The sequence below is a fragment of the Halictus rubicundus genome, unplaced genomic scaffold (assembly GCF_050948215.1).
Source record: "Halictus rubicundus isolate RS-2024b unplaced genomic scaffold, iyHalRubi1_principal scaffold0052, whole genome shotgun sequence".
In the NCBI taxonomy this organism is placed as follows: Eukaryota; Metazoa; Arthropoda; class Insecta; order Hymenoptera; family Halictidae; genus Halictus; species Halictus rubicundus.
The window spans coordinates 708,668-780,756 of NW_027488593.1; the positions used below are offsets into that span (position 1 = coordinate 708,668).

General features: G+C 44.6%; 4 protein-coding genes across 4 annotated transcripts; 2 read left to right on the plus strand and 2 right to left on the minus strand.

Annotated features, from left to right (window-relative positions):
• Positions 1-5,747: 5,747 nt before the first annotated feature.
• Positions 5,748-6,995, plus strand: LOC143363508 (uncharacterized). Its single transcript, XM_076804080.1, has one exon. It carries the CDS (start codon positions 5,748-5,750, stop codon positions 6,993-6,995), a length of 1,248 nt encoding a protein of 415 aa, XP_076660195.1.
• Positions 6,996-9,042: 2,047 nt separating this feature from the next.
• Positions 9,043-9,825, minus strand: LOC143363509 (uncharacterized). Its single transcript, XM_076804081.1, has one exon. The coding sequence runs from the start codon at positions 9,823-9,825 to the stop codon at positions 9,043-9,045; it is 783 nt and encodes a 260-aa protein (XP_076660196.1).
• Positions 9,826-9,908: 83 nt separating this feature from the next.
• LOC143363510 (uncharacterized) lies at positions 9,909-12,256 on the minus strand. The gene is made up of 4 exons (XM_076804082.1): positions 11,709-12,256; positions 11,537-11,642; positions 10,051-11,466; positions 9,909-9,950 (listed from the first exon to the last, which is right to left on the minus strand). The coding sequence occupies exons 1-4, from the start codon at positions 12,254-12,256 to the stop codon at positions 9,909-9,911; spliced, it is 2,112 nt and encodes a 703-aa protein (XP_076660197.1).
• A 13,112-nt stretch (positions 12,257-25,368) lies between these two features.
• LOC143363511 (uncharacterized) lies at positions 25,369-27,087 on the plus strand. Its single transcript, XM_076804083.1, has one exon. The coding sequence runs from the start codon at positions 25,369-25,371 to the stop codon at positions 27,085-27,087; it is 1,719 nt and encodes a 572-aa protein (XP_076660198.1).
• Positions 27,088-72,089: the final 45,002 nt, after the last annotated feature.

Below are 72,089 nucleotides of genomic sequence, written 5' to 3' on the forward strand. Positions count from 1 at the left end.
ACCGCCGGTACGTGTTATCGCTTTCTTGTCGACGAGATCGTCCGCATAGCCCTTCGTCGCAGCATCGTTTCTCTTGGCAGGAGCTTTCAGATTTTCTATGGGTCGAGACTCGGCGTCGAAGTACGAGTCTTCTCTGTTCAGGATGCGTCGACTGAGCGAATTTATGATGTCCCCAAAGTTTCGGTCGAACTGAATGGCTTTACGCTCGCCGCCACCGCCACTGTTATCCTCGTGCGTCGGTGTCGCCGCGATAGGATCGTCTTTCTCGCGATCAAAAATTCGATCCGTTGTCCCCGCCGCTTTCGGATTCACCATGATGACTGTTACTGTTCGAACGATTGAGAGTAGCTCCTTTTCAAAGACCGTGAACGCGCACGCAATGACACGATTCTCGCGAAGCGGGATTTTTATATGCGGAAATCATAATTTTAAAAAGTTGTGGTGGGGAGAAGATGACATCATTTTTAAAAATAGATATATTTTCAAGGTTGGTACAGCGGTACCATTCCACCGTTTTTTAGAAACAGATTTTCAAGGTTGGTACGATTGATGTCATTTTAGCAACGAATGCTATCGTATCGATAATACGGATAGCACAGATACAGGTACAGGTACAGGTACAGGTACAGGTACAGGTACAGGTACGGTACTCTCTCAAAGCTGATCGGTGTGTTCGCGGATTAATTTTTTAATTCTCTCCTGTAAGCTTATTCCGAAATTTGTCAGTCGATCCTCGACCATGTCGTTCACCTCGTCTTTTATTTTCTGCTTCAAGGTTTCCCTCATTTGCGTTTGCAACGCATCCAAATTATCGATTTTCGCGTTGATCTCATCGATGCTGGAATCGTATAATCTCATATTCGAGTTAACATCGTGTCGAACGCCATGTATCTTAGTCTGTATTTCAGACTTTAACGTTTCTTCAGCGGTTTTCAGCTCTTCCGACAGTTTTTCGATATCGCGTTGAACGCTATCGTGTATCTCAGTCTGTATTTCAGACTTTGTTGTCTCTTCAACGGTTTTCAGCTCTTCCACCATTTTTCCAAGGATCTCGGACTTTAGGCTCGCGTTGAGCGTATCCACGTATACTTTGCTAGTCGCATCCTCATTGTTTAGGGGTTCACTCAAGTAGCATATGCGACAACGCTTGGCATCGAAGTAGTTATCATAATTCCCAATACGTTTGTTCCATCTTTTCACTATGTATATGGCGTCCTTCTGAACCGCCAGCATGGTTTTTAGGATGCGTGAGTTGACGTACGATTTGTTGGCGGCGTCGTTCAGATTTAGCGGCGGGCCAACGTTCTGAATGCTTTTCTTTTCAGCATTAAATGCTCCTGCATGTCCATTGTCATAGATCGTATGACTCATTACATATTTCTTAAGCGAGGACGCGATTTCTTCGTTGTCCCGTTTCGAAACGAGGTCGACGTACGATTTGGTAGTCGCGTGGTCGTTCGCACGGGGCTCCGCAACGCGTCCGATCCGCCCACCTTTCGCATCGTACGATTTAACGCCATCCCCGCCAACATCGTTGTTCAAACATATAGCGTTGTCGCGCACGAAACTTTTAAACGTCGGATAGAAAATCGAATGAACGTTCGTCGCGTCGCGTTTGTTCGCTTCGCGAAACGTCATGCCAAATTTGTCGATAGACATTTTTCCCGTACGAGCCGTAACCATGCAGCGGACATTTCACTCGCCACTGATTCGACGAGCGCGCCTACGCGTTAATTTATAATTATACCGGCTTCGCGAAGTTCTTCGATTATCGACATTACTTCGTTGTTGTGACCGGAATGGCCGGCACTCGTCGAAGACGTTAACAATTTCAGACGATCGACGAGCTCGTTCGGATCGTCCCAATGCACGTAATCGATCGGATTGTTGGTCACACGCATACGAGTTGGAACTTTCATTCCCCTTCCGCTTTGCGACCTCGAAAACATTGGTCCTATAATCTTTTTATACTTGTAGCCTTTGTTCCCCATTATCTGATTCCCCCGCCGGTGCGCATGCGTGATAATGAGAATTCTTTTGTAAGCTTTCTTATCGTCCTCGGTGTACAGCCTCTCGTCGGGTATTCTATTGAATATCAATTCGTAAAGACCGCGAGTTCCTCGATACTTTACCCCGTTAACGATGATATCGTCATTACTGTTCACATCGAACGTGCTATTTCCGAGCATCAGTTTGTCATCTCGGAGATACACTCCGTACACGCTGTCGGAATTTTTCGTCGGCCCGGTAAAAAATTTATGCAAGTATTCACGCGCCAAAGGTCCGAGATTCTCGGACAGATGTTCGCTTTCCTCCCGATGAGTTTCCGGATCCTCAAAAATATTACGCATCGACGATTCCAAAGATACCGCGCTCGTTGCGGGCGACTCGAAGATATGCTGCTGCTGCTGTACCATCGGTTCATCTTCATCTTCGTTAACATCTTCATCATCATCATCATCATCCTCCTCGAAAAAACTAATTTTTTTCTTCAGATGTCTCGGTGGTAGTGGCGTTAAATCAGCTTCGTCGCTCGTTCTCTTCTTCTTCGTCCCCTTCTTCCCCTTCTTCTTATTTAATTCAAGTCCTCGTTTTTTCGCGGTTGCAGGTGTTTCCATGATACTCGAGAGCGCATCATCGGTTGATTCTGTAGTAGTAGGAGCAGTATTTTGTATCAGCTGTTTCAACGGTTCAACGATTGGCCGTAAAGTCGTTTGCAAATTCGTCTCGGTGGCCATTTTTCCAAGTTTCAACGCGCGATACTTTTTACGTATAATATCACCGGTCTTTGCTATTTCTTTCGCGATCGAAGCTCGTTGCTTCTTGTTCGCACCGTCCTTCGAGGACATATCGTTCTCCAGAGAGAGATTTACAATCAGCACACACGATGCAACTTTCTCGACTCTTACCGAGCAACTGTGAGCGTTACAGTACGACAAACTCGTTAAATCCGCGTCTATAACGACCACCGTTCACAGGACTGTCTTTATCTATTACGAGAAATCCATACTTTTTTCGCCAGCAATTCGCGCACAACGCGCAGAACGTTTCGAACGACATATCGGTGTTTACGTGATCCCGATGAACGTGTTGCAGGTTCGTAACATCTTGTTTGAACAGAATCAACAAATTGGCGTTGTCGCGAATCAAATGTTTAGGTATTCTCGCGTACGGCTGACCCAGGTAGAAGCAATCGACGCGAGAATGTCTACCCATCGCGAAATACTCTCTCATTATATCCTGTTCGTCGCACGCCACGTCGTCGAAGATGAATATCGAATTGGGCAGCGCTTCCGCGGGAGGGATTACATCGGCGTTGTCGGCGAAAGCGAAGTAGCCGATGTCCTCCCCCATGGACGAGAACAGTTTGTCCAAGTATCGATACTTTGACTGATTCAACGATTTCGAGTACACGTAAACATTCGCGAATCGTAGTCCGTTCGCGCTCTCGAGCAGGCTGATCATAACGTTCGTTTTACCGCATCCCGATGGTCCGCTTATCACGCATCGTACGTCGCGAGGTAGCAACGAGCCATGTTTTCTCATCGTCTCGTCGTCGTCGTCGTCGTCGGCAAGCTCGCCGTGACACGTTGGAACAACACGAATATTTAAAGATTGTCTCACGAAACGCATACTCCGATCAATTTGATGGAGGGGAGGGGCGTGTAGTATTTATACCAGAGCACGAACGCCTTCGGTATCATTCGTTGTTCCCCTCCCTCCCTGCGAAAAAATCTATTTTTAAAGGTGGGACTGGAAAATAGTCTATGCGTGCGAAACGTCGTCCGTGTACTACTACTGCGGGCAAGGGACTCTTCAACAGAGCTGTAGACGCGTTGCCGATCGAATTGCACATCCCCGGTTATCAGTTCTGCGGTCCTGGTACGAAACTGCGTAAGCGATTAGCCCGCGGCGATAGGGGAGTCAATCCTTTGGATGCGGCCTGTCGCGAACACGACGTAGCGTATTCGCGGCGCAAAGATCTCGACGATCGTCACGCGGCAGATAACGTTTTAGCGGATCGAGCGCTCCAGCGTATAGCGACCAAAGACGCGAGGTTCGGAGAAAAAGTCGCCGCGGCCGCCGTGTTGACCGCCATGAAAGCTAAAACGAAATTAGGTATGGGTCTGAGGGGACAGCGGAGACGACGGCAGGAGAAGAAGCAGAAGCAGAAGAAGAAAATGCGAATTCTCCCGACCGCCAAACGCGGTGGTTTTCTACCGCTGCTGTTGCCCGCTTTGTCGGCTATAGGAGCATTAACAGGTGGCGCTGCGGGGGTAGTCAAAGCGATAAACGCCGCGAAAACCGCGAAGAAACAATTGGAGGAAGCCCGGCGACACAATCGCGCCATGGAGGGCCGCGGGGTGCGTCTCGCACCGTACAGGCATGGGAAAGGCTTGAGGAGAGCTAAGAAAAAAAAAAACTCTAAGAAAGACGACGCGACAACGACAGATATCGAATTAACCGCCATCTGTAAAGCATTGCCACATTTTCGTGGAGTTTTCATGCGCGACAATTTACCGACGCGACCTTGGATAAACGAGCGAGGTATCGTTAATCTTGACGATAGTCGCGGGCCGGGAACGCATTGGGTCGCGTACGTGAAACGCGGCTCGCGCGTCGACTATTTCGATAGTTTAGGCAATCTTCGTCCGCCGATCGAGTTGATTAGTTACTTCGGATCGAACGCGACGATCTCGTATAATCACGAACGTTTTCAGAACTACGACGAAAGCCGGTGTGGACAATTGTGCGTGAAATTTCTTCGAGAAACTTAAATTTCCTCGAACTCCTCTCCGCCGCCGCCGCCGCCACATCCGATGGATGGGAAAAAGTCGCTTACGTTCACGTTGTCGGGAAGAAGCAGCACATTGTCGTCCAAGTACTTTCCCCCCATAGATCTGAGCAACGGCGAGTACGAGCTGGGATTGCTCAACTTGCAAACTTATTACACGATACCGAACATCAGCGCCAACATCGGGAACAATCGATTCTACTTTGGCGAGAAGGACGAGGAGATCGTTATTCCGGACGGTTCGTACGAATTAGAGGCGATCAACAAGTACCTGAGACGCGAGATACGCGCGCGATATCCTCGTCCTCCCAAAAATGTCAGCGAATCGTCCCCCGATAACGAATATCCGCTGATACTACGGGCGAACAACAATACCATGAAAAGCGAAATCGTTAGTAGGTATCGGATAAATTTCGAGAAGCCTCGCAGCGTAGGATCCATCCTAGGATTTTCCACGAACCGCGTTCTATCGCCGAACGCGTGGCACACGTCGGACGCTCCCGTGAACATTGTCAACGTGAATATCATTCGAGTGGAATGCAACGTAACCACCGGATCGTACGACAATGGCAAACTCGTTCACACGATACACGAGTTCGCGCCTCAGGTACCGCCGGGGTATAAATTATCGGAAACGCCCGCGCGAGTCATTTACCTTCCGATCGTCGCGCGAGTAATCGACGATTTAACGATTCGTATAGTTGACCAATCCGGACGTTTGATTGATTTTCGAGGCGAAGAAATCACGGTGCGACTACACGTTCGACGAAGCAATGCTAATTCATAACAATACGGCATTTCACACGTTGAACGAGGACGAGAGCGCATCGATTCGTAGGAAACTAATCGTGAAGGAAAACGCGTCGATTCGCAAGAAATTAACCGCGGAGAACGCACGGTATCTACGATCTTTGGAATTCGTCGTTAAACAGTGAGTGAGGCAGAGAGAACCATGTTCGAGGACATTTTGGGCATCTCCAAAGCGCCGATCTTTGACAATCGTATAACGAAGATCGAGCTGCACACGTACAATCCCTATGCCAACACAACGTTCGGAAACAACGATGAGATAAGGATACCTATTCAACAGCAAGATCTGTACACGCTTCCCTGCAGAAGCTTCTTATACGTCGAGGGAAAACTTAGTTTACCAGGAAAACTCGAATTACCGACCGGAGAATCTCGCATCGACACGGCGAGTCTCGACAACAATGCCGTCCCGTTCATGTTCGAGGAAATACGCTACGAATTGAACGGAGTGGAAATCGATCGGTCCAGAAATCCTGGTACAACCACGACCCTGAAGAATTATGCGAGTCTGTCCAAGACGAGAAGCAACGCGTTGTCCAATGCAGGGTGGTTGTACGGCAACGACGATTCGAAGCCAACGGCCACGGCCACGGCGGCGATCAATTTCAATTTTTGCGTACCTATGAGCATGTTATTGGGCTTCTGCGAAGACTACAAACGCGTCGTAATAAATGCTCGACACGAGTTGATTCTGATACGCTCGCGTACCGACGCGAACGCGTTGCGCGGCTCTTCCGACAACGCGAAGCCCGTTCTAGATCTGTACAAAATTCAATGGCGAATGCCACACGTCACGCTGGACGAAATACATAAACTATCAATGTTACGTATCCTAGACAGTGACAGGTCGATCGGCATGAGCTTCCGATCGTGGGATCTGTACGAGTATCCTCTACTGCAAGCAACCACGAAGCATACATGGGCGATAAAAACAGCTCCGCAAATGGAAAAACCGCGATACGTGATATTCGCTTTGCAAACCGATCGACGGAACAGCTTAATGAAAACGGTTACGCGATTCGATCATTGTCAGTTAGCCAATATTCGACTTTACTTGAACTCGGAAACCTATCCGTACGATGATTTAAACATCGATTTCGAGAAAGGTAAATACGCGTTGCTCTACGATATGTATGCGAAATCCCAAGAATCGTACTATGGAAACGACGAAGCGCTACTCGACGTCGCGAATTTTCTAAAGTATGCCCCACTCGTCGTTCTCCATTGTTCCCGTCAAAACGAAGCGCTTAAAAACGCCACGATCGATGTACGAATCGAATTCGAATGTCGAGCCGATGTCCCTCCATCAACGACCGCCTACTGTTTGATAATACACGACTGCATCATGGAATACAACCCATTGACGAATATCGTTCGAAAAATTGTCTGAAACTGCTTGTATAAAAATTATCTTATCGAATAAAAATAATTATTGAGACATATGAAAAAGACAATAGTTTTATTTATGAGAAAAAACATCATCTCACACATACATTATTTAAATTTGAAGGAATACACGTTGCGCGCGAAATCATAGATGTTTTTCCACAACGGACGTTGAAAAGAGGTCATATTAAAAAGTGAGTTGGATCGGTTATGTTAAAACACAGATGGATGAAACTTTCGAGGATTGGATTAGATCGTTGAACGCTCCAAAGCCAACTTGTAAGAATTTACGAATGCCGGCAAATTCCTGCATCTAGAAGAGGAGTATGGACAATATAGGAGTATTCGTTAAAGAATATATTGACGTTACAGCCAATAGAAAGCTTGCATAAAGCCGTGAGTCGGATTGGCTACGCGAAATTACTGATGGGCCCCATTACTCATTTCGTATAACCAACCAGACTCATGGTTTTATATGCAAGCTTTCTATTGTTTCTAATATCAATATATTTTTTGACTGATACTTGCATATTGTTCATACCGTCTTCAAAATGTTGGAATTTACCGACATCCGCAATTTCTTTCAAGTCGAGATTTGGAGTGTTCAACGATTTAAATCAAATCCTCGAAAGTTTATCTGACTGTGATTTTTAACGTAGCCGATCCGACTCACTTTTAAACGTATAACCTCTTTTCAACGTCCGTTGCCGAAACGTTGCATGGAAAAACATCTCTCGCTTTTTCGAAATATGACAGGATGTTCGATTTTCTCAACACGACGCGTTGAATCTATTAACACAGAGGTTTACCCGTGTGTTCTGGAAGAAACTAGAATTGATTCTAGTTTATTCCAGAATACACGGGTAAACCGCTATGCGTTTATAGATTTCATCGCGTTATGCCAGAAAATCAAACATCCCACCATTTTTCGTCGTACCACGATGAAACGTTGCATGGAAAAAAACATCGCGCGCGCACACACACACACACAATATTTTCTAAAATTATTTAATTCCGCCTATGCGCTTCGATCGCGTCCACGCAAAAAGCCACCAGTTCGCACTCGATCAGCGAACTCCGATCGAAAGATAGGTTCCGGACGGGGACGGTTTGCGCCGCAACAGCAAAATTTACGAATTTTTCTATGACCATGGGAACTTGGTCTAATAACCGCGTATACATATTTTGCACGCAAAACTCCAGATTATACAAATTCTGCATGGTGTTCTCAGTCACGTACAATGCTACTGTTGGACTCGATAATTTTATGAGATACGTCCCGTCGAGGTCCCCTATACGTAATGATAAATTTTCGCCGATCTTTACATATTGTTCTCCTTGTTGTTGTTGTTGTTGCTGTGCCACGTTTTTCGCCGATGACAGCATGTTGTTCAAACACCCCTTTGTACGCATCAGCTCCATCCATGCGTTCTGAGGGATCACAATTTCGTTTCCTCGGTTATCTCCAATAACCAGTTCGGTAGCAATATCCACGTTGACGCACACGCCAATTTCCAGCCATTTAAAGTAATTTCCGGCAAGCGAATATCTTCGGGTGAGAATCCTCGTACCTGGTGAACTACTCGTCACCAACGAGGACTGTGATGATTGTGGTGGTGGTGGTGGTAGCAGTGTCCGCGACGATCGTGGAAAAATCCTGCAATCAATTTTATATTTTTAAAAAGTTGAACGTATTCACTTTTTTTCTGTTTTATCTTCACTATACTTACACTACGTTTCTTCGCCTTTTCGCCACTATGGCGGCTCTCGTCTCGTCCATGCTCGGTTGGTTGCGACGCATCGTGACTATGTACTGCTCCGCGGGTGTGATACTTTCTGAAGCGTAACGCTCGAAACACCTCGTTTTGTACAATACCTTAATCGCCTTATCACTTCCTTAACCGATAAAAATAATTGATATTTCTACAGTTGCAACGGTCTTTTCGCTAACGGCTTCACCGCTTCCTTTTTCAAAAGGAAGTTGTCCCCCTCCTCCAATCAGAACGCAGTTGCAACGACCTTCGTGCTAATAGTTTCACCACTTCCTATTTTCATAGGAAATCAACGTCATCGTTGATACTATAATGACCCCAAGGAAGAGTGTTGATCAAATTATTGCAAATGTATCGTTTATCGTCGTACGGACTCAGCGCCAATTTCATTTCGGATACCGAATACACCTGATGCTGTACGGACATTATACGATTATTGCTAACACTTTTCTCCGTATAATTATGAAGGCACTCGATATAGTCTTTGAAACTTATATCCCTAGCCGTGGCATTCGTTCTAATGCCTTTTATCTTTTTGGTTTCACAGCACGCGTCCTCGCTGTCGCGCACGCGAGTCGCGTACATTTTCGAGCGAAGTCCTACGAATTCCGTCATAATTTTGCCACCGTTCTCGTCCTTCATCAAACCCAGCATCTTTTTGTTCGCGATCGGGACGCCGTACACGTTGTTCTCAGCATAATTGCTCGTGTCGTATCGATTGATATCGCGTTTCAACAGCTCATACGCGTCGTCGCAAACGATCTCGTATATCAAGCTGTCCGTGTCCGTGTATAAAATCTTACAGTTTTCTTTTAAATTTGGATACATATAGCCATAATGAAAGTCGTACAAACAGCATTTAGATATATCCAATACGGACATGCCTATGTATACGGGTTTATAAAATTTAATATTCGTTTTTTTCAGTTGAATCGCAACGAAATCCTCCGAGAACACCGTGCAACTGTGAAAATTCGGTCTAGCTACCAATCTTTCGACACCGTGTCGACCGTCCCACCGAGAGAGTAATTTCACGCTCGCGTGATTCCGAACGTTCTCCATAGTCTTTCCGAACACCGCGTTATTCATTAGCTTGAACAAATTTTTTGAAAAATCGTTGTTCGCGTTGGTGCGTAATTTAGTGTTCAAATCGATGTAGCTGCACAGCCATCGAGACTGTCGAAACTCTAAAATTCGATAAATTTTCCCTAATTTCAAACCGCGTCGCAAACTTTGCTGCAGATATCGATAATGCAGAACGTATCGCTCCTTATCGCGAAGCGTTGCCAGCAACTTCCTTTGACTCGAGCCGGCCGTCGCCTTGTCGTGACTCGGGCAAAACGGAAGATCCGCGTGAGCGTCATGAATTTCGCGCGGATACTCTAAATCCACCTCCAAAATGTATCCTACGGGACTGTCGATTGGAATAGATTCAACGTTAAAATTATCTATATGCGCCCGTTCGTCCACCCAGCGAAAACCGCTGTGTGGCAGAGGTTGCGACATGGCCCAACCGTATAAATTATTAACGTCGAAATACATTAGATAGGTGGAAGGCTCGCTCGAATCGTACGTCGGTAAATACTTGTTATTGGCACGCGCATACCTGTGAGAACATTGACTCAGTCCACCGCGTATTCCACGCTCCACGAACAATAGCATGTCCACGTCGGTGAACAGATCCAGTTCGATCTTTGTCATTTTTAACATCACGTCCCACGCGAAACCGGGGAGCGTGTAATAATGCGCCGGATCGAGTTTATAGTTCTCGAGACAGTCTTCGCGGAAATTTTCAAAAACATCTGCCAGCAACAGTACGTCCAATTTTAAATACAAATCGCTGTACTGTCCCAACGTCTTTATAGCGAAACGAGACCAAACCGTATTCGCGTGAAGATAATCGGTGTCCGATATCTCGCTGGTACATAACCGATTGTAAAATGCTTCGCGCGGCGGCAATCGCTCCTCTTTTAGTTTATCGTACGACGTTAGATAGTCGTACGGAAAAACGCCTTTTCTCGTTAAAAGATTGAAATCGCTGTCGGAAAGATGTGCAAATTCGCCTCGTACGACGCGCAATTTACTCTTGTCCAAATACGAGGATAACTTGTCCAGACTAGAATTCAGGAATTTGAATGAATCGATGAATCGAAACTTTATCAACTTCCTGTAATCTCTTCCCATCCCCCCGTCGTTCTCAACGTGTTTCGTGAACGAGATGTACCGCTCTTTCGTCAGCGGTAACACGTCTATCTTCCCCTTGAACGCGTTTGCCAATTCCTTAATGATAAAATGCGCGTCGTAACCGGACAAATTGTGGAAAACCACTGGTATCACGTACGAAGATTGATAATTCAAATTACAAGCGTTATGCGCCGGACCGCGATATGCGCCCGTGATATGACAATGATCATGCACTTTTTCGTCGCAGTCGTTGAACGGTTTTTCACATACGTGGCAACACGTGGCTGTAAGAAAATCTAATTTTTCTGCTTCGGTCAATGTCCTCATCGACACGTTTTTATCAAGTATCTTCTGTAATTTACAACTTAACTCGCGCAACTTTGTCGCGAACCATGTCGAGCATCCCTCTTCTCTGGAACAAGCCCGATACTCGCACAGGGAAGCATTGTATCCACAATGCATGTAATAACCAATACTGAACGCGTGGTGATGTTGATACTGCGTGCGCGCCCCGCGGCTCTGTCCTTCATGTTTCTCCAGCAAACATTCCAAATCGGCGTAAATAACGAACGGCGCCCGTTCTTTGTACGCGTAGTTGGTCCGAGGTCGGAAGCGTCAGAGCGCATTCGTTCATTCGTTCGCAATCGACCGTATGAGCGTCTAATCTCTCTTGCGACGGGAAATATTGTAAGCATCTGAGAAGGAAAAAAATATACCATGGTCTTTAACTGGAAAAGGAAAAAAAAATGCTCTCAACTTACCGGTCGCAAATATACATGCGATGGCTATCCTTGCTAAGCTGCGACGAAACCAATCGCGACAAATTTCTTATGCACGTGTAATGATGGCGCGAATCATTCCTCCCCCGTAGAAGCAACAAATTGGCGTGCTTGCTCCGCTTCTTCTCAGTCAGATGAAGCGCCCCACACTTCTTGCGAACCCATTCGAACACGTTCACGGAAACGTCGTTTACCCGTTCAAATTTTCGAATATCCTTAAACGACATAGGCAGTTGAAATCCTTCGGTTCGAAGCACCGTGCGGTAATGTGGATAAGAAGAAAAACGCTCCGAGTTTTTCTCGACCGGATAGAGACCCGCCACGACTGCCCAAAAGAAACAGGCCTCGTCGTTACTCTTCACGTTGACGATCGCTCTCTTCAGTTGTATCTCTCGAGGTACAGAGACGTTGCAACCGGCTTGCAACGGCTGGTACTTGTTGCAATTCACTATTAGATGCAGTATCTTCGATAGCGCCCACCCGCTGTCGCGTTCTTGAAACTCCCCCATCGATGTCAGAATCGTTGGCATAACGTCTTTCAGATACCAGCAGCGTAAATCACTCGTTCGAAACAGAGGGAAATTTCGCGTACCGAAACTTTTCACTGAAACCGTATCGCGCAACACAAATTCCGCCTCCAACGTAATGTTCACTTTCAACGATGAATGTTTGTTCAGAGATTCCGTAACGCGTCTCGTAATCATCCGCTTCGCATGTTGCAAAAACTGACGAGGATCGATGTGCTCAACGTTGATAACGAGACCGGTCGATATGCGATCTCGAAACGCTGACTCGACTTCCTCCCAACGAAGAGACGTTGCGCTCCCGCCGACGCGACTCCTGTCGTATAAACCTCTTCCAACGCGTGAAAAACGGTGGCCCAACGATACGATCAAACTTTTCATACGACACATCACCGATGTTAAGCTAAATTTCACGCCCACCGACAGTTCGTCCTTCGCACATGACAAATATCTCGTACAGTATTGCAAACATTCCATATACGATCTGCTCCATTCGCGATACTCATCGATAGTTTTAATAATCATTGACATGTGTGTCAGGTACTTTAACGCATTTTTTAAAATCCGAATCATCTTGTTCCCCTCCATTTTCTTTTTTGTTCTTGTCAGAATATATGCATAAATACATGCTTCCACGTGCGATTGCGCGCGCCGAGTGCGATTGCGCGCGCAGAGTGAGTGAGAGAGAGAGAGAACTGAGTGAGAGAGTAATGTTCGAACGACAGTGTGAAAAGACAGAGAGTTGCGATGCCGATGGATGTGGTCTTTTTCATGTAACCAATTATGTGCGGTGCTGGTGTTTATGATATTATTAATAAATCTAACGTATATAAATCTAATATGGTAGCAGTCCGTGGTTTTCGAGTGAAAAGTGAAATAAATATAACTCGGATGTACGTGGATGAAAAAGAAGGGATCGAGCACGTGGCCGAAGAGGTTATGAGAGCACGTGTCGCGAGAGGTTAAGTGAACACGAGGCAAATGATTTATTCGAAGTGCACACGATACCAGAGATGATTTGATGGGAAATGAAATAAACAAATTGAAAACTGAAAAGGACGAGTCAAATATAGATCTAAATAGGGAGATCAGAAACCACTTGAGAAGACAATTCCTGAAAATACTTAAAGAAGTTTTGATCATCAAAAGCAAGGTTTACAAAATAAAAATCGAGATAAAATTAGAAGCTACCGATATGCCGAAAACCGAAGACATAGGAATTCCAGTATTTGATGGGAGAGATTACAATATTTGGAAGAAAAGGTTGCTACTGTTTTTAAAATGGAAGAAATGTGAAGCAGCAGCAACTAGAAAGAGACAGGACACAGAAAATCAAAATGATTGGGACGAGTTAAACTTAAAAGCGATGAATTACATATACGGCAACATAACCAATGATCAGCTGGAATTTGTGGGAGATGAAAATACAGCATTTGGCATCTTGAAGAAGTTCGATCAGCTTTACATAAGAGAATCAACAGCGCTGCAGATTTGTATAAGAAATAAATTAGAAAAAATAAAATTAAAGGATTTTGAAGATTCAAGCACATTTTTCACGGAGTTCGAAAAAACAATAAATGAGTTAAAAAGTGCTGGTGGAAAAGTGAATGAGAAAGAGAAATTAAATTATATGCTGAGAACATTACCGGACTCACTGAGTTATGTTGGTGATTTGATAGATGCCATGAAAGAGGAGGATAAAAATTGTGAATTTTTAAAAAATAAAATTAAAATGTGGGACGAGCAAATTAAAAGTGACTCGAATAAAAAGAAAGCTAGCGTATTTAAAGCTGAAAACAAACTGGATGTGACGTGCTATGGCTGTGGAAAATCAGGCCATAAAATCAAAAGTTGTAGAAATCCATGGCGCAGAGGAGCTGGAAGGAGCGGACCAAGCGGAACCAGGGTCTACAAGAGAGGAGGTGCTCGTGATCAGCTGACGCCATCGCCGCAGCAACAATACCAACAACAGCAGTCAGCACGAGGCAACTTCAGAGGCAGAGGCTATCCCCGACGGAATTTCAACAACAGGGGCAGAGGCTGGCATCAGCGCAGCGATGACAACGTATATGAAGAGTATGATGCGAGATATAGTTACCGCGAAAACTTTAGTGATACAGGCTCATTTTTGACACAGATTATGCATAATAATTACAAGAAGAAAAGTATTAAAATTTATAATTGTAATTTCAAAAGAATAGATTGGATCTTAGATAGTGGTTGTACAGACCATATTATTAACGATGATACTTATTATAGTGAATTTGTAATTTTGAAAATTCCAATTAATGTTAGAGTAGGAGATGGTAGAATACTAAAAGGCACTAAAGTTGGTAAGGTGAGAACATATTTCATGATGAATGAAAGAGAAATAGAAATAACGATACATGATGTATTCTATGTGAAGAATATGGATAAGAATTTGATAAGTTTTGCGAAAGTAACTGATAAAAATAGGGTAATCTGCATTGGTCAAACTGCAGAAATTTATAATGAGAGGGACAAGTTGATAGGAATAGCTCAAAAGGAAAATGGTTTGTATAAAATGAGTAGCTTTATTGAAGAAAAAGTAAACTACAATTCTGAGGTTAACAAAATGACTCAGAAAGAAAAATTACACAGAATGTTAGGGCATATTAATTTTAATTATTTGGATCATATGTGTAAGAATAGATTAGTCGACGGTTTACCTAGAGAATTAGAATCGGTTGATCTCAAATGTGGTACATGCTTGCAAAATAAAATGCACAATTTACCATTTAAAAATAATAGAACGAGAGCAAAAGAAATATTAGAATTAGTTCATTCTGATTTAAACGGGCCACATAAAAATATAGGTTATGATGGTTCAAAATACTTTTTTAGTTTGGTTGACGATTATAGTAAACTGGCAGTAGTTTATACAATCAAGTCGAAAAACGAAGTTTACGATTGTTTTGAGAATTATATAAATAAAGTTGAGAACCTAACCGGAAAAAGAATAAAAAAATTAAGGTGTGATAATGGAAAAGAATATATGAATAAGTATATTTATGAAATAGCTAACAAGAGAGGAATCATAATTGAACCTTGTCCACCTTATGTTCACGAGTTAAATGGTGTGGCAGAAAAACTAAACAGAACAATTATGAATTCTGCGAGATGCTTAATGTCTGAAGCTAATGTTAATATCAGATATTGGCCGGAAGTTGTCAGAACTGCGACTTATTTGAGAAATAGAACTTTTACCAAAAGTACAATTGAGAACAAGACACCGTTTGAAATATTTTTCAGTAAAAAACCCGATGTAAGCAATCTAAAATTATTAGGCAGTAAAGTTTTCGTTAGAGTACCAGAAGAAAAGAGACATTCCAAATGGGATAGAAAAGCAGATGTAGGGATTCTATTAGGGTACGAAAATGTTGGTTATAGAGTGTTAATTAATGGAAAAATCATTATAGCTCGACATGTTGATGTCGTAGAAGATAGTGGAAATTTAGTTGGATTCAGAGGAGATGACGACGAAAGTTGTAATGATGATAAAGAATGCAGTGTGATAGATGAGAGTGAAAATTCTGACTCTGACGTATCTGTAGAAAATACCAAGAATAAGGATCTTGAAAAGAGTCAGGAAAAGGGCCAAAGCAAATTAAGCGAAGAAATAAATGAAAATAAAGTTGGTTTAAGAAGATCAGAAAGAGAAAAGAGAAAGCCGGAATTTTATAGTGCTGGTTTAGTGAACACAAGATGCATTTATGTAAATGTAGTCAATGCAGAAATTCCGTCAAACTATAATGAGGTATTACAAAGTGATGAGTATGATTTATGGAAGGAAGCTATGGATAGAGAGATAAATTGTTTAAATAAGAATAAAACTTGGAAGCTAGTTGAGAGAAAAGAAAATATTAAAGTATTAGATTTTAAGTGGGTGTTCACAAACAAAGCAGAAAATAGAAAGAAAGCGAGACTTGTTGTACGCGGATTCCAACAATCAGAAATTTTAGAAGACTTGTATTCACCAGTAGCTAGGGTACAAACCCTAAAATTATTACTTTCATTTTGCTGTCAAAATAATTTGAAAATATTACAATTAGACGTGGAAACAGCATTCCTTAATGGCTTAGTAAAATCGGAAGTATATGTAAAACAACCCGTAGGATACGACGATAATACTGGAAGAGTTTGTAGATTGAATAAGGCCCTGTATGGTTTAAGAGAGAGCCCAAGAGCATGGTGTGAGTGCTTTGACAACTATATAAAAGAACTAGGATTTGTGAGAAGTGAAAATGATTACTGTTCGTATGTGAAGTATGAAAAAAATGAAGAAATTTATTTAATATTGTTTGTAGATGATTTACTGATTTGCGGGAAAAATAGCGAAGGATTACAAGAGATAAAAACTAAGCTGTCAAAGAGATTTTGTATGAGCGACGTGGGTGAAGTTAAGAAGTACCTAGGAATTAATATTAATTATGATTGCACGAAAGGTGAAATGACATTAAACCAAAAGGAGTATATAGAATCAATAGCTAGGAAGTATGGCGTGGTAGAATCTAAGCTATATTGTACTCCTATGGAGCAAAATTTAAGTTTACAACCCGCAAAGTCAGAAACAACAAACTTGAATTATAGAAATTTGATTGGAGCATTACTGTATGTAAGCACGAGTACAAGAATAGATGTAAGTTACAGTGTGAACTATCTTAGTAGGTTCCAAAACTGTTATGAGGAATCACATTATAAATACGCGTTAAGAATATTAAAATATTTGTACCTGACGAGAGACTTACAATTAACGTATCGAAGAAATGTAAATGCGGATATTCTAGACTGCTTTGTGGATGCCGACTGGGCAGGAGATAAGTCAGATAGGAAATCTACAACAGGATATGTCATAAGAATTTTTGGAAACGTAATATACTGGAAATCGAGGAAGCAGGGTAGTGTTACAAAATCATCGACGGCAGCAGAATACGTAGCATTATCTGACTCGGTCAGTGAAATTAGAGTAATTTTAAATTTATTAAAAGACTTTAAAGTAGAAGTACGAAAACTAGTTAAAGTGTATGAAGATAATGCTGGAGCCATTGCAATCGCTAAATTTGGTAACTTAACAAAGAACTCAAAGTACATTGAAGTCCACTATCATTTTGTAAACGAGTGTTGTGAAAAAGGTATCATAGAGATTATTAAGGTAAATTCAGACAATAACATTGCAGATATTTTAACTAAAGCACTTGGAAGAAGTAAGTTCGAAACATTTAGAAATGCACTAAATATTGTTTAGTGAAGGAAAAAAGTACGATAATTGTTTGAAATCAATAGATATTACTAGAGTTATGAAGCATGATTTAAGGAGGTGTGTTAGAATATATGCATAAATACATGCTTCCACGTGCGATTGCGCGCGCCGAGTGCGATTGCGCGCGCAGAGTGAGTGAGAGAGAGAGAACTGAGTGAGAGAGTAATGTTCGAACGACAGTGTGAAAAGACAGAGAGTTGCGATGCCGATGGATGTGGTCTTTTTCATGTAACCAATTATGTGCGGTGCTGGTGTTTATGATATTATTAATAAATCTAACGTATATAAATCTAATAGTTCTAACGAAACAATTTTTCAAGCTTTAATTTCACCTCATCCGTTAAATTTCCAGTTCTCAGAAATACGATTATACTTCGTATCCAACCGGCACCACGATGCGTCGTTCGCCCGTTTCGAGGATATTCAATATCTTTGACGGTGAATCGATCGCGGGCCATGGTGCCACGACTTGGCTAAATCTTTTCGTGTAGAAAAAACATATGCGACTCGTCGCGTCGATTCGCATTAACCGTTCTATCAACGTTTTCCGAGGCTCCTCGTCGGAGAAACTACCGTTCAAATACAAATTTAAAACGTGAACCCAAGCCAAGTTTTTCAATGATAAAACTGCCATTTTTACTCGTCGTTGTTGTTGTTGTTGTTGTTGTTATCATAGTGGTAGTAGTCGATGTCCTCGTCCTCGTCATCCGTTAAAAATAATTTACGTTTTCTGATCGGTAAGAAAGGAGGAGTTAAGATGATAAGAGGCATGGAACGTTCATTCAATGATAGCGTTCCCTCGTAAACGTAATCGGTTCTACGATATCGACGCACTGCCTTGTCCAAGTATGCCCTCAATCTCCATTTAGGTTTTAAGAAAACAAACACTTGTAAAAGATCTATATACTCGTTTCTCACTTCATGCAACAAATCCAACGGTTTATACGCGAAAGCTGTTACGTATGGAACACCGGTGAATGGAAATTTTACGCGAAAAACACAATAAATATTGCACGATAGAAGGCGAAAATATCGATCGAAAATCCGTTGATACACCTTGGAGTAATTTCGAATATCGCGCTCGAATAACTTTGTCACGGCTAAAGCTTGTAAGGAGGGCACCTCTGCAAACTTCATGGTGAATCGCCCGAGACAATTCCAATTTCGCGTCTACGTCTCGTATTCATTGCCACTTACACATACGTAATATTATGAAAAAATACATTCACACACATACACACATACAAAACATAAATAGCGTAAGGAAGTGGTCTAAAAACATTGTGATAATGAAAAAACCGTTGACACGTGATAATGAAAAACCGTTGACGCGATTGCAAAAGGATGTGGTTCTACGAGAGACGTCATCTCGCGAAAATTAGTAAGAAGATGCAAGAGCGAGAGAGAAACAGTCTCTCTATCTCCCGCCAAATATAATAAAAATGACCGGTCAAATATAATAAAAATGACCGGTCAAATATAATAAAAATGGTCGCTGGCATAATAAAAATGGTCGACCAAATATAATAAAAGTGGCCGGCGGCCAGAGCGAATAAATGGCTGTGCGGTAAGAAGACGTAAGAGCGAGAGAAACAGTCTCTCTATCTCCCGTCCAAATACTATAATAAAAATGGCGGTCGAGAAAAATGGCCGTCCGCAAGAGCTAAACAATCTCCCGCCAAATATAATAAAAATGGCCGACGGCATAATGGCCGCCGGCGGAAATGATAAGGCAGCGATAACGCCAAATATAATAAAAATGGCCGACGGCAAGAGCTAAACAATCTCCCGCCAAATATAATAAAAATGGCCGACGGCAAGAGTTAAACAATCTCCCGCCAAATATAATAAAAATGGCCGACGGCATAATGGTCGCCGGCGGAAATGATAAGGCAGCGATAACGCCAAATATAATAAAAATGGCCGACGGCATAATGGTCGCCGGCGGAAATGATAAGGCAGCGATAACGTCACGCCCCGCCCGATAAGGCAGCGATGACGCCACGCCCCGCGCGATTACCCCCCCCCCCCCCACCCCGCTAGAAAATGACCACTCTCGCTTATTGAGTTAGAACCGGCATAGACTACCTACTCGCGCGGATACTTCGGCACCACTCGCGGTTATAATTCCGCGGACAGAATATACGCTAGCGGCTCGGGTTAACGTTCGGCTTCTCGGCGTCGCGGAGAACGGCGCCTGGCGCGGCCAGGTCTGTTACAAAGTTTTAGAAATACCGGTTTTCTAAAAATTCAGTAGTTAGATATTATTTTCAAAATGACGAAACTGTTGGGAGTCATGTTGATATATTGAAACATAGGGCAAATAAAATATTTTATATTGCATTTTTAAGTTTGTGCATTATTTTTCCGAATATAAAAACGTTTATTATCTCATAATACGCTTGTAAACAGGAAAGAAGGCAACGAAAAAATTCATTTTCATGCAATTTACAAAAATTCTGAAAAGAATTAAAAACAACTGTTTCAATAATATCCAACTACTGAATTTTTATAAAACCGGTATCTCTGAAACTTATAAGGGGGTCAACCGAGGAGTTTGATATAAAATCGGGCATTTTATGCTTTCGGATTTGTGTAAAAATCGATTTTTCCACCTAAAATTCGGAAAAAAATCTCACTCATGTATGCTAGTAAGTAGAATATCCATGAATTTTATCGTAATTTTTTGTTCGGCACGGTGTGACTACAAATCAATTTGATTCGGGGGTTACTTTTGAACATCGTAGGTGGCTATACCGAAAAAATTAAAAAAATTGTTTAAAAAATACAACACATATTTCAGTATACACAGATAAACAAATCAACAGCGAAAGACCAACGGAACGTTGGTGCACCAACGGAATCAATGGGGTAGGTTCAAGCGTCGCCAAGTCACATTTGATGGTAGCGGGGGGGGGGATGACGCAACTGGCAACAGCTAATTGAGGCGTTGTTTGTTTCGTTCAGTTTACTGATGGACAGGAACGCATTCGTATCGCGTGCGAATCACTCCTGTTTCATTTGTTAAACAATTTATACACAGCGCGGAAAGATAAGTGTACGGACTTGTGGTGACGCGAGTGTGTGTAGTTTTTTTTTTTATTTATTACGCTTTATGCCAGAACTGGCCTGTCAGCGGGAGTGTGTATAGTTTGGAGTTTTTGTGAAAAAGTGTGAAAACTGTGGAAAAATGGAGTCTGGTATTTCGTCTTCTGCTAAGCACGCGGGAAAAACGGCGGCCAAGCGAGCATTCAAGGCGACTGCATCGTCCAAAAAGCTTCGCATCTCAACGAAAAGATACAACAGAAGAAGATTACAGCTGAATAGGTAAGTGACAAACAATCCATATACCGTGTGAACTTTTCAAATAAATAAGAAACCAAACAATCATCATTTAGCGACAAACTATTTTCGAAGTCGTGTTCTGTTCTAATTTACATTTAAATGAATTATTTACTATAAACACATTATAATAAATTATAAGACTACAACTAACAAACTGATGAAAATGAGAGAAATTTGAAAAAATAAGGATATAGCTCCAAATATCCCTTTTATGGACCAGTTGTCGAAAAAGCACTTTAACACTTTAACATTGACAAAATTAAAATTATTTGAAGTAAATGCTGCACCGCGATATATGTACAGCCTCGGACGGCCGGCGTGCGTTACCAGCAGCGACCGGATGGCTAACATAGTCACCTTTCTATTTATTTTTTAAATACATAAGTGATGATGAAGGTTTGGTTTCTTAATTATCAGCTGAATTTTACTTTACTAAAAATTATAGACTTTTATATACAGTCAGTGTTACGAACTCTTCGGATCTTTCACGGTGTTGAAAGATTACCGTCAGTTCGCAGAAACAGAGTGTCAGGAAAAAGTCCGACGAAACGAGGATCGCAAGGAATACAGAGATAAACACGCTTGAGACCTGTCGATTGTCGATAATACAGAAAGACTGCGTTGATCGGCCGTTAGATCGATCGCTCCTGACGCCCGTCCCCCGCGCGGCCCGCGAGGGCCACCGAGCTGCTCGATCCACCCGGGACTCGCGGGGCGCGGGAGGGGACGCAGGAACGACGTCGCGCACGCGCCGTTGATCCAGTCCTCTGAGTCGTGTATTTACAGTTTTGTACAGTGTTGTTCGTTACCGAACATGGTTAAAAATACAGAGATATATATAAAAAGGTTAGATTTGAGTTCGGAGTTTGCGAACCCCGTCCGCCTCCTCTCGATTCCTCGATAAATCTCTAACAGTCAGTCAAAAAAGTCTCCGTACACCGTACAAGAATTTATTTAAAGTTGCATAATTTTAAAGGAAATGGTAATAAATAAATAATTCTTGCGTTATTATGTTCACAAACATAACATTTATTAACAGTGCAAAAAAAGCTATATTACATTTATTTGTTAACAAATAAACAAAGGCAAAAGTAAAACTCAACGAAAACGAGGTCAAAAAAGTCTCCGTACATGTAACACTATTATTCATAATTTGTTAATTAGTGATCAGTTGGAAGATAAACGACTCTTCAAGATGTAATTTTCTGGCATTGGTTTTTAAATTTTCTTTCAAAATGTTCAAATATTTATGCTGATCCATTATACCCTCAATAAAGACTAAATTTCCCACTCCTGCTGCACTCATACACCCCCACACCATTACGCTGCCGCCTCCGTGTTTAAACGATGGGAATAAATTTTTGAGTTTCATCTGTTCATTTGGTTTTCTCCACACTTTAACATTTCCATCCGAAGTAAAAATAGTAAATTTACATTCATCACTAAATATAACATTATTCCAAAAGCTTTGATCCTTATTAACGTGTGCCTTTGCAAATCCAAACGTTTTCTTTTATTACCTTTGCAACGAGACGTATTCGGAGTCTCGTTGCGACTCCGCAGTTACGGACCAGGCGCCAATCAGCGTCGGGAACCCGCCGCACGCCAATTCGCGAATTCGGCCCGAGCTCGGACCAAACGGCGAATGCCGACGATTCGCGAACGAGCACACGAGGTCCGCGATCGGGCTATAAAGATCGCGACGAAATCCACCGAGAGCGGAGTTGGCCTGGAGCAGCTCTCGGGGTAACACCCCAGGCCAGGACTTCTCGCAGCCGCGTGGATACGTGCGAGCCACGGTTTACGACCGAGCAAACACGAGGAAGCGCCGGGATCGGCCGTAAGCGTAAGCGGGTCTACGTCCCGTACGAAGAAAGCCGAAACCGCGAGCAAGCCCTGGGAGGCGGTCGCGGAGGCGGCAGTACTTTTCAGTGCACCGTCGTTGCGACACTCTGCCCCGTTCTCCCCACTCCTCGTGACCCGCTCCCGAATCCAGTATTCCTGTCTTCCGATCCGCGATCGTGCCTCGCGCCCCGCGAGTTTAGTCTTCGACCCGCCGCAGCAGCGTGCGGAGCTCGTCCCGCGGTGTACTACCGAGGACGAGTAACCACGCTGGCATCGAGCGGTACGTATTGGGTCTACGTCCGTACGTACGAATTCGTGCCGCGGTGGATCGGGGACGACAAACGGGGCGTCCCGCCGATCCGTAGACGAAATTCTCTGCGCCCCGCGAGCTCAGCCGACGAAGGAACACGACACAATTCACGAACACCTGCTGAGCCGCGGAGGTTCCCGAACACCATCGCCGAGAATTCGGCGCTCCGCGTGCCGTAGCCACGAGGCATTTCGGAGCCACGTTGCTCGCGACCGAACCGCACACCGTTCATTTACTCCGTCGTCCACCGGTGGGCGACGCTCCGTCGGGATTCCGTCCCCGTTACGAGAACCTGTCTCGCTCCGCCGATTCGGAGCTCCGTTGCTCCTCGCGTATAGGTTAAGTTTCCGTAATTATTAAGGTAAATCGCTTAGGTTAATTATTCTATTGTATCACTCTTTGGGGTTATTCTGTCGGGTTATTGATCGGGTATCCACCCTCATTTGTTACTATAGACCAGCCGAGAGGCGGACCGACAGCCGCCCTACGGGAAATCCCGAGCAACCTTAGAATAAAATAAACTCTTTTCATTTTTACTAAGAGCACGCGTACTTTATTAACCACCTTATCCCCTCCCCAAAGAACCCTGGCCGCCGAGCCAATCCGGGGAGGGCTCGCACGCCTCCGAACGCCTACGAACGGTTTTGTCCTGGTTGTACACGACCGTTGTTGTATCCAGCCTTTCTTATAACATTTCGAATAGTTTCGGGCACTACTTTTATATTATAATCATTTTCTATCATACTGGCCAATTTTGGTGCACTCGTTTGTGGATCACAACGAATTGTTCGTAGGATTGCACGTTTATGATTAGTTTCTAATTTTTGTGGTCGACCTGTACGTTGTAAACTTTTAATAGATTTAGTTTTTGCGTATTTCTCAAGAATATATTGTACTGAAGAATTTGTCCTTTTTACTATTTGACCCATTTTTCTAATAGATAATCCATCTTCTCTTAATTTTATAGTTAAATCTCTGGTCGCAAGTGGTACTTCCATTTCGGAGAAATTATTTCGCGAAAACGTCTTTTATTCTTGCTAACAGCCAAGCAACTAAATTGTACTTAACCATAGAGTGTTTCCTTGAGAGTTATTTGTAAACATTCAGCTGAACCGTTAACAAAGGAAATAAATTTACACGCTCACAGTCTCTGTACGGAGACTTTTTTGACTGACTGTATTTTGTGGTAGTTGTTGACCAGATCCGAATAACGATGTTATAAAAATCAGATTGGGTTAGGTTTGGATTGCATTTAGATTAATTTTTGAGTTAGGTTTGGGTTGGGTTTTGAGTTTGGTTTAGATTTCGGTTAATAAATAATGGTTTTTGTTTTGTTTTTTAATAACACATAATGACGTCAAAAAGTACTCAAAACCTAACCCAATAATAGTTGTCTACTTCAAACACAGACGAACACTAGTATTCTGCTAACTTTGCACGAGAGGCCTTCAGTTGCGCACAATACGATTGCGCACGTACACATTGCGCACATATCTTTTGGACACAGTATGATTGGACACAAGAAGAATTGGTCACGTTTCAATTGCGCACACGAAGAATCGGACACATCTCAATTGCGCATAAATAGAATTGGAAACATATTTATTGCGCACAGATAAAACTGGACACAAGCGAATTGCGAACAAATAACCCTAACAACTAACCTTAACCCTAACCCTAACATTTACTACAGACTCTAAAAATCATTCATTTTAACACTTCAAATATTAATTAGTTTCGGTTAATTTTACAGATTCATCACAGGAAATCCTAAACATGGATTTGATACTTAACATCAAGCGCACATAATCCGAAATTAATCACGACTTGGCCGCATTTCCATCACTGTCTAAAATTAGTGTGCGCATTTCTATTTGTTCGCGATTCGCTTGTGTCCAGTTTTATGTGTGCGCAATAAATATGTTTCCAATTCTATTTGTGCGCAATTGAGATGTGTCCGATTTTTCGTGTGCGCAATTGAAACGTTTCCGATTCTTCTTGTGTCCAATCATACTGTGTCCAAAAGATATGTGCGCAATGTGTACGTGCGCAATCGTATTGTGCGCAACTGAGCGCCTCCCACTCAGAGCGATAACTATTTTAACCCTTTTAGTGCCAGAGCCGATATATCGACCCGCACCTTGTAGCTCTTTACTATTCGAATTGCGAGAGAACTCTATCTCAAAATAAATTTATAATACGTTATAAATGGTGTAATTTCATTACGAGAGAATTAAAATAAATAGTTTTTCGGTTTAACTTTCCCTTATATTTTATATGTTATATGACCTATAACAATTACTTTTTTCGGATGAGATAATCCGTCCGGATCCTACCATGTACCTTGGAGTTATTCTTTATGTTTGTATCCATCGGAGCTTCCAAGCTTCGATCTGTGGTGGCGAGGACCCGAATAGCTCACCCGGCCACCCTCTTGCCTCAGCGGACCAGGAGGCTAGCGACGAAGGAACTGAGCTCGCAGTGCACCACGTGGTTCGCAGGTTAGAGAGCCCTTCCGGTTCCTTGATCGAGCGGTTCTCTAACCTGTCTCGCCTGCTCCGAGTTCTGGCCTGGTGTCGTCGTTGGATTCCTGGGAGAAAAAACGGAGAGTCAACCCTCACAGCCTCGGAAGTACGCGCGTGCCAACTCACCCTCTTGCGGCTGAAGCAGGCTTCACACTTCGAGGAGGATATTCGGGCGCTCCGGAAGAGCCAACCAGTCCCAGCCAAGAGCCGGTTGGCCAGACTCAGCCCGTTCCTGGATGCAGACGGAGTGCTGCGCGTTGGGGGCCGCCTTCAGGTTTCCAACCTTGCCTATGACAGGAAGCATCCCGCCATCCTACCCGATGACTCACCCTTGGCCAGGTTGTGGGTCGACGCTGCGCACAAGCGATGTCTCCATGGGGGGAATCATCTGACGCTCGCCACTCTGCGTCAGGAGTGCTGGATACTAAAGGGTCGTCCAATGGTCAAGTCCTGTATCAGACGATGCACCACCTGCAGACGCTGGAGAGGGCAAACCGCCCTACCCAAAATGGGAAATCTTCCGGTAAATCGAGTGACTCCATGTCGTCCCTTTTTCAGGTCTGGGATTGACTACGCGGGACCAATCCAGCTCCGAGCCGGTCGTGGACGTGGTCAGCGTACCTCGAAGGGGTACATCGCTGTCTTTATCTGCCTCTCCACGAAGGCTGTGCATCTGGAGGCTGCGTCCGACGGGTCCAACGACGCATTCCTGGGCGCTCTACGGCGATTCACGGCACGGCGAGGTCGTTGCGCCGAGTTGTACAGCGACTGCGGGCGGAACTTCGTCGGCGCCAATCACGAACTTCGGGCACTTCTTCGAGAATCAGAGAACCGGGGGGGAGGCCCATTTGTCGCAGCCTCTCGTGAGGGCATCATCTGGAGATTTAATCCCCCATCGGCTCCACACTTCGGCGGAATCTGGGAGGCTGCCGTAGAATCCGTGAAGCATCACCTCCGCAGGATCATCGGCGAGCAGCGACTGACCTTCGAGAAGCTGACCACGCTCCTGACCGGTATCGAGGCTTGCCTCAATTCCCAACCCTTAATGCCTTTGTCCGACGACCCCGATGGCCCAGTGGCTCTAACACCTGGTCACTTCTTGATCGGGGAACCGCTCACGGCGATTCCGAATCCCAGCCTCGCGGACCTTCCCGCATCTCGCTTATCCCGGTGGCAACTAGTCCAGCAGATGCAGCGACACTTCTGGAAGCGCTGGTCTCGGGAATACTTAAACTTGCTGCAACCTCGAGTCAAATGGCTCAAGTATAAGGCTTGGATCAAGGCCGGAGCCCTTTGCCTAATCAAAAGCGAAATCCTTCCGCCTACGCAATGGCCACTTGCTCGCGTCGTAAACGTGCACCCGGGATCAGACGCTTCCGTTCGAGTCGCGACAGTTCGCACTGCCACGTCGCAATTTCGCCGGCCGGTGCACAAACTAATTCCTCTGCTGCCACCGGACGATGGGGAAAAGGATGCTGGTGAGGCCTCCAAGACTGATCAGATGAGCGGTTCTCCCGATCCGCGCCTATAAAATTAATACTTTTCAAATTGCGTTCAAATTGTAGGTTAAGTACACAATAGGTTTAATGGTTCACCTCATACACTCATTTGTAATTAGACTTCACCTCATTAAGGCACTTCATCCTCATTGTATCTTCACCCCATCGTCATTTGGTTCACTGTACATTTCCATTTATTCACTCACGACACATAGTTCACTTTACTACGCCACACGTTGCCGATCCATTCATTCTGTCTCAATTTCGTCAATGAATGACGAGGCGGGTGGAATGTTTGGGATTGGCTGCGCGTGGCATCAGATCTCGAACGCGAGATCCACCGCGCCGCCGTACTATTGGCGGGTGCTCGGGTCGCCGCGAGATCGACGGTCGATCGACGGCGAGTCGTGCCATAGGTTGTCACCGCCGGATCGATGAACGACGCCGCTAATAGAATTTCTATTGGCCCAGGATTCAAATTCGGCAAGTCATCGTTCCGGCGGTGATAGAAAACCGCTCGCGACTCGCCTACGATCAGATCGTCAGTTCATCTACACGTTAACAGTTCTAAATCGTTTTCTCTGCAATCGTTCATAAGTAGCTAAGACGTCGCGCGTCGTGGGACCGGTCTTGTACTACGGCGATTCAGTTATCTGGATTCCCAGCAACTCCGCTGAGAATAATTGCACAGTCCTTTCGGGTTAATACATTTATTGACAACTAAAGCTAACCTACCAGTTGGCTTCACCTTGTATATAAATTTTGTAAAGTTCGTCAGTGACGATCCGTTAGACGGGAATAAAGTGCTCGTTCCGTACCGAAAAGTTTATTTTGTAACATTTTCCGCAAATCCGTAATTTCATGATTAATTTATGTCGTCGGCAAGGCAAGTAATAATGTAAAGATAATACTTGATGAAGTGGAGAATTATGTACGATGATATATTGAACTAAATTATTTGTCATGCCTTATTAAATTTTCTTTTTATCATTGATGTCCTATTGAATTGCGTTGAATGATATTGAAATGAAATTGACAATATGATATTGAAACGTACCATGTATTTAATATGTTATATGTAATTTATGTGTGTAATTTACGGTGATGGAAGGGACGTTCTAAAGAATGCCTCGTAGAATTTGGGTCGTCGGGAACCACGTGCCGTCTTTGTAATCGTTAAACGTACGAAAGTAATATTCGCGAACGCGAAACGACAAATTGGCGCAATTATGACGCGAGAGAAAAAAAAAAGCGAGAACGATTAGCGAGACAACTCGGACTTAGCGACAAATTATAATTAACGTTGTAAAAATTGCTGGGAAAAGCCGCGCGTAGCGGAGGTGTCACGGCCCGATAAGGCCAAGACAACAGCCCTCTCAACACGTCACCAGGCCCAAGTCCACAACCGATTCAGCACCCAACACTTTGAACCATGAAACAGTCCCAAACCTTTGTACCCCAAACAAGATTACCCATTAATATATAAGACCCCAAACTCGTGTACCCGACAGTCGACGATCACCTCTGCTACGGCACGTCTCGCCGATCCAACTTTCAAAATAAAAAGCAACTTCAAATTCCCGAAATCTTCAAGTATTCAATCGCGAAAGTGAAATACGGCGTTCTTTCGCGAAAACCAGCCATTTCACCGTAACAGAGGATAAATTCGTGCTGCCGGGATACAATTTCGAAACACGCGAACACACCCGATACATTAGCGAGGAATTTAGAGATAGTGTTTCTGTTGCCGATTGGGGACAAGGCATCTATTGTTCGTACGCGTACCGCGGCAAGGCCATCAGCCGGGGTCGCCTCGCCCGAGCGAGGTAACCAAAACACAAACAGACCGGGAATTTATGGCCTTGCCTGCAAAACCAAACGAAGCGATAGTAAGCGACTCGGGAAATACGAAACAGATGAGCGAGATGCTCAAACCGGAACGTGACGAGGGGGACGAGGGGGAAACAAAGTCGGTCTACGGGGAAGCGTCGGATGAATGGCCTTTGTCCGACGTAGAACCCAATATTGAAAATAATGCTTGGACGGAAAGATCACCGCCGAAAAACATTATTTTACCGGTGCCGGATTTTCGCGCGGAAGAGCCGATGCCGGAATATCGTGGAAATGAACCGATGCAATACCCCTCACACCTCGTATCCGGAATAAATCCGAGTCATTCTAGACCGATGCTGGCGAACGTATCACGTGAATTATTTTACCGGAGGACGCCAACCGCAGAAATAATGCGTAAATGGCGAAAAAAATGTTCCGGGGCACCAGGAGAGGATTCGGAATCCTTCCTGGATTGCCTAATGAAACAACGGAAATATTGCAATATCGTGGATAAAAATTTATTACGTTGCCTACCGGTATGTTTAGACGGAATCGCGGCCCATTGGTAAGAGACGCGGGAAAATAAATGGGATAAATTTGTGGCCGAATATAGGAAATTTTTCGGGGATCCCAAGTATCGCGAAACGTTAGAGAGAAATATTAAAGATCGGCATCAGGGAGAAAACGAACCGTTGCGCGATTACATTGTCATAATGCGGGCAATGTTTAATAAATTGAACCCGTCGTGGCCGGAAGACAAAAAGATTAGGAAAGTATACTGGGGCACGAAACCAATTATTAGGTAGGCAATAGCACTAACGACAATAATGACACTAGAACAATTAGAAGACGAACTGTTAGAAGCAGAACGACAGACGGACATGACCCATAAGACATAACCCAAGAGCGTCCGAAATGGCCCATCCAAGTTTCGCGTACGACCCTTATCGGTACCCCCGCCAAAAACAACAGGACAAGGGGAAACTAAATAATTATAAATGCGCGTATGCAATGGCTGCCGTAACGAGCGTGGATAGCGAGGGTTCGAGCGAAAAATCCTCTAGCCCCACTCGCGAAAATCAGAATTTTAAATCAGAAAGGAAAGCGATACGGCCACGAGATACCGCGACGCACCGAAGGAAATCGCCCGAAAATGACAACAATCGACAAATACCACCGCGCGATAAACAACGCGCGAGCGGAAGAATGTCACTAATGTGTTGGAATTTCCGTAAGACCGGGCACATGGCGCGAGATTGTCGCGAAGAGCCGCGGCTACATTGTTACCGGTGCGGAGCAGAGGGAATCATGATAAACAGATGCCGTAAATGCAATAAAGGCACGGGAAACGAGGAGAGAAGTCGCTCGAAAGGTCCGAAGACACTTCACCCGAATTAACCACTTCGTTCTCATGGACGTGTTATCACGCGACGTCGATACCGTTCGTATAAGGTCACACACGTGTTATGACGCGCCGCCGATACTGTTCGTACAGATCACAGACGCGTTATCACGCGACGCAATTTCGCTTCCGCGGTACCACGGACGTGTAAACACGTGGGCTTGTCTTTGTTCCGTCTGAGGACACCGCTTATTTCTATGTCGTTTCAATTAGTTCTCGTTTAAGTGTGCGTTGTGTATGGTGCAAAATAAAATGTATCCGCAAAGAAACAAGATACTATTGTGAAAATTGTGATGTTGCGTTATGTGTAGTTCCATGTTTCGAATTATATCACACACAGAAACAATAAATGTAAAATATCCTGAAATCAATATTTTTATTTAACTATACCGTTCCCAGAATTAATAATTTTTCGAATTAAAGCACTTAATCTAATAAAGAAAAACGCGAGATATGTCGTGTGTAGCATCGTACGAACGGCATTGCGTCGCGTGATAACGCGTCTGTGATCTGTACGAACAGTATCGGCGGCGCGTCATAACACGTCTGTGACCTTATACGAACGGTATCGACATCGCGTGATAACACGTCCGTGAGAACGAAGTGGTTAATATCGGCCCGCGTCGCAATAAAAGAAACACCAGAAACACCGCCGTTACTAACAGTAAAAGCATTCATCGGAAAGATGCCGGTTCGCGCATTAGTAGGCTCGGAGTCCACGGTAACATTTATAAGCCATGCAGTAGTCACTTAGATAGATGCCGGAGAAATAAAATTAAAAAGGACAGAGCGTCCATGCTATTTCCTTTTAACGACAGCTGCCGTAGATCGTGCAACAGAAGAAGCACAATTCAAATTACGTATCGGGAACAAAGTATGCCAAATATTAGCGCGCGTGTTAGATAACCTTGTAACTCCGGTATTATTAGGGATAGATGCAATAGCATCATTCGGAATTGTCGCGGAATACCACCGAGCCATTTGGTACTTTGCAGAACAGCCGGAGGAAACGTTTCGGTTCAACGATACCCCCCACGCGACAGTGTGCTGCGGGTTACAAAAATTATCCGATGTAGAGAAGGTTAAATTAGAGAAATTTCTAGAGACTTCGCTGCCGGAATTCGAGAAAATGACCGGATTGACCGACTTGATTAGCCGCAAAATTGACATCGGCGACCATCCGCCTATAAAACAGAGATATTATGCCGTCTCTCCTAAAGTACAGGAGGCGATATATAAGGAAGTAGATACCTTATTAGCGGACGGCATAATCGAACCGTCACAAAGCGGCTGGTCAAGTCCGATACTCATGGTCAAGAAAGCAAATGGCAAATACAGATTTTGTCTCGATTTCAGAAATGTAAACGAAGTCTCTAGGAAAGACGCGTACCCCTTACCACTCATGACGCAGATACTGGACAAACTGCGCGCCACGAAATACATCTCGACTCTTGACCTCAGTCAGGCGTACTTCCAAATCCCGTTAGAACCCAGAAGTCGCGAAATCACGGCGTTCACGGTACCGGGAAAAGGATTGTTTCATTTCCGTCGCATGCCGTATGGGCTCACGGGAGCACCGGCCACCTTCCAACGCTTGCTAGATCGTTTAATAGGGCCAGAAATGGAACCACACGCGTTCGCATATCTAGACGATATAATTATCGTGACGAAAACATTCGACGAACAACTCGAATGGCTAGATCGCATACTAAAACGAATAAAAGATGCCGGATTATTAATCAACCCCGAAAAATGCGAATTTTGCTGACAGCAAGTCCGTTACCTTGGATTCGTGGTCAGTCACGAGGGGTTAAAAATCGATGTCGATAAGATAAGACCAATCTTAACATATCCTCCCCCGAAAAACGTGAAACAGGTGCGGCGATTCCTAGGAATGGCATCCTGGTATAGGAGGTTCATTCCGGGATTCGCAACACTTGCAGAACCGCTGAACAACTTATTGCGGAAAAATCGGGAATGGGAATGGAAGGACGGACAACAAACTGCCTTCGAAACCCTTAGGGATGCGATCGCGACTGCACCGACTCTTTCGTTTCCTGATTTCGAAATCCCGTTCACCTTGCAGACGGATGCGAGCACGGTAGGATTAGGCGCCGTTTTAACACAAGAGGTCGAGGGAATAGAAAAAGTAATCGCGTTCGCAAGCAGATCTCTCACGATGCCGGAGAGGAAATATTCCGCGATGGAACTAGAATGTCTAGAGGTAGGGGATAGGGTTTTAAAACAGCAACGCGTTTTATCGTCGGCGGCGCAGCATGTTGCGGCGAAATTAGTTCCGAAGTACGTAGGGCCCGTAATCGTAACGAAGAAGATCTCGCCGGTAGTATATCGCGTAGCCACGGAAGCCGGCAAGGATTTGGGCAAAGTCCACGTGAGCGATCTGAAAGCGTTCCTTCCATCACGGAATGCAACACCTAGGCCTAAATTGAGAGGTTTTATTTCAGTACCGTTGTGGACTCACGTTAAAATGGATGCCGAGAGCGGAAGAGTCGAGCCCCGCAGCCCCCTCGACAACCTGATCGAGGCCTTAAGGGCCGTAGATTCCCCGGAATATCGGCTCCCCGTGGGACAGATCCTCCGTGTATATTTAACCAAGGGAGGCCATCTAAAACAACGGACAATGACGACGCAGACGTGGCAACAAATTATCACGGTACCCCGCAGGATGCCGACTTGCCCACCGGAAGCGGAGGCCATCGTCATTGCTCCCATGAGCGACTCGGACGCCGACTGTTCCTACGAGTCCGCGGACGACGGGAATAACTCTACACCGCTGCCGGACCGTCCCCCCCCCCCCCCAGGGGTTGGATGACACCCTGGACGAGAACCTCGAAGAGTTGCAACTCGACGAGGAATCCGACCCGGCCGGGTTGAGTGTCCCTTCAGAGGAGGAAACATCCACCGAGCTGCCGGCGGACGATGGGTCCGGACACCCCGCGATGGACGAGCCGCTAGAGGAGGAGACGCAACACCCCTCCCCCGAATTGCTGCCGGATGAGGGGCTCGGAGTCCCCACAAGAGACGGGTCGCCAAGTCACATTTGATGGTAGCGGGGGGGGGGGGGGATGACGCAACTGGCAACAGCTAATTGAGGCGTTGTTTGTTTCGTTCAGTTTACTGATGGACAGGAACGCATTCGTATCGCGTGCGAATCACTCCTGTTTCATTTGTTAAACAATTTATACACAGCGCGGAAAGATAAGTGTACGGACTTGTGGTGACGCGAGTGTGTGTAGTTTTTTTTTTTATTTATTACGCTTTATGCCAGAACTGGCCTGTCAGCGGGAGTGTGTATAGTTTGGAGTTTTTGTGAAAAAGTGTGAAAACTGTGGAAAAATGGAGTCTGGTATTTCGTCTTCTGCTAAGCACGCGGGAAAAACGGCGGCCAAGCGAGCATTCAAGGCGACTGCATCGTCCAAAAAGCTTCGCATCTCAACGAAAAGATACAACAGAAGAAGATTACAGCTGAATAGGTAAGTGACAAACAATCCATATACCGTGTGAACTTTTCAAATAAATAAGAAACCAAACAATCATCATTTAGCGACAAACTATTTTCGAAGTCGTGTTCTGTTCTAATTTACATTTAAATGAATTATTTACTATAAACACATTATAATAAATTATAAGACTACAACTAACAAACTGATGAAAATGAGAGAAATTTGAAAAAATAAGGATATAGCTCCAAATATCCCTTTTATGGACCAGTTGTCGAAAAAGCACTTTAACACTTTAACATTGACAAAATTAAAATTATTTGAAGTAAATGCTGCACCGCGATATATGTACAGCCTCGGACGGCCGGCGTGCGTTACCAGCAGCGACCGGATGGCTAACATAGTCACCTTTCTATTTATTTTTTAAATACATAAGTGATGATGAAGGTTTGGTTTCTTAATTATCAGCTGAATTTTACTTTACTAAAAATTATAGACTTTTATATACAGTCAGTGTTACGAACTCTTCGGATCTTTCACGGTGTTGAAAGATTACCGTCAGTTCGCAGAAACAGAGTGTCAGGAAAAAGTCCGACGAAACGAGGATCGCAAGGAATACAGAGATAAACACGCTTGAGACCTGTCGATTGTCGATAATACAGAAAGACTGCGTTGATCGGCCGTTAGATCGATCGCTCCTGACGCCCGTCCCCCGCGCGGCCCGCGAGGGCCACCGAGCTGCTCGATCCACCCGGGACTCGCGGGGCGCGGGAGGGGACGCAGGAACGACGTCGCGCACGCGCCGTTGATCCAGTCCTCTGAGTCGTGTATTTACAGTTTTGTACAGTGTTGTTCGTTACCGAACATGGTTAAAAATACAGAGATATATATAAAAAGGTTAGATTTGAGTTCGGAGTTTGCGAACCCCGTCCGCCTCCTCTCGATTCCTCGATAAATCTCTAACAGTCAGTCAAAAAAGTCTCCGTACACCGTACAAGAATTTATTTAAAGTTGCATAATTTTAAAGGAAATGGTAATAAATAAATAATTCTTGCGTTATTATGTTCACAAACATAACATTTATTAACAGTGCAAAAAAAGCTATATTACATTTATTTGTTAACAAATAAACAAAGGCAAAAGTAAAACTCAACGAAAACGAGGTCAAAAAAGTCTCCGTACATGTAACACTATTATTCATAATTTGTTAATTAGTGATCAGTTGGAAGATAAACGACTCTTCAAGATGTAATTTTCTGGCATTGGTTTTTAAATTTTCTTTCAAAATGTTCAAATATTTATGCTGATCCATTATACCCTCAATAAAGACTAAATTTCCCACTCCTGCTGCACTCATACACCCCCACACCATTACGCTGCCGCCTCCGTGTTTAAACGATGGGAATAAATTTTTGAGTTTCATCTGTTCATTTGGTTTTCTCCACACTTTAACATTTCCATCCGAAGTAAAAATAGTAAATTTACATTCATCACTAAATATAACATTATTCCAAAAGCTTTGATCCTTATTAACGTGTGCCTTTGCAAATCCAAACGTTTTCTTTTATTACCTTTGCAACGAGACGTATTCGGAGTCTCGTTGCGACTCCGCAGTTACGGACCAGGCGCCAATCAGCGTCGGGAACCCGCCGCACGCCAATTCGCGAATTCGGCCCGAGCTCGGACCAAACGGCGAATGCCGACGATTCGCGAACGAGCACACGAGGTCCGCGATCGGGCTATAAAGATCGCGACGAAATCCACCGAGAGCGGAGTTGGCCTGGAGCAGCTCTCGGGGTAACACCCCAGGCCAGGACTTCTCGCAGCCGCGTGGATACGTGCGAGCCACGGTTTACGACCGAGCAAACACGAGGAAGCGCCGGGATCGGCCGTAAGCGTAAGCGGGTCTACGTCCCGTACGAAGAAAGCCGAAACCGCGAGCAAGCCCTGGGAGGCGGTCGCGGAGGCGGCAGTACTTTTCAGTGCACCGTCGTTGCGACACTCTGCCCCGTTCTCCCCACTCCTCGTGACCCGCTCCCGAATCCAGTATTCCTGTCTTCCGATCCGCGATCGTGCCTCGCGCCCCGCGAGTTTAGTCTTCGACCCGCCGCAGCAGCGTGCGGAGCTCGTCCCGCGGTGTACTACCGAGGACGAGTAACCACGCTGGCATCGAGCGGTACGTATTGGGTCTACGTCCGTACGTACGAATTCGTGCCGCGGTGGATCGGGGACGACAAACGGGGCGTCCCGCCGATCCGTAGACGAAATTCTCTGCGCCCCGCGAGCTCAGCCGACGAAGGAACACGACACAATTCACGAACACCTGCTGAGCCGCGGAGGTTCCCGAACACCATCGCCGAGAATTCGGCGCTCCGCGTGCCGTAGCCACGAGGCATTTCGGAGCCACGTTGCTCGCGACCGAACCGCACACCGTTCATTTACTCCGTCGTCCACCGGTGGGCGACGCTCCGTCGGGATTCCGTCCCCGTTACGAGAACCTGTCTCGCTCCGCCGATTCGGAGCTCCGTTGCTCCTCGCGTATAGGTTAAGTTTCCGTAATTATTAAGGTAAATCGCTTAGGTTAATTATTCTATTGTATCACTCTTTGGGGTTATTCTGTCGGGTTATTGATCGGGTATCCACCCTCATTTGTTACTATAGACCAGCCGAGAGGCGGACCGACAGCCGCCCTACGGGAAATCCCGAGCAACCTTAGAATAAAATAAACTCTTTTCATTTTTACTAAGAGCACGCGTACTTTATTAACCACCTTATCCCCTCCCCAAAGAACCCTGGCCGCCGAGCCAATCCGGGGAGGGCTCGCACGCCTCCGAACGCCTACGAACGGTTTTGTCCTGGTTGTACACGACCGTTGTTGTATCCAGCCTTTCTTATAACATTTCGAATAGTTTCGGGCACTACTTTTATATTATAATCATTTTCTATCATACTGGCCAATTTTGGTGCACTCGTTTGTGGATCACAACGAATTGTTCGTAGGATTGCACGTTTATGATTAGTTTCTAATTTTTGTGGTCGACCTGTACGTTGTAAACTTTTAATAGATTTAGTTTTTGCGTATTTCTCAAGAATATATTGTACTGAAGAATTTGTCCTTTTTACTATTTGACCCATTTTTCTAATAGATAATCCATCTTCTCTTAATTTTATAGTTAAATCTCTGGTCGCAAGTGGTACTTCCATTTCGGAGAAATTATTTCGCGAAAACGTCTTTTATTCTTGCTAACAGCCAAGCAACTAAATTGTACTTAACCATAGAGTGTTTCCTTGAGAGTTATTTGTAAACATTCAGCTGAACCGTTAACAAAGGAAATAAATTTACACGCTCACAGTCTCTGTACGGAGACTTTTTTGACTGACTGTATTTTGTGGTAGTTGTTGACCAGATCCGAATAACGATGTTATAAAAATCAGATTGGGTTAGGTTTGGATTGCATTTAGATTAATTTTTGAGTTAGGTTTGGGTTGGGTTTTGAGTTTGGTTTAGATTTCGGTTAATAAATAATGGTTTTTGTTTTGTTTTTTAATAACACATAATGACGTCAAAAAGTACTCAAAACCTAACCCAATAATAGTTGTCTACTTCAAACACAGACGAACACTAGTATTCTGCTAACTTTGCACGAGAGGCCTTCAGTTGCGCACAATACGATTGCGCACGTACACATTGCGCACATATCTTTTGGACACAGTATGATTGGACACAAGAAGAATTGGTCACGTTTCAATTGCGCACACGAAGAATCGGACACATCTCAATTGCGCATAAATAGAATTGGAAACATATTTATTGCGCACAGATAAAACTGGACACAAGCGAATTGCGAACAAATAACCCTAACAACTAACCTTAACCCTAACCCTAACATTTACTACAGACTCTAAAAATCATTCATTTTAACACTTCAAATATTAATTAGTTTCGGTTAATTTTACAGATTCATCACAGGAAATCCTAAACATGGATTTGATACTTAACATCAAGCGCACATAATCCGAAATTAATCACGACTTGGCCGCATTTCCATCACTGTCTAAAATTAGTGTGCGCATTTCTATTTGTTCGCGATTCGCTTGTGTCCAGTTTTATGTGTGCGCAATAAATATGTTTCCAATTCTATTTGTGCGCAATTGAGATGTGTCCGATTTTTCGTGTGCGCAATTGAAACGTTTCCGATTCTTCTTGTGTCCAATCATACTGTGTCCAAAAGATATGTGCGCAATGTGTACGTGCGCAATCGTATTGTGCGCAACTGAGCGCCTCCCACTCAGAGCGATAACTATTTTAACCCTTTTAGTGCCAGAGCCGATATATCGACCCGCACCTTGTAGCTCTTTACTATTCGAATTGCGAGAGAACTCTATCTCAAAATAAATTTATAATACGTTATAAATGGTGTAATTTCATTACGAGAGAATTAAAATAAATAGTTTTTCGGTTTAACTTTCCCTTATATTTTATATGTTATATGACCTATAACAATTACTTTTTTCGGATGAGATAATCCGTCCGGATCCTACCATGTACCTTGGAGTTATTCTTTATGTTTGTATCCATCGGAGCTTCCAAGCTTCGATCTGTGGTGGCGAGGACCCGAATAGCTCACCCGGCCACCCTCTTGCCTCAGCGGACCAGGAGGCTAGCGACGAAGGAACTGAGCTCGCAGTGCACCACGTGGTTCGCAGGTTAGAGAGCCCTTCCGGTTCCTTGATCGAGCGGTTCTCTAACCTGTCTCGCCTGCTCCGAGTTCTGGCCTGGTGTCGTCGTTGGATTCCTGGGAGAAAAAACGGAGAGTCAACCCTCACAGCCTCGGAAGTACGCGCGTGCCAACTCACCCTCTTGCGGCTGAAGCAGGCTTCACACTTCGAGGAGGATATTCGGGCGCTCCGGAAGAGCCAACCAGTCCCAGCCAAGAGCCGGTTGGCCAGACTCAGCCCGTTCCTGGATGCAGACGGAGTGCTGCGCGTTGGGGGCCGCCTTCAGGTTTCCAACCTTGCCTATGACAGGAAGCATCCCGCCATCCTACCCGATGACTCACCCTTGGCCAGGTTGTGGGTCGACGCTGCGCACAAGCGATGTCTCCATGGGGGGAATCATCTGACGCTCGCCACTCTGCGTCAGGAGTGCTGGATACTAAAGGGTCGTCCAATGGTCAAGTCCTGTATCAGACGATGCACCACCTGCAGACGCTGGAGAGGGCAAACCGCCCTACCCAAAATGGGAAATCTTCCGGTAAATCGAGTGACTCCATGTCGTCCCTTTTTCAGGTCTGGGATTGACTACGCGGGACCAATCCAGCTCCGAGCCGGTCGTGGACGTGGTCAGCGTACCTCGAAGGGGTACATCGCTGTCTTTATCTGCCTCTCCACGAAGGCTGTGCATCTGGAGGCTGCGTCCGACGGGTCCAACGACGCATTCCTGGGCGCTCTACGGCGATTCACGGCACGGCGAGGTCGTTGCGCCGAGTTGTACAGCGACTGCGGGCGGAACTTCGTCGGCGCCAATCACGAACTTCGGGCACTTCTTCGAGAATCAGAGAACCGGGGGGGAGGCCCATTTGTCGCAGCCTCTCGTGAGGGCATCATCTGGAGATTTAATCCCCCATCGGCTCCACACTTCGGCGGAATCTGGGAGGCTGCCGTAGAATCCGTGAAGCATCACCTCCGCAGGATCATCGGCGAGCAGCGACTGACCTTCGAGAAGCTGACCACGCTCCTGACCGGTATCGAGGCTTGCCTCAATTCCCAACCCTTAATGCCTTTGTCCGACGACCCCGATGGCCCAGTGGCTCTAACACCTGGTCACTTCTTGATCGGGGAACCGCTCACGGCGATTCCGAATCCCAGCCTCGCGGACCTTCCCGCATCTCGCTTATCCCGGTGGCAACTAGTCCAGCAGATGCAGCGACACTTCTGGAAGCGCTGGTCTCGGGAATACTTAAACTTGCTGCAACCTCGAGTCAAATGGCTCAAGTATAAGGCTTGGATCAAGGCCGGAGCCCTTTGCCTAATCAAAAGCGAAATCCTTCCGCCTACGCAATGGCCACTTGCTCGCGTCGTAAACGTGCACCCGGGATCAGACGCTTCCGTTCGAGTCGCGACAGTTCGCACTGCCACGTCGCAATTTCGCCGGCCGGTGCACAAACTAATTCCTCTGCTGCCACCGGACGATGGGGAAAAGGATGCTGGTGAGGCCTCCAAGACTGATCAGATGAGCGGTTCTCCCGATCCGCGCCTATAAAATTAATACTTTTCAAATTGCGTTCAAATTGTAGGTTAAGTACACAATAGGTTTAATGGTTCACCTCATACACTCATTTGTAATTAGACTTCACCTCATTAAGGCACTTCATCCTCATTGTATCTTCACCCCATCGTCATTTGGTTCACTGTACATTTCCATTTATTCACTCACGACACATAGTTCACTTTACTACGCCACACGTTGCCGATCCATTCATTCTGTCTCAATTTCGTCAATGAATGACGAGGCGGGTGGAATGTTTGGGATTGGCTGCGCGTGGCATCAGATCTCGAACGCGAGATCCACCGCGCCGCCGTACTATTGGCGGGTGCTCGGGTCGCCGCGAGATCGACGGTCGATCGACGGCGAGTCGTGCCATAGGTTGTCACCGCCGGATCGATGAACGACGCCGCTAATAGAATTTCTATTGGCCCAGGATTCAAATTCGGCAAGTCATCGTTCCGGCGGTGATAGAAAACCGCTCGCGACTCGCCTACGATCAGATCGTCAGTTCATCTACACGTTAACAGTTCTAAATCGTTTTCTCTGCAATCGTTCATAAGTAGCTAAGACGTCGCGCGTCGTGGGACCGGTCTTGTACTACGGCGATTCAGTTATCTGGATTCCCAGCAACTCCGCTGAGAATAATTGCACAGTCCTTTCGGGTTAATACATTTATTGACAACTAAAGCTAACCTACCAGTTGGCTTCACCTTGTATATAAATTTTGTAAAGTTCGTCAGTGACGATCCGTTAGACGGGAATAAAGTGCTCGTTCCGTACCGAAAAGTTTATTTTGTAACATTTTCCGCAAATCCGTAATTTCATGATTAATTTATGTCGTCGGCAAGGCAAGTAATAATGTAAAGATAATACTTGATGAAGTGGAGAATTATGTACGATGATATATTGAACTAAATTATTTGTCATGCCTTATTAAATTTTCTTTTTATCATTGATGTCCTATTGAATTGCGTTGAATGATATTGAAATGAAATTGACAATATGATATTGAAACGTACCATGTATTTAATATGTTATATGTAATTTATGTGTGTAATTTACGGTGATGGAAGGGACGTTCTAAAGAATGCCTCGTAGAATTTGGGTCGTCGGGAACCACGTGCCGTCTTTGTAATCGTTAAACGTACGAAAGTAATATTCGCGAACGCGAAACGACAAATTGGCGCAATTATGACGCGAGAGAAAAAAAAAAGCGAGAACGATTAGCGAGACAACTCGGACTTAGCGACAAATTATAATTAACGTTGTAAAAATTGCTGGGAAAAGCCGCGCGTAGCGGAGGTGTCACGGCCCGATAAGGCCAAGACAACAGCCCTCTCAACACGTCACCAGGCCCAAGTCCACAACCGATTCAGCACCCAACACTTTGAACCATGAAACAGTCCCAAACCTTTGTACCCCAAACAAGATTACCCATTAATATATAAGACCCCAAACTCGTGTACCCGACAGTCGACGATCACCTCTGCTACGGCACGTCTCGCCGATCCAACTTTCAAAATAAAAAGCAACTTCAAATTCCCGAAATCTTCAAGTATTCAATCGCGAAAGTGAAATACGGCGTTCTTTCGCGAAAACCAGCCATTTCACCGTAACAGAGGATAAATTCGTGCTGCCGGGATACAATTTCGAAACACGCGAACACACCCGATACATTAGCGAGGAATTTAGAGATAGTGTTTCTGTTGCCGATTGGGGACAAGGCATCTATTGTTCGTACGCGTACCGCGGCAAGGCCATCAGCCGGGGTCGCCTCGCCCGAGCGAGGTAACCAAAACACAAACAGACCGGGAATTTATGGCCTTGCCTGCAAAACCAAACGAAGCGATAGTAAGCGACTCGGGAAATACGAAACAGATGAGCGAGATGCTCAAACCGGAACGTGACGAGGGGGACGAGGGGGAAACAAAGTCGGTCTACGGGGAAGCGTCGGATGAATGGCCTTTGTCCGACGTAGAACCCAATATTGAAAATAATGCTTGGACGGAAAGATCACCGCCGAAAAACATTATTTTACCGGTGCCGGATTTTCGCGCGGAAGAGCCGATGCCGGAATATCGTGGAAATGAACCGATGCAATACCCCTCACACCTCGTATCCGGAATAAATCCGAGTCATTCTAGACCGATGCTGGCGAACGTATCACGTGAATTATTTTACCGGAGGACGCCAACCGCAGAAATAATGCGTAAATGGCGAAAAAAATGTTCCGGGGCACCAGGAGAGGATTCGGAATCCTTCCTGGATTGCCTAATGAAACAACGGAAATATTGCAATATCGTGGATAAAAATTTATTACGTTGCCTACCGGTATGTTTAGACGGAATCGCGGCCCATTGGTAAGAGACGCGGGAAAATAAATGGGATAAATTTGTGGCCGAATATAGGAAATTTTTCGGGGATCCCAAGTATCGCGAAACGTTAGAGAGAAATATTAAAGATCGGCATCAGGGAGAAAACGAACCGTTGCGCGATTACATTGTCATAATGCGGGCAATGTTTAATAAATTGAACCCGTCGTGGCCGGAAGACAAAAAGATTAGGAAAGTATACTGGGGCACGAAACCAATTATTAGGTAGGCAATAGCACTAACGACAATAATGACACTAGAACAATTAGAAGACGAACTGTTAGAAGCAGAACGACAGACGGACATGACCCATAAGACATAACCCAAGAGCGTCCGAAATGGCCCATCCAAGTTTCGCGTACGACCCTTATCGGTACCCCCGCCAAAAACAACAGGACAAGGGGAAACTAAATAATTATAAATGCGCGTATGCAATGGCTGCCGTAACGAGCGTGGATAGCGAGGGTTCGAGCGAAAAATCCTCTAGCCCCACTCGCGAAAATCAGAATTTTAAATCAGAAAGGAAAGCGATACGGCCACGAGATACCGCGACGCACCGAAGGAAATCGCCCGAAAATGACAACAATCGACAAATACCACCGCGCGATAAACAACGCGCGAGCGGAAGAATGTCACTAATGTGTTGGAATTTCCGTAAGACCGGGCACATGGCGCGAGATTGTCGCGAAGAGCCGCGGCTACATTGTTACCGGTGCGGAGCAGAGGGAATCATGATAAACAGATGCCGTAAATGCAATAAAGGCACGGGAAACGAGGAGAGAAGTCGCTCGAAAGGTCCGAAGACACTTCACCCGAATTAACCACTTCGTTCTCATGGACGTGTTATCACGCGACGTCGATACCGTTCGTATAAGGTCACACACGTGTTATGACGCGCCGCCGATACTGTTCGTACAGATCACAGACGCGTTATCACGCGACGCAATTTCGCTTCCGCGGTACCACGGACGTGTAAACACGTGGGCTTGTCTTTGTTCCGTCTGAGGACACCGCTTATTTCTATGTCGTTTCAATTAGTTCTCGTTTAAGTGTGCGTTGTGTATGGTGCAAAATAAAATGTATCCGCAAAGAAACAAGATACTATTGTGAAAATTGTGATGTTGCGTTATGTGTAGTTCCATGTTTCGAATTATATCACACACAGAAACAATAAATGTAAAATATCCTGAAATCAATATTTTTATTTAACTATACCGTTCCCAGAATTAATAATTTTTCGAATTAAAGCACTTAATCTAATAAAGAAAAACGCGAGATATGTCGTGTGTAGCATCGTACGAACGGCATTGCGTCGCGTGATAACGCGTCTGTGATCTGTACGAACAGTATCGGCGGCGCGTCATAACACGTCTGTGACCTTATACGAACGGTATCGACATCGCGTGATAACACGTCCGTGAGAACGAAGTGGTTAATATCGGCCCGCGTCGCAATAAAAGAAACACCAGAAACACCGCCGTTACTAACAGTAAAAGCATTCATCGGAAAGATGCCGGTTCGCGCATTAGTAGGCTCGGAGTCCACGGTAACATTTATAAGCCATGCAGTAGTCACTTAGATAGATGCCGGAGAAATAAAATTAAAAAGGACAGAGCGTCCATGCTATTTCCTTTTAACGACAGCTGCCGTAGATCGTGCAACAGAAGAAGCACAATTCAAATTACGTATCGGGAACAAAGTATGCCAAATATTAGCGCGCGTGTTAGATAACCTTGTAACTCCGGTATTATTAGGGATAGATGCAATAGCATCATTCGGAATTGTCGCGGAATACCACCGAGCCATTTGGTACTTTGCAGAACAGCCGGAGGAAACGTTTCGGTTCAACGATACCCCCCACGCGACAGTGTGCTGCGGGTTACAAAAATTATCCGATGTAGAGAAGGTTAAATTAGAGAAATTTCTAGAGACTTCGCTGCCGGAATTCGAGAAAATGACCGGATTGACCGACTTGATTAGCCGCAAAATTGACATCGGCGACCATCCGCCTATAAAACAGAGATATTATGCCGTCTCTCCTAAAGTACAGGAGGCGATATATAAGGAAGTAGATACCTTATTAGCGGACGGCATAATCGAACCGTCACAAAGCGGCTGGTCAAGTCCGATACTCATGGTCAAGAAAGCAAATGGCAAATACAGATTTTGTCTCGATTTCAGAAATGTAAACGAAGTCTCTAGGAAAGACGCGTACCCCTTACCACTCATGACGCAGATACTGGACAAACTGCGCGCCACGAAATACATCTCGACTCTTGACCTCAGTCAGGCGTACTTCCAAATCCCGTTAGAACCCAGAAGTCGCGAAATCACGGCGTTCACGGTACCGGGAAAAGGATTGTTTCATTTCCGTCGCATGCCGTATGGGCTCACGGGAGCACCGGCCACCTTCCAACGCTTGCTAGATCGTTTAATAGGGCCAGAAATGGAACCACACGCGTTCGCATATCTAGACGATATAATTATCGTGACGAAAACATTCGACGAACAACTCGAATGGCTAGATCGCATACTAAAACGAATAAAAGATGCCGGATTATTAATCAACCCCGAAAAATGCGAATTTTGCTGACAGCAAGTCCGTTACCTTGGATTCGTGGTCAGTCACGAGGGGTTAAAAATCGATGTCGATAAGATAAGACCAATCTTAACATATCCTCCCCCGAAAAACGTGAAACAGGTGCGGCGATTCCTAGGAATGGCATCCTGGTATAGGAGGTTCATTCCGGGATTCGCAACACTTGCAGAACCGCTGAACAACTTATTGCGGAAAAATCGGGAATGGGAATGGAAGGACGGACAACAAACTGCCTTCGAAACCCTTAGGGATGCGATCGCGACTGCACCGACTCTTTCGTTTCCTGATTTCGAAATCCCGTTCACCTTGCAGACGGATGCGAGCACGGTAGGATTAGGCGCCGTTTTAACACAAGAGGTCGAGGGAATAGAAAAAGTAATCGCGTTCGCAAGCAGATCTCTCACGATGCCGGAGAGGAAATATTCCGCGATGGAACTAGAATGTCTAGAGGTAGGGGATAGGGTTTTAAAACAGCAACGCGTTTTATCGTCGGCGGCGCAGCATGTTGCGGCGAAATTAGTTCCGAAGTACGTAGGGCCCGTAATCGTAACGAAGAAGATCTCGCCGGTAGTATATCGCGTAGCCACGGAAGCCGGCAAGGATTTGGGCAAAGTCCACGTGAGCGATCTGAAAGCGTTCCTTCCATCACGGAATGCAACACCTAGGCCTAAATTGAGAGGTTTTATTTCAGTACCGTTGTGGACTCACGTTAAAATGGATGCCGAGAGCGGAAGAGTCGAGCCCCGCAGCCCCCTCGACAACCTGATCGAGGCCTTAAGGGCCGTAGATTCCCCGGAATATCGGCTCCCCGTGGGACAGATCCTCCGTGTATATTTAACCAAGGGAGGCCATCTAAAACAACGGACAATGACGACGCAGACGTGGCAACAAATTATCACGGTACCCCGCAGGATGCCGACTTGCCCACCGGAAGCGGAGGCCATCGTCATTGCTCCCATGAGCGACTCGGACGCCGACTGTTCCTACGAGTCCGCGGACGACGGGAATAACTCTACACCGCTGCCGGACCGTCCCCCCCCCCCAGGGGTTGGATGACACCCTGGACGAGAACCTCGAAGAGTTGCAACTCGACGAGGAATCCGACCCGGCCGGGTTGAGTGTCCCTTCAGAGGAGGAAACATCCACCGAGCTGCCGGCGGACGATGGGTCCGGACACCCCGCGATGGACGAGCCGCTAGAGGAGGAGACGCAACACCCCTCCCCCGAATTGCTGCCGGATGAGGGGCTCGGAGTCCCCACAAGAGACGGGTCGTCAGATGAGGAGACGATGCGACCCTTCCCCGACTTGCCGAAGGGTGAGGAGTGCGGGACCCGTTCTCCGACCGACCCATTGGAACGGGAAACCCTACCGTCCGCGTCCGAGCTGCCGGAACGAGAGGCGTCATCGGCACCGAGGAAGGACACGGAGGCCTCAGTCGCAACCCTCTTGGTGCACACCATGACGGGTGCTCCAAGGACCCACCCGGCCGTGACCAAGACCTATTTGGAGGAGACAGCTGCCGAATCCTCTACTTCCGCCAACCAAGGGAGTTCGCGCGCCGAGCAATTTGAGGAGCTGCACCGGTTCGCCCTGGATCGCTTCCGACGCAGGCAGGCCGAAGAAGAGGCGGAGGAGAAACGCCGGAAGATCTTGGTGGAGCCACCGAGGAAGCCACTCCCCTACGTCCTCCCCGCGGAGCCGCGCCGAGAGGCCACCATCTGGGAGCTGCCAAAAGTAGCTCCCCCACCCGCTGCCGTGCAGAAGAAGACCGGCCCGTGGACCGCCAACTTGAAGGACCGGCAGAACGGCTGCTGGCGATGTGGCGCCCGCGACCATAAGCATCGATTCTGCCCGGGCCCGGAAACGACCTACTGTTTCCGGTGTGGCCGCTTGGGCTACACGATAAAATCGTGTCCCATGTGTGGCCAGACCTGGAAGGCGGGCGGGCCGTCACCCTTGGTGGTACCAACCACCCCGGGCGTAAAGCCCCACTTTACCGAGCTGCCGTAGGACGTACCCGCCCTCGCTCTCCCCCAACCGCGGAGAATCACGGTCCAATATGACCAAAAATTTAATATTTCTTTTGTGTTATCGTGCGGCCGACACCGCGCGCCCGAAGGTGTATCTCCGCTGCCGACATACGGCCTATGGCGTTAGGCCAAGGACTAGTTAATAGGTCCCAAAGATCAAAATACATTAATTTCCACTATAAGTATAGAAGAAGAGCGCGAGTGACAGAGCGTATATTTTATTTTGTTCAAATTTTGGTTGTGTGCGTGTGTTGTTGTTGCCGTATGTGAGGGGGGTGTAAGAACAGCGGACGAGGGGGATCAGAGTGAGCGGATGACTGCGACTTACGTTAGGTTAAAAAAGTTAAGTAAGTTGCCGTTGCGAAAAAAAAAAGAAACCCAAAGAGAGAATATAAGGCTGCCGGGGACGCAAACGTCCCCCGGAATAACAAATACTATGTTTCACTCAAAACCAAAATCCGGTTATCTATTTCGCGTTGCCACAACCCCTCCCCCATCGCGCGATCAAATCTCTCGCGAACAAAAGTAAGTTGATGCCGGCCGGAAGCGGGTGTCTCGCCCGAATCTTTGTGACTCGTTCCGTAAGTATTGGTCGTAGATAATATTGGTGATGGGTATTTGTCTGTGACAATTCATTTTTTTTTTTGTGAACCTACGGACACTCCCAGCTTGAGCGACCGCTGCCGAGCCCGCGGAAGCCTGGTCGGTGGCTGCCACCGGCAGGGCCCGGTCCCACACCCCCCCCCCGGGGGGGGGGGGACTTGTGACGTGGCAAAATTTGTCCACGTCCCTCAGATCTTAGATCGAAAGACCGGGCCGCCCTTTGGCAGCGCCGCCGCGATAACGGCTGTCATGATCGATCTCCCTGGGAGCATCCAAGATCCCAGGTTGGAGTTTAACGCGGTTTAAACGCCGCGCATCTTGGCGCGACGAGAAGTTGCAGGTCCATGGCCGGGCCCCAGGGGGGCCGGATTCTTTTCCCTTCTCCCAGGAGCGCGGAAAATCCGAGGAGAAAAGCTCAGGGGACAGCTACAAGGGACACCCTGCAGGAGAATATCGAGGAGAACACCGAGCCCGGGTTTGTCAACCCGGAGGCGCTGCCGAAGAATTACGGACCTGGGGAGTACATCATCTCGACCTCGTCGCCGTCTCGTCCCGGAAAGCTGCAAGAGTCCGTCGAGGGAATGGCTCGGTGTCTTCCTCCGTGGGAATCGGCCAATCAACGCGTGTCATCGGGAAAGCGTTAGCCGATAAATCCGTTGCCGAGGGCCCCGGACCGCCGGGCGCGGCCCTGCCGCGCGAGAGCTAGCGATAGGTCCAAACGTCGCGCGGGAGCAGGGAAAACTAGGATAGTGGGGGACGCCTCGCTTCCGCGTTGGCGAGTCTTCGCGAAGTAGGTCACTGTGCTGCCGAAATTCGTACGGGGTAGTTGCTTTACTATTGCGTCGGTCTTATAGTTATTTTGGGAAACCTAGTGCTGCCGAGGCGTACGAGTCGAGGAGAAGCTGCCGAACAGAAAAAGAGATAAGCAGCTAAGAAACCACGTTGCCGAGTGGTAAGTGCCGATCAGGCTTCCGCAGTATTGTGATTTTCGCGTTGGCTCGGTGGCGTTTTGGTGAATCGGTCGCACTTTGCGTCGCGAAAAGACGTAACCAAGCCCGCCGTAAATCGCGATCCGGATAGAATCGCGTAGGGGGTGAGGCCGTCGATCGGTCAACGGGCGGGGGGCTCGTTCCGTTGCCGATTTTTCGTGAATGTGGCCAACCTGGGAATGTCCCACGGTAGGACGACGCGACGAAAACCGTATCGCCGTTTCCGACTACTTCCGACGGCCACAGTCGATTAGAATTTGCTGCCGCGTATTCCATCAGAACTCGGTCGCTTCTCGGCCGGCTAATTGTTGATAGAGGCTGCCGTACATCGCGCCCGCGATCGAGTTCGACGCGTAGGAAAGCATATCCGGGTGCAAAAAGCGCGTGCGACCGTCTACCTGTCGTACATGTTTGTAAAATCGCGCGGGCTTCGACTACACCGCTGCCGGGCGATCCCGGCAGCTCCTTGTAAAAACCGGAACAAATAAATCTTAACTCGACGCCCACACTCGTGTACGCTTCATTGTGAGAAACCTTTCCGCCGCGGGAAACGTCCCGTATTCCCTCCGCGTAGAATCCTGGCCCAGGCTGCTGCTATTCAGGCCCTCGCGGGGTTCTCGTAGGTTCGGTATTATAATTCGCGTCTCGCGTTCGTTACGAATTGTTCGTGTGACACTTGCGAGTGTCTGGCGCCCGTTTCACGTCCCGAACCTTGTAAGATCCGTCGGGAAAATCGAGACTACGAGATACCGTTTGTCACGGGTGGACCACGTATCTCACGGCCTGTAAAAACCCGCCGTTGCCCAGGTTTTCTCTCGTCGGACGGGCCCGAAAATCAGGGCAACGTGACAATGCATAAAAATAATTTTTTTTCAACTTATTAATTTTATTGTTAAATTTAATTTTTTGTGTCTAATTACCATTGCATATGCATTAGTAACCAAATTTAGATTTTTGTAAAAAAATTTTGCCATGGAGGCACTCTCTAAAGTGCCAAAAATCGAAAAATGTTATATTAACTGTAAATGAGTGTGCAATAATAATTCTGTGTAATGGAAAGTTCTTACCAAGGAATATGCATTCTTTACACATTTAATAAAGTAGATTTATTTTTTGTACAAATTCTCAACGGTGGTTTTATTTGTTAATTGCATATAAAACTTCAAATTAACATAAAACAAAAACGGCAAAATATATCCTGAGATTCATGCATATTCGGATACATTACTTATTATAGTTTAAGAATTTCATAGTTTTGTCTGCGACTTTTTGCAACTCTCAATTTTATAAACTTTTTAAGAAGTGTCCATACCTTTCCTTTAGGATTTATCGTGGAAAATTTGTTATTTTCTTTTTAAATATATTAGTTATATTGTTAAATTTCATTTTCTGTGAATAATTAACAATAAGTATACATTTGTAAACAAATTTGGTTGTAAAAAATGTTGCCATTTGTTCGCCACAGTTACAGTGGGGAATCTACTGGGAAAGTTCAATATTCTTGTGTATCACGATATGAAATACATTTCTTTTGCAAAACATGCGTATTAGGATGGAAATTGTTAATAATAATCATATAATAACCATTTTTATGCATAATACAATTTTGCAATAATTACATATCAATCATTTTTATGTATTTTTAATTTGTTTTAATACCATTGTAATATACGTTTTTTGTAATATATGTGTTACGGCGTAACAACCCATCATAAACACGGACCCCTATTAAGGTACACCAGAAAATGTAAAATTTTGAAACTTCCCAAACGCCGGTCAACTAAATCTATGCGACGAAACGGCGAAACTCGCGTTCCGTCGCGAGCTCGGACAAGTGACCCAAGTGCGAGCCAATCCGCAACCGGCCCAAGCGCGAACCAATCAGAGCACGCCGCCGCTTCGCGAACTTTTCGCGAGACGGCGCACTCTTCGTAGTCCGCGCCTTCCCCATAAATATCGGGACAAACCACGACCAAACCGGAGTTGGCTGGGACCATAGGTAATTCCAATCCTACTCTGTTAGCCGATAAGGAGGCAAAGGCCTCCAGGTGCGGCTCATATAGGCATAGAAGTGTCTCACCCGGCGAGCCTCCGGCTCGCCGGATAGAGGCCCTCTCCTTCTCTGTCCTAAAAACTCCTTTTACTAAGAAAAAAAAAAAAGACCAAACCGGAGTTGGCTGGGAGCTGCTCACCGGGAATCATCCCAAGCTCCTGACCACTCGCAGCCGCGTGTGAACACGCATACTACGGCTTCTTCCGTGTATGTGTGCGAGCACGCTGGTACCAGGTGGAACGCGTACTACGGCTTCTTCCGTGTGCGTGCGAGACCAGTACCGCGAGGAAGTCTCGAGCGAGCAGTCGGACGGGAGCAATGCCGCTAAGCACTGCTGCTCGTCGCGCGCTCCGGCTCTCTCCCCACCACCCGATTCCTTTCCGTCGATCCTGCGAAATTCGCTCATCGGCCTGCCACCAGACGCCGCGTCACATTCGTGGCAGTCCTCGTCCGATCGCAGCCGCGTTCGGAGCTCGTCCTGTACGAGTGACGACGCTGGTGACGGGAGCTCGTTCTCTGGGAACGTCCGGGTGCGAGCGACCCCCACCGCGATCTGACCGAAGGCGACGGGTGGGGCGTTCCGTCGGTCCGGAGTCGGAGTGGATTCGCGGCCACCGTGCGCTCGGCCGTCAGCGAGGAAACACGAATTCACTATTATCTCGCCGTGCCGCGGTGGTTCCCACCGACCAGCCGTCGATCCGGAATCCCGTGAATCCACCGAATCGGGGAAACGCTGTCTCCTCGCTCCGTATTCCCGCCGTAAGAGCGAGTCCCGATCGCTCCGCGTTCCCGCCGTAATAGCGAGTCCTGATCGCTCCGCGTTCCGCCGTTTACTATTTCGAGTATATTAGAGTTAAGGTAGTACGTAAGAGTAGAACTGTAGTAACGTGTCGCCTCCTCGTGCTGTTTGCAGCCAGCCGTCTCACCGGAACCCGCCAGCCCGGACACATCGTCTCAATCCGGGGCGAACCGCCGCCGGCAATGAAACATATCTTTTCGTAAAACAGCCTCCGTTTATTTCACCTGCTGTCCTCTCCGCCGACCCTGGCCGCTGAGCAAATCCAGGAGAGGACAGAACGAACCTTCCTTTCGCGGTTAGACGCTCGCGTAGGAAAACGCTCCCGTTATACACTTTATTACCCCGACGTGACGAAAACGAACATTAGGAGCTTAAAAATCACTTTTGCAATACGCTAAATTGCTAAAAGACCGAAACCCTGCAGATGGTCAATTTTATGTCCGTAACGGACCATACCGTCGCGTTACCTGCGTAAGGCACCCCACGCGGTCTTGAGCCGTTCCAAGGAAGTCTTAGCCCAATCAAACTCCTTCAAAAACCGACCGCCTACAATCCCCATTGACCAATCACGATCCATCAACCAGCAAACCATCCCCCAACTCAAAACTCCAAGTCCACAAAAAAATCATTCCACGACATCAGAACCGATCAGTCCGTCCACCGGAAAACACATACTTTAAATCACATTCACTCGCTCTGTAAACCTAACACCTAGTCGTTCGTATTTTTATAATAAATTTAAGTTATTAGTTCTTCGAGTGCACTTTATTCATCATGACCCTAATTAAAAATAAATATTCCCTCGCCGTTAATTCAGCGAGTGAAGCGGAGCATGCAGTGAGAGTTTCTCTCAAAATTAGACAACCTTTTTGCTCACGCCAAAACAATATGTTTTATAACCATTGAAAAAGTAATAAGAATGTAAGGATAGATCGAAATGTGCAAGATCACGAGAGTCAATGATTTTAAGTCGCAATCAAAGTACTGAGAATGACTCGGATAGCGAAGCAGCAACAGCATGCTCGGATAGCATTTTGTTGAGTTTACTCATTTTAATCACTAGTATTATAATTTGTTTAAGTTTATTATTGTTAATTGTACATATGGTTCATTTATTATTAATTTTGTTCCAAACTTGTTAGTTTTTAAAAATAAATTTGTTAATTTTTAATAATAAATTTTTTTTTCTAAACATTTTTTTTTGTTAAAATTATAAACTATATTGGTAAATATAATTGTGTGTAAAAAATTTCCTCTATATATGCATTAATAACCGAACTACGAGAAGTGCCGAAAACATTTCCTCCGTCATTTCCAGGTCATTGCCTCCGATATTATGGGCCCGCTTCCTCCGAGTCGAGCCGGATACCAATACCTCCTGGTCGTGCAGGATTTATTCACAAAATGGGTCGAATGTTGTCCCCTCCAGCGCGCTACCGGGGTGAAAATTCCGAGGCTCTGGAAAACCACGTATTTTCGCGTTGGGGTACTCCCGAGGTTATTCTCGGAATAAGAATAAGACACCCGATTTCGCGGTCCTGCCGCCGCCTCACCTAGCCACTTGCAAAGAGGGCCTCGGCGAGGGTGGTGTAGGCGCCCCCCATACCAGGGGAGATCGGAGATCTGCCCCTCTTCCCTGGTCGCGAAGCGCGGCCGGGATGATTTTCGCGTATGATCTGGGGCCCAACGACCAGGCGTGGACACGGTCGTGCCGGCTACGATTTTCGCGCGAGTAGCGCGCCCAATTAGGGAATAGCCAGACTAGGGCGTAGAGGGGGATACGACGACCCTGCCGTCGCGCGAACGTGCCGTAAAGGATCACTGTCGCGGTAGCTCCCGTCCCGAAAAGCCACGTAGGTCTCCTAAGCAGTCTTTCCGAGTCCCGAATCCCGAGGGTTTGTGCCTGATCCCGCTAACGGCGGATTATCGACGACCGACGTCCGTCCCGCGTGAGTCCACCCAGTGGTCCTTATTCGGTTCGATTATCGCGAGTTGGTTCCCGGTATTCCATAGGGGGAACGACGAGTACGGCCGACGGCGATCCCGTGCCCTCGCGATCTCGCGAGCTCACGGACTGTCCGTCGGACGGGTAATACCGCGTACCGTTCCCCACGTTTTCGCGTGCCGAGGCGCTTCTCGCCACGTCAATTTCGCTCGCAACGAACTCATCGGTGCTTTGAGCCGAGCCGCCGTATTCCCGTCGAAGTAGAATCCGGAAGTCTTCCTCGGAGGAGCCGCGATCGTTAGCCGTTGCAATCGTCCGTTCGTCGCGTTCTTTCCCGCGTTATTTCAATCGAACCGTAGCGTAGCGTACTGCGAGGTTTCCGCCGAGAGTTTGCCATCCGTCGGTACCGAAACCGCGCCGCGACAGTCGTACCGTAATCGCGCTGACCACCGGCGCGCCGCGAAACTCCCGCTCCGGCGAGAGTGAATTCCCGTGCCAATTTACCGCACACGCGGGGATTATTTTACCGATCGACAACTGCGCGCTGCGAACCCTCCACCTTCTCACCAATATTGTATAAAGAGCGCGGGCTCTCGGGTGCGGCCACGTGGCCGCGGCATTGTAATATCTGACGCCAATAAATATTGTAGAGCCCACTTTGTTTTTCCGATGTTTTCAGTCTGCCCGATCCGCCCTGCCGTGAGGGCTGTCCTCGCTATTTCCGTGTCTGAACCCCCGACCCCTTTCGCGCCTCTCGTTCTTCTCGCGGTTCTCGAAGGTTCGACTACCGCCCTCCGCCTCGGCCGAGGGCGAAAGTCTCTCGCGTTTCGCGTGGCACTCTTCCGGTGGCTGGCGCCCGAGCAGAAGGCTCTTTTTCGGCTTCGGAAAATCTTCGAGAACGCGTTAGTACCGGGAGGACCGCGTATTCACGGCCGTACACGGCACGGCCTCAGTGCCCGTAAATTCCCGGAGTTGGCCCCGCTCCCGTCTCACTACGCGGTGAAAAGGGCCAACGTTACATAATCTACTAAAATAGATAAAATAACGCGATAATCGTTTATATTAGTGTTAGAAGACCGAACGCGTTTGCTTACAGAGAATGTTGCATGAAATTGTAACGGACACCACCTAAACGTGACCACCTTATCTCTGAAGACCGTAGACGACTGTAACATCGATCAAGTTGTTACGAAGACTGAAGATGTATACATTCAGCTACTACAACTATCGGATTACAGCTACGCAGACATCATCCAGTGCAAGGTCGTAATAGCTAGAACTGTCAGCTATTGCGGTATGCATTCTCATATATCAGCAGTACAGAAAGGGATAAGCGAATACTTAGAATCGATAACAGAAGAACAGTGCAGACGAATGGACCTGTACGACACAATGCCCGTAGGAAGAAACACTTATCTCAGCAGTTTAAAGGTCAATGGTACGGTTACCAGACCGTTCATGTGTGCAGGAAAATTAAATGTCGACGGCAAATGCCAAGGAGCCCAATTTTCAGACCCATATGGATCTTGGAATAATGTCATCGTACAGGCCGCAGCAATAATAACATTACGAACAGCTTCTGTACCTGTACAATTAGAAGCAAATAAGATAATGTTACAATCAGGAACCATATGCACTTTCCAAAGTGGAACCTGTTTAGATGACGATGACGGGTATACTTACTGGAAGCCTTACCCAAAAACTACTTGTAAATTCGAACAATATGATGTCCTATATGAGGCACTAGCATCAAGACTTACAGACAGCATAAATCAAGAAGAATTCCCAGCAGTATTCGCTTTAACCCAAGGAGAAATAACATTTGCATTAACAAAAATGGGTGAAACGCCAATATGTGGATACACCCTATTCCAAACAGAACACCCAAAACTGTTCATTCTCGAAACAATTATGGAAGAACATTCATTGGGGAACGGAAAATGCGAGTAGAAAATCTCGACATTTTTACCAACATAAATTCAAAGTTTGTCTACATAGAAAGACACATAAAAAGCCAAGTAAATAGTCTCTACAAAAACATGCTGACACAGAAATGCAATTTGGAAAAACAGGTATTGACTAATGCCTTGACATTAGCAACTGTAAAACCCGATGAATTTGCCAGAATAATAACAAAAAAGGCAGGACATATGGCTCTTGTTGCCGGAGAAGTAATACACATTATTAAATGTGTGCCAATCGATGTAAAAATTCGACACACTGAAACCTGCTTCACTGAATTGCCAGTCCAGCATGGAAATAAGTCACAGTTCTTAACACCCGTGACTCGCATCATCACCAATCATGGAACACATAGAGATTGTAATCAAATATTACCAGTAATGTATGAAATTGATCAAACTTGGCACAGAATTACACCAAAACCCACAGAAGCCGTACCATCTCAAGTATTACAGCCAGTTAAAGAACCATTTTTGGCTATCAGTGGAATCTAGTCTAGTGGAATCTAGAATCAGTGGAATCTACGCTCAAGACGATCTCAATAACTTGAGAAACCACATCATGTTCCCAGCTGAATAATCAGCCATACTAAACTCTGTGGCTCGAAGCATAACTGGTAAAACCTTACCAGACGAATCAACATCCATAATGAATATGATAAATGAAGAAACACTCGACAAAATAGCGGAAAACACAGCCGAAAAATTAGGGCATGGATTCATTACATTTGGATCCTTCAGTGCAGGAGTGTTAGCAGTCTTTATAATCTTCAAATTTATAAAGATAATTGCTGACACAATGATACACGGCTATCAGCTGCACTCGCTATACGGATGCAGTTTCACCTTGTGCGGAGCTGCAACTTGAGAAGGTCATTACAAGCCTACAACAAAGGGCCTAGCCGATTAAGATGGTCAAAACTGCCCTTAGAGGTTTTTCAATGATTAATGAACCATTCGAAAGCTGACCCAGAAAAACCCCTCTGAGCAAAATTTCAACCCTCTATCTTGCCCGTGAGGGTAGTTACAGGGTAAATTAGATTTCGCGCTTTTCCACGCATTTTCCACACTCTGATGCTTCCTAAAATTCTGAAAAAAATGTGGCATTTTTTGGATCCTAAGACAGATTTTTGAGAATTTTTTCAGATTTTTTTCTTGCAAACTGTGGTCGTGAAAAATGAAAAACCTCAAAAAATCGGAAAAATGTACATTTCTCAAAAATATGAAAACATGCTATTTTGCTGTTTAGTGCCCCGATAGAGAACCATAACAGGCAGTGTCCTCAATTTTTTTTAGATTTTTTCTTGTGGGCACTTTTTGTCCAGACAAGAAAAACCGAATTTTTTCGCCGTTTCTGCTATTAGGAGGAAAGTTACACTTGTTGGTTTTATCGCAGGTATATATTAAGTCATTTTAAACATTATTACATTGAAACAAGTAAGTGTTTGACCTAAGAAATGTTTTAAGAGAAAAAATGGATTGTATTTTGTGCGATATATACCAGAATGTTCGGAACGTTTACAACATCGCCGGTTGGCACAGCGGTTAGGGCGTCGAGCTATGGAGCGAATACGCTGGTGTTCGAATCCCGTCGGTGGGAAAGTTTTTTTTCCATACGTCATCTTTATTTTTTCAATTTCTTATATGGTTTATTTATGTGATTTTAAAAATATTTTTTTAATGTTTTAAAAATATTGAGGTAACATTTTTAACTAAAATACATACAAAAATAGTTTTGCAGTATCTATTATTTCCTCTTTTCTCTAATTGTATATGTTCATCATTGCGGTCCTGTTTAACATTGTTAATACTAAAATTCATTAATCTAGTTTCTAAGCCTTGCGTCTTCAGAAATTAGGGAGGAAATAAGAAGAACTCTGAATAAATAACACGCAGCAAAGTATTGGTTTTTGTCAAATTGAGAGAAAAGGGCTACATACTACCACTATTTTGAAAGTGAGGTATCAGGTACAAATAAGCCTAAGCCATTCCTCTTTATTGTAAGGTACATGAGGAAGTAATTCCCGTTTATAGTTACTTGAATGAAATACTTGTTCTGTGGACATTTATGATACGGATCAGGAAGTTCATTATTTTCGGTGGGATGCAGAGGCAATTCATAGTATACTAGGTCAAAAGTACCAGCTTCTACACAAACAAGTAGACAACAAAACCTTTCCAAAAATTGGAAACTATTGGAACTGCAAAAAGACTCCATTTCAAACAGTATCCTCGGTAGATACTCTTGATTTTCCGGAAATGACAGAAGTAGATTTAAAAATTCTTTTCACGGAATCTTACCAATTTTCACAAGCAATTTCATATCAGGCAGAAATCGTGGACGAACACAATAATATAAATATTAATTTTTGCCTAATCCAAGAAAATAATATCATTAAATTCGAAGTAAAATCGGAGTGATATAAATAAAAGTTAGTTAAAAATGTTACCTCAATATTTTTAAAACATTAAAACTGTAGGATTAAATTCTGAATCGGTTGGGAACTAAAATAATTTATTCGAACTAATGTTACACGCGTTAAAATAATAAACTAAAACGGTTACAACTTCCGCTCGCTACGACACGCTCCGCTCGCTTCGACGTCAACTCTACAACTCTGGGCATTTTTTGATGAGTCCTCCCGCCCCTACCGACCTTTCCCGAACACCCTCGACTTTCGCCAAATGTCCCAAACGCTCTCACTTTTATGACCCTTTCAGGCCCCACGCTCGGTCCCTAAAAATACGTGCTCAGGTAAAGCACTAAAACTACCCTAAACTATAAACCTACGCCTGGCAAGGTTAGCATGAATAACTGCGATACTACAAAACAATATAATTAAAATCACATGAATAAACCATATAAGAAATTGAAAAAATAAAGATGACGTATGGAAAAAAAACTTTCCCACCGACGGGATTCGAACACCAGCGTATCCGCTCCGTAGTCCGACGCCCTAACCGCTGTGCCAACCGGCGATGTTGTAAACGTTACGAACATTCGGGTATATACCGCACAAAATACAATCCATTTTTTCTCTTAAAACATTTTTTAGGTCAAACACTTACTTGTTTCAATGTAATAATGTTTAAAATGACTTAATATATACCTGCGATAAAACCAACAAGTGTAACTTTCCTCCTAATAGCAGAAACGGCGAAAAAATTCGGTTTTTATTGTTTTTTGACGATGATGTCCCACAACAAAAAATCTAAAAAAAATTGACGACACTGCCTGTTATAGTACTTTAACAAGGAACTAAACAGTAGAATAGCATGTTTTCACATTTTTGAGAAATCTGCATTTTTCCGATTTTTTGGAGGTTTTTCATTTTTTTACGACCACAGTTTGTAACAAAAAAGTCTGAAAAAATTATCAAAAGTCAGCCTTAGAATCCAAAATATGTGACATTTTTTCAGAATTTTAGGGAGCATCAGAGTGCGGAAAATACGCGGAGAAGCGCGAAATCTAATTTTACCCTGTAACTAACCTCATGGGCAAGATAGGGGGTTGAAATTTTACTCAGAGGGGTTTTTCTTAGTCAGCTTTCGAATTGTTCATTAATCATTGAAAAACCTCTAAGGGCAGTTTTGACCATAAATCGGATAGGCCCTTTTAAAAGGATCTGATGTCTACGTTCAACACTCGTCATACTTTCTGTTTAGTTAATATTTTAATGTTTGTAAAAAGTTTACCGATTTTCATCTCGAAACCTTTTTTCAATTTGCAATTGTTGGCTCTTCTCCGTGGATAACAGTCGATCTTTTATACGATGGTCCAAAATCATGCTAACTACCAAATAATTCGTAGTGGCAGCAAAGTTAAATCTACTTCCTAGCTCGACAATTAACGCAATTATATAACGCAATTTTTCCTGAGTTTTCATTACATGTCATCTAGTAGCTGTCTAGAAGCTGAAGTCGTTTGGTCGATTTATAAAAAAAGTTATTCTGATTTAAAGTGTCTGCCATCAATTATGAGACTGACTGCATAATGTATAACGAGAAGCGGCCGCACGTTTCTCGCTAAGCAACCTGCGCTATCTCCATGTTTATAATTGTGTAGTGTGAAAATGGTTTACTGCCTTTTTGGTTCGTTATCTCGACCATTTCTTCTAAAAAGTGTACTTCCGTACAATGGGACAGTAGGGCTCTCATCAGCGAGCTAAGGTTTATGACCGGCTCGCCTGCACGCGCCCACTTAGGTCACCCGCTCTGAGTATTTGATCTACCTGCACGCGTATGCGGTTTGCTCTTCCCTCCCCATCGAGCCCTCGAGTTATTCATTATCGAAAAATATAAAAGTCTAAGACAATCTATTCTCAGGTTAGTTAGCTCAGATTCTGTCAAACAGTTTTTCTCAGCTTACCAGAATTCAGTCTTTTGACCTTTGGTGCGAGTACCAGTGTAGCGGCCTGTGCAAAGAGCACGCCGACGAACCGCCAGCATACACTGTAGACGCGGCGGCGACCGTCCTCAGAGAGCCGCAGAGAAACACGCGGAGATCGGTTCCGAGGGCGGTCGTCGTTTGTTAAACAATCGACTGACGAGAATGAGAATTGGTCAGCCGAATGTATTCGATCATTCATTCGCTCGCGAACATCGGTCCGGTACGGTCGACAGTTCACAACCAGCAAACTGAACACAATGGAAGTAGGCAACGTAGAGATAGGTGCAGTCGTTGCGTGTAATGAGAATTCTCCTCCGGTGGAAGTGGACAATATTCGCAGAAGTACCGTTTGGAAATGGTTTACCAAAACTGGTAAAGAGGAGTGCCTTTCCAATCTTTGCAAGAAGATATTCAAATGCAAAAGATCAAGTACGACATCACTGAAACGGCACGTGGAATGCCAGCATAGTGATGCATATTTTACGGACAGAGATGAAAGACTTGACGATCAGGAACAAGTCAAGGAACAAATAGTAATGCTGCAAAGTAATTCTCCAAGGGCGAAAGAAATTACGACAGTTATTGCCGAGATGATGAGCTCCGATTGTCAGCCATTCTGCGTAGTAAATGATAGCGGATTCAAGAAAGTTGTGAAAGTACTAGAGCCGCGGTACAATTTGCCAAGTCGTACAACTTTCTCAGAAAACATCGTACCCGCAATGTACGAAAATGAAAAGAAAAGGTTGGAGACGCAACTAGAAAAAGATATGGAAAATGTAAGTAAAAATATTTTGTTTGAATGATAATAGTGAAATATGCTTTTTTTTTTAAATCTGTAACTAATCTTTGTAATTTTTTTAGACGGAATCCTTTGCTTTCACGACGGATGGGTGGACTTCGAGATCGAATGAAAATTACCTGTCCGTTACGGTGCATTATTTGGATGGAACCTTCAACATCAAAAATTTTACGTTAAAAATATCTAACGTCACCGAAGCGCACACCAGCAAACACTTAATTCTTTTCTGAAGAACACGCTGGCAGAGTGGAATTTGGACAACGCTAAATTTCAAACGTATTTTGTGACAGACAATGCTGCGAACATCGTGAAGGCTGTACGATTAAGCCCTACATGGCAGCGAATTCCATGTTTCGCTCATACTTTACAGGTAAAAAAATGTTAATAAGCAATTATTTAACGAAGTAGAAATTATCTCAATGAACAATACGTTTTAACGCCTAAATGTAACAACTTCTTTTTTAATTAGTTATCAAAGATGCCATCAATCGAATCGATCGAAGAAGCAATCGAATCATTGCATGCATTTGCAATTAAATATGGAAAACCTAAAGAAAGAAGAACATCACTATTGTCGGAAAAAGTAGAACAGATGTGTTTCTTATCAGCCAATAAGAAACCATAGTTTGTACTGCAAAATCTCGTATCACTTTTATCATTTATATTGTTATTATTTTTAGAGCATTATTATTATTGTTATTATTATTAAAATTATTATTATTATTTTCCAGAATACGAGAAAAGAGGAGGCGCCGACTCCAGCGTACTACGCTAACGATAACCTTGCGGCGAAGACCAAACGGACTCGGCCGGAAATAGCGCCAAAGACAACGGAGGAACGAGAGAACGTTTTCCACCTGCACGCGAAAAAAAAATTATTAGTATTTTTGCGTAGAGTTAAATTATTGTAATAATTGTGACTGCTTTTTCTGTTTTCGAGGTTGTGTGCACGTATCATTAATATTAGTGTATTATTGTTATTGTTATTGTTATTTTTATTGTTATTTTTGTTATTACAATTGTTATCATCATCATTGTTATTTATCTATTTGTGATTAAATTATTTATTATGTAACAGACCTGGCTGCGCCAGGCCTGTTCCGAGCCGAACACGGCCGACGGATACCGAGATCCGCCAGCACCCGCGAGCGCCCCTGCGATCCCCGCACCACCGTACCGATCTTGGTGGGAACCGGAACCCGCCATGATGAAATACCGTCGCGCCGGATACAGGACGACGCCGGAAAAGTCGGCCGCGATCCGTACCGCACCGCACCCCCTCGCCTGGCAAGACGAGAGAGACGAGCCGGAAAACGCTCTCTTCGGTTCTCCGCCGTCATAGCGATAAGACGTACTTTCTCTAGCCGCCGATACCGACCGCCCGATCACGACCGGAATCGTCCTTCGCGACGCCGAGAAGCCGCACGTAAGCTACGACTCGCGAGAGTATATTTTACCCGCGGAAATTGTAACCGCGAGTGTGCCGAAATTTCCGCGCGACCCGCGAGTCCAGAACACGCCGCTGCGTACGGCCATGACCCCGCCGTGATACGACACGCGCGCGAAACGCGAATCGCGACCGCCGACCACCGAGATGCGAAGCCGGGACGGTGACGAACACTTGAGAGACTCGTGCCGTTAATCTCTCGCGTTCCCGACCGCCCGTATTCTGCCGTAACCCTCGCGTTATCCCGCCGCGAACCTTGGCACGGCGAGCCAAATCCGGCCGCGAGGAACCGTTGTACGAGATCCGCCGGGAAACGGACTCGTTACAATTATATTGTAATTAAATGTGTCACTTTTCATTAATTACCTTCATTTACCTAAATAGTCGGCTAACTCTGGATTTAATATACAGTAAGGAGCATATACAGCAATAACTTTTTAAAAATTAGATCAAATGACTTGAATGTTTTTGAGAAGTTAGAAGGATCAGTTTATTAGACGAGGTGTCAAAAATTTTTGAAAAAAATTTGAATTGGTCGGAATCGTGAAAGAAATAGGAAAAATTAGTTTTTTCAGCTTTTTTATCTGAGCCTGTATTGAAAAATTAAAAAATGTGTTCTATTGATTCGAATAAATTATATTCATGCTGAAAATTTCATAGATATTGGTTACTTCGTTTACGAGTTATAAACGGTTAAAAGTGGGAAACTTGCCATTTTTCACGATTTTCTACTAAAAATCGCACTTTTAATCGTTTATAACTCGTAAACGAAGTAACCAATATCCATGAAATTTTCAGTATGAATATAATTTATTGGAGTCAATAGAAACACATTTTTTAATTTTTCAATACAGGCTCAGATAATAAAGCTGAAAAAACCAATTTTTCCTATTTCTTTCACGATTCCGAACAATTAAAATTTTTTTCAAAAATTGTTTACACCTCGTCTAATAAACTAATCCTTCTAACCTCTCAATAACATTAAAGTCATTTGATCTAATTTTAAAAAAGTTATGTTGTTTCAAATAGTGTGTAATCAGTTTTGCTGCTTACTGTATAAATAAACATGCAAATAGTGCATAAATGGTAAACAGTTAATACGTATATGCATATGTATATTATAGTTTGTACTATTAGTATACTTCAGTGAATAATAAAATTGTGCAAGAATTTTGATCTAAATATATCTTCTTGTGTTTTCGTGAAATCTTCTACAAGTATTTGTGCTTCTCATTGAAATAAATCACATAAGGAATTGTAATATTTAATTAAGTATGTGACGGGTATCCGTCGGGGTGGAGGAAGTGCCGACTCAGCCGGCTGCCAGGGGTCGGTAGTGCCTCGAGGAGGAATGAATAGTAGTCGGTTTCTGGTATAATAACTCGTGTCTTTATTGTCGGTGCTCTGGTTATGTACAATGGTCGCCAGCAGGTGGTGTGATCGCGGCGGTATCGCGGCGGCGGTTCGGTATCGCGGCGCGCGGTGGCGGCGCGGGCTCGCGACGGTCCGGCTGCAGTATCGCCTCGGTGTCGGGGGCGTCGGTCGGGTTAGCAGGAAGGTCCCGTAGGCTTGCGCCCCTCGGGGGAGGGATTCCGGCCCGTTTGCACGCTGCCGGCTCGGACTAGTTTCCCGTAGGCTTGCGCCCCTCGGGGGAGGGATTCCGGCCCGTTTGCACGGTGCCGGCTCGGACTAGTTTCCCGTAGGCTTGCGCCCCTCGGGGGAGGGATTCCGGCCCGTTTGCACGGTGCCGGCTCGGACTAGTTTCCCGTAGGCTTGCGCCCCTCGGGGGAGGGATTCCGGCCCGTTTGCACGGTGCCGGCTCGGATGCGGATACGGGGGTGTCTGGCGGGAACGGTGGTTTCGGTAGGAACGGGGTGCGGTCTGGTCGGAGGTACAGTGGAGGTCTTACGTGGCGGTAGCGGTGCTCTGCGGAGATCGGTTCTCTGGTTCGCATCGGACGCCTTGCCTCGACTGCCTCGTTTGGCTGTTCTTGTGGCCTATTTATTCCTCCCACCGCTCACTAAAATAATATTGTTTTTTGTGTCATTTATGCACCGAATTTACATACTACTTCAACATTTGCAAATTGAAAAAAGATTTCGAGATGAAAATCGGTGAACTTTTTACAAACATTAAAATAAATATTAACTAAACAGAAAGTATGACGAGTGTTGAACGTAGATCTCAGATCTTTGCCAGCGTGTTCTACACGCAAAAGTAAGAAAAAAATGTTATATGAACATATGCTCTTCAATGTTTTATTAAGGAGTTATAACTATAATACAAAATGATAATGAACTGGCATTTCGTCGACGCAGCGTACGAACGTATTATGAATACCTCTATTTGTGTTTACATAAACTCTTATGTTTACTTGCTGAAGCAGTTAATATCGACAGTTTTTATTAACGTTTTATTAACGAGTTAATATTTCAAAATGACGTCTATTATTACGAAAACAAGATTGGCATCTAACAAAAATTGACCCTATCGTATTACTAATTTCTTCTTCATTTTCTCTAATCGCAGCAAATTGCGTCTGTAATCCTCTGTACTAACTGCTCACGAGTGTTATTTTGTGCTTCACAAACTCTTGTTAGTTAATTATAATAGTTATAAACTTTTATTAGTTATAACTCCTTAATAAAACATTGAAGAGCATATGTTCATATAACATTTCTTCTTACTTTTGCATGTAGAACACGCTGGCAAAGTTTGGCCGGAAAAAACTGGGACACCCTGTATATTTGCACAGTACCGAATGACAGGCTGTTGGTATAAAATACATATCAATATAAATACATATCAATATTGTACAATATTTATATATCCATTCTTTTCAAAAACTATTTAACGAAGTTTAACGTTAATTTTCAACATTATAAACAATTTTGCGACAACACATTTTTACGGCTGTACACTGAACCGGAGTATAATATAAAGGAATATATAAAATACCGTTCTTTACAGATCACATCTAGTTATTTACATAAATCTGGGAAATAGTTGTTATTGCATAATTATTTTCAATAAGGATTATACAAATTCTGAATCAACATTTCACTATCAAAATATATAATAAAACATCGCAAACATTTAGCATTGTCAATGTACTAAAATGCTTGATAATATCGATGTGCTGATCTTCCCGCTGTAACTCGCATCATGTCATTTTACGCCTGATTTTATTTCGAGCCGTTCGCTTCGTTGCGAGCAGCTCGCATCGGTGCGGATAGCTCGTATCGGTGCGGGTAGCTCGCATCGTGCGAGTACTCGACTCGACTCGAAAAGCGAGTCCCGGCTCGACTCGACCCGAGCTCGGCTCGCATATGCGAGCTTGGCTGCAGGCCTAGTAGCAATCCGTGCGTGCCAGCGACATCTGTAGTTGGTAAAATTATATTCTATTTTACCGACGTATTAGATGAAGATCACATATGCATAAAACACCTTGGACTCTTCGATTTTTGAACAATCGTTTTCTACATTCGTATCTGCGTTGATTAATTGATATTTCTGACACAATAGAAATTATTCCAATAAAAAGTCTTTTTTTACAAGAATTCCAAAAAAACAACTATAGGTATAATCGTCGTCTAATTTAATTTGATTAATAAAACTTTAGGTTATATTTTTATCCGAAACTTGTTCGTAGATTTTAAAACATTTTTGGCCCTTTACAGAATGTTTAGTGCAAACAAAAGTATCAGAAACGGATTAACTGACTCGGAAAATGACGAGAATTGTGAAAATGAAAATAATTTCAATCGGCGTAAAAGGCGAAGAATAAATGTGATATACAGGGTGGCCCACATAACTCTGAACAGCTCAATATCTCGAAAACTATGCCATCGATTTTAAAGTTGTTAGTCTTAAATTGCATGGAACTGAAGGGCTTTTCTGACTACATAAACGTGAAGTGGCCTCCCTTCCCTTTTAACGGGGGAGGGGAGGTACCTTTGTAATTTTAAATGGAACCCCCTATAAAATGTTACATATTTAGATTCTACAGGAAAAAACAAGTCAATTTTGTCTGAAACATTTTTTTGTCAGATACTTCCATGATGAGATATAACAGTTTGAAGTTTCGAGTTGTAGGTACTTGAAGCGCTCGGAAATAGCGTTATGGAATTATACGCGCTTGAGTCCTTTGCTTATTCATGAAGAAACACAAACAATAATATTTACAATTCTTGAGTTTGACTCACTTATCTATGAAAACGTTTTCAGTTTAGAGCTGTTATTCAAGCAGTAACATTGTGATTAAGGCTACTTTTGACACAGAAGTGAATATGTTATTAACGTTAGGTGTTTTTTGAACGTTATGGGATCAAAAAATGTCATGCAACATTTCATAATTTAGAAAAGCGGCTTCGCGAGCACGGTGAATTGTGTAAAAAAAAACTCGCAATAAACCTAAAGCTGTCACTAATGACAATAATAGTGCCAGTATTCAAAAGTATCATCCATATCACATGGTTTTATCACAAGAGCTTTCGATAGCAGATTACGATCAACGCGTAAGATTTTGTGAGTGGCTGCAGGGTGTTGTGGAAAATGACTTTTTGTGCAAAATACTTTTTTCCGATGAGGCCACTTTTATGAATTCAGGGCATGTAAATAGACATAATCTGCATTATTGGGCCGTGGAAAACCCAAATTGAATGCGATGTGTTCCCTTTCAACATCGATAGTCTTTAAATGTTTGGTGTGGCCTAATAGGAGATTTTGTGATTGGACCTTATCTTTTTCAAGAAACTGTAACATCTGCAAGTTATTGTGATTTCTTAAAAAATCATTTGCCTGTGCTTTTGGAAGATGTGCCACTGTACGTTAGAAGAGAAATGTGGTTCCAACAAGACGGCGCTCCTCCACATTTTGCAATCATCACCAGGCAATTTTTGAACGAAAAATTTGGGAACAAATGGATAGGTCGTGGGGGACCTCGTCAATGACCTCCTCGATCCCCCGATCTAACACCATTAGATTTTTTCTTATGGGAAATTGTAAAGGACAAAGTTATGTTTGAACCACCGACGACAAAAGAGGATATGAAACAAAGAATACCTGACGCTTGCGCTTCAGTGACTCCCGAAATGTTAAAAAATGTTAGAACAACTTTGATGTTTCGAGTAAATAAATGTTTACAAGCCTGTGGTGGACATTTTGAACATTTAATTTAAAGTGCATTTTATTTCTTCACGAATAAGCAAAGGACTCAAGCGCGTATAATTCCATAACGTTATTTCTCAAACTGTTATATCTCATCATGAAAGTATCTGACAAAAAAATGTTTCAGACAAAATTGACTTGTTTTTTCCTGTAGAATCTGAATATGTAACATTTTATAGGGGGTTCCATTTAAAATTATAAAGGTACCTCCCCTCCCCCGTTAAAAGGGAAGGGAGGCCACTTCACGTTTATGTAGTCAGAAAGGCCCTTCAGTTCCATGCAATTTAAGACTAAGAACTTTAAAATCGATGGCATAGTTTTCGAGATATTGAGCTGTTCAGAGTTATGTGGGCCACCCTGTATATCCCTTTGCGGTCGGAAGGCGACTCTAAGCCGTCACGGCGTTTCGCGCGACAGGTCGGATGGCGAGTGAGAGGCGCCAATCGGTGTTTATGTTAGATTACGTTAGCTCCAAGCTATAGGAACGCAGCATTGGTACTTGGAAAGGTTTCTTAGCTGTTTATATTCTTTCGTATTTAGTATTAAATGACACATCTTAACGGAGATAAGATAAAATTGGTAAAAGGTTCTTCTAAGACTGTGGCTCTGAAAATGTCTCCGAAGTCAGTTGAGACTCTACGATCGTGGCGGAAGCATCGGGAAAAGTTGTATAAAGTGATTGTGTTCGAACCCCGACAAAAATGGATATTAGGAGCGAAATCAGTTCTAGCGAAGATTAATTTCGTTTTGAAATACTCCGGGATGAAATCGATCGCATTGATCAAGAGATTAATAATGAAGACTATGAAAGCAGTGATGAAGATGATGATGTGGTCTTGGGTGTAAGGAAACGAAAAATAAGGATAATAGACAGCGAATCTGAAGATGACAGTGATGCCTCACACACCTTTGATGAATCGGAATGGACACTTTGTGACGAGTCTACAGATATACCACCCAGGATAAATTTCATTCCCGGCGAAAGACCTGCAGGGCCACAGGTACCCTCGAGTGTTGTAGAGCCTCTTGATTTTTTCAAGTTATTTTTTACCGACGAGCTAGTGGATCAGGTAGTAGCAGACACAAACCGCTATGCTGCAAGAAAGTTAGAGGAAACAGCGTTATCCTCGCGATCAATTTGGCACACGTGGTATAATGTCACGAATGCAGAATTTTTGGCGTTTATCGCAGTTATAGTAAATATGGGGACAATAACAGCGGCCAATTTGAAGGAATATTGGTCAAAAGATCCTACAAGTCATATTCCATTTTACCCGAATACATTTTCGAGAGAGCGGTTTACACAAATTTTTTGGATGCTACATGCAGAGATAGTTTCAGCGCAAGGTAGCAACACCAGAACACGTTTGCAACTGATAACTGGCTACCTTGATTACATAAACTCTAGACTTTTGAATCATTTCACACCGGACAAAGAAATTTGTGTTGATGAATCTGTCGTCAAATTCAAAGGACGGGTTTCATTTATTACATATAACCCAAAAAAACCGACTAAATGGGGCATCCGAATATATACACTGGCAGATTCTGATACGGGATATATTTGCGGAATTCTACCGTATTATGGCAGCCTTACAACACAAAAATTGATAAGACCGGACCTTCCAGTTTCAACAAGAATTCCGTTGCATTTATACACAATGCTGTTGAATAGAGTTCCAGGTGCGCAGGGACATCACATGTTTACCGACCGGTATTACATCAGCTATATCTTGGCGATCGAATTACGTAAACTGAAGTGCCATTTGACTGGGACAATCATGCCTAATAGAAAACAGTTGCCAGATGCAATTAGAAAAACACAACTTCCAAAAGAAAAATCGATGGTAGCTTACCGCAAAATTGATAATTTTGTTGTAGCGTGGAAAGATAAGCGAATTGTTACGCTATTCACAAATTTTCATAATGCGGCGATGGGTAACGTAGAACGAACACTCCGCCATGGTGTTCAAACTGTTGTTAGAAAGCCCGATGTTGTCGTAAATTATATAAAATTCATGGGCGGCGTTGACCTAGCGGATCAGTATGCCTCGACCTACTGCTTTATGCGAAAATCATTGAAGTGGTGGCGCAAATTATTTTTTTGGGGATTAGAAATTTCCTTAATCAATTCCTATATTCTCTACAAATTAGTCAAAAAGCAGAGAAACGAGCGGCCACTTAACCACTTACAATTCCGGAAAATCTTAGTGAAGCAGTTGAAAGGAGATTTTCGACAGCAGCGACGACCTTCAACATCGACCTTCAACTCGGATGAGATTCGGCTCAATGGAAAACTTCACGTAATGCTTTGTGGTACAAAAAGTGATTGTAAAGTTTGTTCCATCCGAAACAAACCAGGTGGAAGACACGAGACCACTTACTACTGTGATACATGTCCAGAAAAACCAAGAATGCATCTTGGTCAATGTTTTCTAAATTACCATACCAAAGAAAAATACAGAAATTAAGTTTGCGAAATTACATTGTTAAAGGTGTAAATATATATAAACTCTTAAAATATAACGTTTTTGTAAGATAATTTATGTATAAGATCATTTTATTTGTACCTGTAAGGCGCCCGACACCTTCGCGAAAATCGCTCCGACCTGCCACCTCGCTCGGCCGAAAAAGCCGCCGACCGCAAAGGGATATATATATCTTTCTATGCACTGCTTGAGGGAATATTCCATTTTATCTTCGAAAGGACCTCATTACAATTCAGAAATTTTTATGCAGTTGACGGGATTCGAACTCGGGACTTACCGTTTACTTCATGATGTGCTTCCTTTTTTTTGGGGGGGGGGGGGGAAATATGTTTATTGGATTTAATATGTACATTGTTTTGTTTTGTGGTTCCGCTGTAAACATATAAAAACTTACCCAGTAATTCTTTGGTCTTGTTACATAATTGATTGCAGTTTGCGATGCTCTTATATAATCTATTTGTTTATGTTTTGAACTTATTATACTATTTTATGCTAGGAGTATTGCACTTCGTTAGTTCTTTGGTGCTAAGGCGTTGTTGTATTTTTAGATTGGGGGAGAAAAATCCTCTGCTCGGCAGCAGAGTGTAAAACCCCGAAATAGGTCTTAGGTCTTAATCTAATTACTTACTAGCTAACTTAACTAAACTTACGACTAGGGTCTATGTACAAGGCGCGGCTATTTACATCTTAGGCTAGGTTTATGGTTGTTTGTGCGGCATGGGCCAACGTTCTCGTTGTTGTGTAGGTGTCCCCTTTTTGTTCAAGGTAAGGGGTCCGTCTATTGTGTTGGATGCCTGCGGGGTTCGTTTGTTTTGCGGGTACGGAGGGCCTGCAAGTGGGGGCTATTGCTTGAGAGCCACCAATATTTTTTGAGTTGTAGGCGGTCAAAGTTGTGTCTATCTCGGAGCGGAAGTGCGGTTGAAAATTTGAAACGTTCTGGGTGTTCGGAGTATTCTTGGTTGGTGTACGCGATTCTTTTGTCTGCCTTGTTACGGCGCCAATGGTATATTATGGGTGTGTTGTTGTGGTCTTGTATTAGTCCGTTTGCGTCACATATGGTAAATGCTTGTGGGGGTAGGTAACCTGTGCTAAGTTGTCGGTGTGTGGTTGTTGAGTCTGGTTTTGCTAGATCTTTTGTTATATTGTTTTCGATGTGTGGTAATTTGCTGAAGTAGTCTCTTGTTAGTTTTAATAGGAATGTGTCTATTCGGGGTATGTCGGCTGTGTTGTACAGTGTTGTGTTGTTTGTGTAATGTTGCCAGTTGGTGTTTGCGGATCTGTAAATTTGGTTGCAGGCTCGAAGGCACTTCCGCTCGAAGATCCTTATTCTTTCCATCATGGTGTGGTTAGTATTCCACCAGATGGGGGCTGCGTACGTTAGTGTTACGTATGGAGACGTTTCCATATTTTCTAATCCAGACGCACCGGAACCATAAAAAGCAACCTGAGAAGGCGCTCGAGATGCTCGCAACAAAAGCTAAGACCCGCACACAGCGGGGGTTCGCTACCTAACTCCCGAACAGTTTACTCCCCTCTACACCCCGGGGATGCCTATGCATCCGCTGAGAGCTGGGCAAGCCGTTGGGCATCCGTTTTCTGCCGCCTGACACAGACTCGCCTGGCACCGGCGGCCGCCACCTGGCACAGACCGCGTGGCATCGGCCGCCGATGCCACGACAGCATCCACACACAATCCATGTTCGAAGTAGAGAAAAGAATATTGTTCATCTAAGTTGTAATGTTAAGAAGTAGTGGTTCAAACTATAATCTAATTTAACGATGGAACGATGAAAATCAGCTTCACAAATCAATTTTAGCATTGTTAAATTATATCTTATATCTTATAAGTGATTATAAGCCAAAACTCCGGAGAACAAATTTAAAATGATTAGAATTCATATTGGTTGCAAGGTGTGTACGAAAGGTGGTGGGAATAGTGGAAAATTGGAAAAGTGGAAGTATACGTACAACATTTGGTTCGCAAGCATCTACGGTTATAAATCTGAGTACGCTAATGGTGAACAAGGTTCAGCATATGCTGCTTTTAGCTGGCTTAAAAATTACGAAAGTGGTAGGTACATTCGGAAGGATTTTTGATTTATGACGTCAATGGTCGGTACGTCGTCAATGGGAATTGTTATACCTGGCCTTGGTCGCACGCTTGTCGCGTCGTTCGTAAGGTCTTACGACGCAATAAAAACCAAAAAAAAACCATTTTAATTTCGCCATTTTTTAAGTGCCACCATTTTTGGGGGTCTATCGTTAGGTCCGCCAATGCCCATATCAGCCGCGCCCGTAGTCCTAGTGTTTTGGCTTCGACGTCACACGCTACATAGTATATGTGACCGCTGTAGCCAATATCTCGACTATAGCCGAAAGTACGTGTGAAACGAGGCCTGTCCCTTGCACTCTGATCCAATCGGC

What these genes read in the sequence shown, in the direction of transcription:
- LOC143363511 (XM_076804083.1), top strand. Translation starts at nt 25,369, where the DNA reads ATGTACCTTGGAGTTATTCTTTATGTTTGTATCCATCGGAGCTTCCAA.
- LOC143363508 (XM_076804080.1), top strand. Translation starts at nt 5,748, where the DNA reads ATGTTCGAGGACATTTTGGGCATCTCCAAAGCGCCGATCTTTGACAAT.
- LOC143363509 (XM_076804081.1), bottom strand. Translation starts at nt 9,825, where the DNA reads ATGGAGAACGTTCGGAATCACGCGAGCGTGAAATTACTCTCTCGGTGG.
- LOC143363510 (XM_076804082.1), bottom strand. Translation starts at nt 12,256, where the DNA reads ATGCCAACGATTCTGACATCGATGGGGGAGTTTCAAGAACGCGACAGC. An exon ending in CGCATGTATATTTGCGACCG is followed by an intron (nt 11,643 to 11,708) that starts GTAAGTTGAGAG and finishes TTTCCTTCTCAG; the next exon opens with ATGCTTACAATATTTCCCGT. An exon ending in CGACCTCGGACCAACTACGC is followed by an intron (nt 11,467 to 11,536) that starts GTACAAAGAACG and finishes CATGAAGGACAG; the next exon opens with AGCCGCGGGGCGCGCACGCA.